General features: G+C 41.1%; 6 protein-coding genes and 1 long non-coding RNA gene across 8 annotated transcripts; 4 read left to right on the top strand and 3 right to left on the bottom strand.

Moving 5' to 3' along the window:
• Positions 1-3966: 3966 nt before the first annotated feature.
• On the top strand, positions 3967-9647 carry grk7a (G protein-coupled receptor kinase 7a; the record flags this gene model as incomplete). The annotated part of the gene is made up of 4 exons (XM_079173396.1): positions 3967-4563; positions 5959-6414; positions 8630-8910; positions 9308-9647. The coding sequence occupies 4 exons, from the start codon at positions 3967-3969 to the stop codon at positions 9645-9647; spliced, it is 1674 nt and encodes a 557-aa protein (XP_079029522.1).
• A 5661-nt stretch (positions 9648-15308) lies between these two features.
• atp1b3a (ATPase Na+/K+ transporting subunit beta 3a) lies at positions 15309-18679 on the bottom strand (the record flags this gene model as incomplete). The annotated part of the gene is made up of 7 exons (XM_079172757.1): positions 15309-15476; positions 15565-15651; positions 16204-16254; positions 16504-16697; positions 16856-16954; positions 17289-17417; positions 18568-18679. The coding sequence occupies 7 exons, from the start codon at positions 18677-18679 to the stop codon at positions 15309-15311; spliced, it is 840 nt and encodes a 279-aa protein (XP_079028883.1).
• Positions 18680-20859: 2180 nt separating this feature from the next.
• Positions 20860-30471, bottom strand: gk5 (glycerol kinase 5). Of its 2 annotated transcripts, none has more exons than XM_079173473.1 (17): positions 30379-30471; positions 28422-28734; positions 28181-28274; positions 27486-27561; positions 27255-27348; positions 26942-27073; positions 26658-26733; positions 26289-26350; positions 26122-26195; positions 25323-25383; positions 24809-24935; positions 24618-24722; positions 24357-24451; positions 23822-23925; positions 23672-23731; positions 23206-23339; positions 20860-22512 (listed from the first exon to the last, which is right to left on the bottom strand). In XM_079173473.1, the coding sequence occupies exons 2-17, from the start codon at positions 28545-28547 to the stop codon at positions 22343-22345; spliced, it is 1590 nt and encodes a 529-aa protein (XP_079029599.1). In that variant the 5' UTR covers positions 28548-28734; positions 30379-30471; the 3' UTR covers positions 20860-22342. The 2 variants fall into 2 exon arrangements, with proteins under 2 accessions (XP_079029599.1, XP_079029600.1); XM_079173474.1 differs by lacking the exon at positions 30379-30471 and adding an exon at positions 30133-30200.
• A 74-nt stretch (positions 30472-30545) lies between these two features.
• LOC306706255 (nucleolin-like) lies at positions 30546-35568 on the top strand. Its single transcript, XM_079173256.1, has 15 exons — positions 30546-30629; positions 31235-31310; positions 31475-31600; positions 31706-31750; positions 31828-31944; positions 32341-32418; positions 32516-32639; positions 32796-32953; positions 33246-33375; positions 33558-33712; positions 33867-33990; positions 34077-34210; positions 34325-34451; positions 34543-34733; positions 35235-35568. Exons 1-15 carry the CDS (start codon positions 30615-30617, stop codon positions 35294-35296), a joined length of 1662 nt encoding a protein of 553 aa, XP_079029382.1. The 5' UTR covers positions 30546-30614; the 3' UTR covers positions 35297-35568.
• LOC306706256 lies at positions 34290-38258 on the bottom strand. The gene is made up of 4 exons (XR_013767363.1): positions 38187-38258; positions 36880-36947; positions 34518-34703; positions 34290-34422 (listed from the first exon to the last, which is right to left on the bottom strand). It is a non-coding gene; the product is annotated as an uncharacterized lncRNA (long non-coding RNA).
• Positions 37672-51797, top strand: LOC306706254 (polyamine-transporting ATPase 13A3-like; the record flags this gene model as incomplete). Its single annotated transcript, XM_079173255.1, is given in 31 exon segments — positions 37672-37722; positions 38939-39112; positions 39471-39644; positions 39822-39892; positions 40045-40128; positions 40242-40311; positions 40422-40556; positions 40683-40755; positions 40976-41109; positions 41772-41934; positions 42100-42257; positions 42394-42582; positions 43601-43662; positions 44113-44263; positions 44540-44662; positions 45346-45496; positions 45630-45750; positions 46265-46389; positions 46545-46708; positions 46991-47122; positions 47272-47351; positions 47491-47533; positions 48060-48169; positions 48430-48526; positions 48811-48883; positions 48986-49163; positions 49727-49908; positions 50310-50398; positions 50624-50704; positions 50943-51038; positions 51615-51797. Coding segments are annotated over 31 exon segments (3717 nt in total).
• A 10001-nt stretch (positions 51798-61798) lies between these two features.
• Positions 61799-63057, top strand: LOC306706648 (transcription factor HES-1-A-like; the record flags this gene model as incomplete). Its single annotated transcript, XM_079173797.1, has 4 exons — positions 61799-61906; positions 62009-62104; positions 62200-62287; positions 62603-63057. The coding sequence occupies 4 exons, from the start codon at positions 61799-61801 to the stop codon at positions 63055-63057; spliced, it is 747 nt and encodes a 248-aa protein (XP_079029923.1).
• Positions 63058-66050: the final 2993 nt, after the last annotated feature.

The raw sequence follows: 66050 nt of genomic DNA, 5'->3' as shown, positions 1-66050 counted from the left end.
GTATTCTTAACAAGGTGGAGAGGCTCCAGTTACTGTGAGATTGTAAAGTGATATCAGCGGAGTCGGGAGATGTTGTCCCCTGTTCTTCCATCAGCCAGTGCCCACAACGCTGCAGAAGGGAGGTTCCTGTCATCCTTACCAGGTACCCAAGCTCCTTCATCTAACTGCTTTTAGAACAGAGGAGAAGCACTTTGAGATGACAATAAAAAGAAAAACTGTTAGGTTTTTAATTTTTTAAACTATAACAAACAAAATCAAAATCGACACAATTATCAGAACTGGTATAAAAAGGTGTCTTTAAGGTGTAAAAATAATAATACATAGAACTGTAATTTCTGTTTGCAGGTATGCCATCTTTTTGAAAAGGTCAACTTGGTCAGTAACGGTTACATCATGATCTGTATTCTGAGAGGACATGGATAATGTCTGTGAGTTTGATAGGATTAAGAGTGCAGTGCACACAAAATACACAAGCCCCTATGGGGCTCATGCTGCTGGTGCTGATGGTCCACCCTGTGCTCAGCTCATATTGACATCATCGGTGTCTTGAGACCGTTTGAGCAGGGATTAGCTTGGTGTGAGTAGCAGCCACCTGTGCTACTGCCTGCACTGTATCCTTAAAGGGACATTTCACCACTACTTCTGATTGTATGCAGTCTCTGCTGGTGAATTCTTTCAGTTCAGCATTGTGTCCAGAGGGCATATCTGTAAAGTTTAGGAGTTCCCCAAAGTACTTCCATTACCTCTAAAAAATATTCCCAGCTAGGGGGAGCAGTTCACCGCCCTTTTTTAAAAAAAATAAATAGCTGGGTCCTGCCAGGAGGATGAATGATTACAGATAGCCACCTAGAAGTCACCTTCCATTGCCTCTAGCCACACCTAAGCTTTCAGGGAGGCCAATCATTCAAATCACATCCCTCCAGCTTGAATAACTCAGTTGTGAGAGTTAACGTGGGCATAAGGCTATCAGCTCCACTCTCAGGCAATATTGATGCAGCATAATCATTTATATATTTATTGGCTTCAGCTTTATTTTCATATCTGTATGAAAATGTATTGTACTGCACTATAGGATGTTAGCGTGGTCCTCCTTGTAGTGCCCAACTATTTACTGTATCTTTTCATGCAGTTGTTTTATATTTACATTTATGTTTATTTCATTTCCTCCATAACCTCATTTAAAGTGACATGAACACATACCTCTCTATGCTAATTGGGAGTGAACAGACACTTTGCACTTGTGTAGGTTACACCAGACTGCTATTGTGTTTTAGTTGGTTCTATGCACTTGAGGCACTCTTAGAAAAATCCCTGTTTATTGGATTCCCACCTTCCTCTACTTAATTCTCACTGCTGTGCTGGGAATACTTTTCACCCCTTGCCTCATTTTGTGGAAAGCTTGGGAGGTGATAATAGGATGGAGCCAGACCACGTAAAGACCACGTCGTAAACCATGTGGGAGATGGGATGAGTATGCTCTGCCCATCTTAACCTTTACTTCATCCTCAGGCCAGGCTAATCCTCACAAGGTTATAGGAACAGGCTGCTCAAAGAGCAAATATCTAAAGCAGAATAGAGAAGAGGAGACATAGAAATTCATCTATGCATATTTACCTCTGCTCGAATTCTCAACAGCTCTCTTAATCGCCCTTGCCACCACTGTATCACTTAATACCATATTGCATTTAACAGACTGTTTAAAGCTGCTGACAAATTTCTTGAAGGTTTTCACTAATTTGTGATGGGCCTTCAACGACAGTTACACGGGCTCAGCGGGGATCCCAGTCACGTGGGAGCTCTTGTCTTACCACTCTCTGCGTTTCCTGACCTGGTAAAAGATGAAACCTTTGACCTATTTTCTTCTACTCAGGAGGCTTAAGTGCTTTACTGACACTATGATCTATTTAAAACATGATTTACATTTGATATTCATGGCAGTCTTTTTAACTGACAAGGCGCCTCTTCCTCTATAACATTTTGAATCTTGAATTATAGTTTGGTGAAATATTAGTGAATTAGATGTAAATTAAATGACAATCTATTCAGTCCTTCTTTAATGTAACAGGTCACCTTTTTTTATTTACATTTTTTACCTTTCTGACAAATCCAACCAAAATCAACATTTCACTAAGTGAATTGTGATCTAATTTCATTGATTTCTGTGATTTCTGTGATTTCTTTATTTATAAAAGCATTTACACACTTCCACTCTGACTGCTCTGTGCGGATGTCTTCCTGGCCTTAAAGTCAAAAGGTCTGGCGCTCTCTGACGCCAAGCAAAGCCCTTGATCTTCTGCAGGGCACTGACAGCTTGAGACCATTTGAGAAAAGATTAGCTAATATTATCTGAAGTTTATCGCCAGGTTCAAGCCATGTGCCAATTCATCATATGTATCGTCACAAAAATGTAATTTATTATTTATGCACTTTTCACACATTATTTCAACACAAACATTTACACCAAATATAAGCTACAATCTTAAACAACAAAAACGACTGAAACGGTACAGGTAGAAGAAAAGAAGTCTTATATTACCTGCCCCCTTCTCAAAACAAATAGTAGAAATGGTCTACCACATATGGTTTGCTGAAACAACCTTCTGTGTATGTGTGTGCATGTACACATCAAAACACACATATGCACAACCAATAACAAAAGACTCAACACAAATGTTCATTAAGCTCAGATCATTCAATCATTTGGTCTGTATCCATTTTCTGAACAACATTTAAAATTGCTCCTCAGAGAATTCCATTCGACAAACCGAAATGCGTATCTGATTTAATGTAGTACGCGCAAAATAAATCAAGATGCGTTATTGTCCAATATCAGAAACGTAAAGCAGAGATCAAATGTTAAGTTTAGATAGCTCTAATCCACATGTCTATTAAACGACTCATTGTGAAGTTACTCAGTTCATTGATGTGTAAAATGGTGTTTTGGATTTCATTATAAATATTTGCACTTTGTATTCGTACACTAATACAAAGTGCACTTTGCAAATATCTAAGAACACTTTGCAAATATCTAAGAACATGTACTCTTTACGTAAGCCCAACTTTAAGCATCTGTATGCTTTTAAATGAGTATTTACTCACAGTTCACTCTATAGTGATGGCCTTTGCGTTGCATGTATTTTTTGTTTATCAGTACTATTAATAATGTTCAGTAGAGAGTTTTGAAATGTTCAAAGTAGGTATCGTAAAGTGGTGACCACTGATGAAGTTAAATGATGAGAATGGAGCAGCAGACAGATTAGAAGTAAGCTCTCTGAAGTAACTGCCCTGTTGAGACTGGGAGGAGGAATGAGAAGGAGATGAGGATGCCAAATCGTAGGCCCATGGTTTACTATATTGACTTCAGCGAAAGTATTACATTAGTATCCTGCTCAATGTTTCAAATACAATCTTATTATCTATTTATATGGTACAATATCTTATGTAAATGCTCAGCAAAATAGTACTGTGTTACTCCAGTTTTACACAACGTTCTTTGGAGGACCATTTGACAGTTGTTAAAGTTGTCTTTCTCTTTCCAAAACATTTTCCGCTTGTTTTTGAGTCCTTTGCTGTGTCTCATCATTAAATATATAGTCAAAAAGCCAATTGGACCACTATTAGAGACTACTGAACACCATGAACAAATATAGAGGGCTACAAAGCCTCTTAGGACAGAGCCCGCTTACGATTCCCTTTCCGTGCACAGCCTCCTTGAATAGTCCACACAAAGATCCTTAAGCCAAAATCCCTCCCTGGTATTTAATTCTAAATGAGTAATTACTGGGTGTGTCAGTGTGTCTTAGCTTTGCAGGTAGGCTGGGTGAAGGAGGTCATTTGCAAGCTGGCTCTGGAGAGAATTGCACTCTCACGCAGACGCACACATTCTGAGAGACGCTGAGGGTATCTGTGGGGAGCCACTGAAGAGCCCAGTCACTTAGGGGGGACAGACCACATACAGCCGCCAAGATGTGTGACATGGGGGGACTGGATAACCTGGTGGCCAACACGGCCTACCTGAAAGCCCAGGGTGGTGATGACAAGGAGATGAAAAAGCGTCGCCGCAGCTTGGCTCTCCCCAAGCCTGATCAGTGTGCTGTAGTACGAGCTTCCCTTGAAAAGGATTTTACATCGGTTTGTGAAAAGCAGCCTATTGGCAAAAAGTTTTTCCGTGACTACCTGGCAAATAACCCTGAGTTTAAGCTTGCTGCTGATTTCCTTGATGATCTGTATGAATGGGATCTGGCTGAAGGTGCAGTAAAAGACAAGGCACGGAAAACCATGATGACCGACTATTGCAAGGCTGACTCCAAGAAATTCCTGTCCTTTCTTACTGGGGAGGCTCTTGATAAATGCAAGACTGTGACAGATGCCAACTTTGATGAGGTGATAAAAGGCAAAGTCCAGGAAGGCGTAAGGGAATTTCTGAAAGACAAACCCTTCACAGATTATCAGGCCAGTCCATTCTTTGATAAATTCCTCCAGTGGAAAGAGTATGAGAAACAGACCATCACTGACAAATACTTCTATGAGTTCAGAACTCTTGGCAAAGGAGGCTTTGGAGAGGTAAGCATGCAAACTCATCTACATACAATTTGATGAAGTCTGTTGAAATATGTGTGTAGTTAAACAATGTATGTTTTAACACTGCTTTTAGTTGCAGGACTCCCCCAGGTTTCTTAGATGTGGTGGTGTTATCAATTTTGATAATATCTATTGAACATCTTTTGGAATTGTAACGATGGTGCTACAGTAGAGTATTATGGTGCAGTGTCACTGTTGTTACATTCTAGATGTTGATAGAACTGGCATAATTCAAATACTAATCAATAGAAGCTATTATTGTGAGGATTAGGGTTAGGTCAATTGCAATTGAGATCAAGATCTTTTTTTCATTTGAGACATGAAGATGACAGTAGAACAAAATAACAACTAAGAACATGAAATAATTCAACTGAATTCAACTTGTTTCAAGTTTGTCTGTTTTAAGACAAAATGCTATGTAAAGATATGATCGAGCAATAATTCAATTGTAGGGATAGAGAATAGCAGTAAAAGTTATTTCGTAAAAATCATTAAAAAGATTAGAGGTTGATAAGAAATGTCTTTAGAAAATCAGAGGCATATTTTATTATCTCGTCATGGCACATGCAGAGGATCTACAATCGACCCCTGAGGAACCCCTTTTCTGAGTCAAGCTCTTAACAGCAAGCCTGACCATACATCCTGACATAAGAGAAATACTAATAAATAAATAATAAACACTATTATAAAAACGTAGAAAGCAGTTTAGACATCAAATAATGATTACAGTAATATTTTACACGGTATATTCAAATTGAATATTGAAACAGTGAAGTTGCTGCTATAACCAAGTTTGAAAGTTTGCTGTGACTTTAAAATACAGTTTTTTTTAAAGCAGCACGTACAGTAAGTAGAGAATCAGACACTTTACTTGACAAAAGAGCTTTGATACTGGACTTACTTAGCAGTACAATGCAGCGGATAAACCTGATCCTCTGTCTACAGGGAGTAAATGATACCAGAAGTAAATGTTAAAATGAATAAATGTATTAAAGAAGTGAATGACATAGGTAGAGAAAATAGGGCGCCAAGACACAGCTGGCAAGGGGCAGTATTATGGGTCAGTATTTCTGATTATATCAATAGTGAATGAAATATGTGATGGCATAGATTGATAATTAAAAAGTATAAGTCAAATCAATTATTTTGGATATACTGTACTAATACAAAGGGGGCGTTCATTCCCACCACACTTTCAACAAGAGGACAAGCAACAATCTGATGTTAGTCTTCTGTTAGTTAGTGCTGCCTGTCAGCTAGATACTAGTAGACCATGCTTGCGTTCTTTGGAAAATGGATTCTAATAAATCAAAGGACAACTGGTTGCATATCGGTTATAAAAAAAGTCCTCCTTTTTAACAAATAACCTTTCTCCAGGTGTGCGCTGTTCAGGTGAAGAACACAGGCCAGATGTACGCCTGCAAGAAGCTGTGTAAAAAGCGACTGAAGAAGAAGGGTGGTGAAAAGATGGCGCTGTTGGAGAAGAAGATCTTGGAGAAGGTTAACAGCCTGTTTCTGGTCAACTTGGGCTACGCTTATGACACAAAGACCCACCTGTGCCTTGTGATGACCCTGATGAATGGAGGAGACCTCAGATACCACATTTACAACATAGGCTACGATGGCAAGGGTGTGGACAAAGGCATTGAGATGAAGCGCATCATCCACTACACAGCGCAGATCACCACGGGCATTATGCACCTGCACGAAATGAATATCGTGTACCGTGACATGAAGCCGGAGAACGTGTTGCTGGACAGCCTAGGCCAGTGCCGTCTTTCAGATTTGGGTCTGGCCATAGAGCTTGTTCCAGAGAAGCATGTCACCCAGATGGTGAGTAGATTTACACACACCATTGATGTTAAGGTTGAAAAGGCCATTTCTAGTTTGGAAAACGTTATAAAGAAGTTCACTAAGTACGCCAAGTTGTACTCTCAAAGCCTTTAGGATGCTGTTAACATGAGAGGGCCTGGCTGGATGGTGTCAGCAAAAACAATGGGACTAGTACAACAATTTTACATCATGGTGAAAGATGTCTGCCCTAAAGGGCTATCTATTATCTATCAATAGATCTAATCTATTATTCAAAGTATTTGAAGCTGCATACACCAAGGACAAGAGAACAAGGGCTTGCCCCTGATTATGTACCTGATCTGTAAATTAACAAGTTTAGTTAAGTCATCTTCTACAAGGTTGAAGTTTAAGACCACACATAAACTACTCTCACACACACACACACACACACACACACACACACACACACACACACACACACACCGCAACACAAAAAGAACACAAAGAACCAGACCACTGGTTTCTGGGTGATCTACATCTGCACCCTGTTTGTGTTCACTTATCTGAAGTTGAGGTTGGAGTTAAAAACTGAACTGCGGCTTGGACAGGCTGTCCATCTTGGTGGGGTTTTTACTTTAAATCCGGACAGGGATTACAAGATTGCTTAAAGATCTGTGCAATGAGTCTTCGAAGCCATTATGTAACTCATCTGATCCTTTAGCAGTCAGATTATAGCCTGGCCATTTATAAACCACCATTTTGTGTCGGGGCTATGTTGGAAACCTTGGAGGTCCAGTTCTTGTTAAAGTAGCAGTAAATGTCGCAAATGTTGTTGGCAGATATTTAATTATTTCTGTGGATAGTTGCGTCAGATGTGCTACAATTTCTTCCCTGTCGCCTGTAAATCCTCTTCCTGCCTTAAGAAAGAGTAACATAGATATCATGTCATCTCACTTGCACTAACCCATAGATGACCTGAAAAAAGATGAACGTTTGGCAAGAGGGGTTCAACGGGACTTACTTGAGGTAGCAAAGAGTAAGCTCTCGGCTCCATGAAAGTCCAGTAAGCTCATTATCCAATACTCTGATGCTCTTCAGCCAGCCAAAGTGACTGGGCTAACCTCAGGCAAGGCAGGCTTTGGTCCCCTAATCTTCTTAGTGGGTATTACACAAGTCTGTCCCTGATAAGATTGACAGATCCAGGTAAAAACCTATGTTCAACATATTTAGAAATGTTGGTTTGCAAACAAGTTGACTTTAACTGGGCTGAAACATTAGATCTGTTCTTTGCAACTAAGATCAGATTAAACATGGTGGTAATTATGTAACCTGGATGATCATACAAATAATCTTGTGTGCAGATCGATAGATTTCGGATGAACAGAACTAGTTACAAAAGTCCACCAGGAAAAGTTGAAAATAATGCAGAAGTTTAGTAGATTTGCATGTTAGGTAACATGCAAGTCAGTGTTAGGACGTAAAAGATTTGCATGCAAACCTCTGCTCAATGAAGTTGTAGTATCATGCCTTCAATAATCAAGGTCAAGTCTTGTCACACTTGTTTAAGTAAGGGATAGATCTTGAAATACCAATTGTTTAGTGATCACAATCTGTCATTCAAAAAGACAAACAATTTGTAAGAGCTTGTAAAAAATGTATTCTGATCCCAACAGTCCTCATAACACCAGCCTATGTAACCTATGGATCTCCTGAAAATGATGTATGCAACAGGGTTTCCTCAAGACTTACTTGCAGTAGTAAAGGATGAGCTTTTGGCTCTATGCCAGATGTGTATGCATTCATTATACATTAGAGGCATGGCTACGTGGTGTCTGGATCTTGTGACTATAGCATCCAGAAATGGCCAGTCTTTATATAAGACTGGCCATTAACATCAACTGGTCGGTGTGTAGACACACACGACTCTTGACAGATAGTAGGCTTAGCATTAGGATTAGGGCTGCAGGAGAGGTCATACAGGGAGGGGGGAGGGAGCAGGAATAGAGTAGGTAAGAGAGTGAGAGGTGAAAGTGACACAAAGAGAGACAGAAAGAGAAGGCTAGAGTAAAGCTTTAGTAACCCAGACAATTGACCGTAACACTTGTCAATAGGGATGTATAAAGACTATGTCTCCCAGTGTAAAGTTCTTCTTTACCAACCAGTCTGTCCTCTCACAAGACCACTCTGTCTGTCCTCTGTGTCCTTTCAGGAACTGGGTTGAAATGTAAACATGTACTCTCTCTCCCTCCTCCAGGCTGGTACTGGAGCATACATGGCCCCCGAGCTCCTGACCAAAACTCCGTACAGGACATCAGTTGACTGGTGGGCTCTGGGCTGCAGTATCTACGAGATGGTGGCTGGCTACACACCTTTCAAAGGCCCTGAGAGCAAGAAGGAGAAGGTGGAGAAGGAGGAGGTGCAGCGCCGCATTATCAACGAGGAACCAAAGTGGGAGCACAAGTGCTTTGATGCTGTCACCAAGGACGTCATCCAGCAGTTCCTCAAGAAGAAAATTGAGGAGCGCCTGGGCATAAAGTAAGTGGTTCTTCTACTCTTTTAATCTATAAGTAAACTTGTGTGTGTGTGTGTGTGTGTGCTGCATAAAGTGGCTTAGTGAATCTGAATTTCTGCAACATAGTGTGTACGTTTGTGTATGTTTGTGTCAATTGCATATTAATATCATTTGGGATTCAATTGTATTGATTTATATATTTAAATATATAAATTAATATATTTACTGGCATTCTGGTGCAACGGATGTTTGGAAACTGAGAATGCAATAATGAGTTTGCTTAGAATGAACTGGTTGATTAAAGCCGATTAAAACCTTAACTGTAACCAAAATGTTGCATGAAACCGTGCAGCCACTTTGTTCTTGTTTCATTAAGTCTGACATTGTAGTTTTGAAAGTATATTTTTGCCCCCTCTTTAGGGACAACATGGACGATCCCAGGAAACACAATTGGTTCCAGAAAATCAACTTTCCCCGTCTGGAGGCCGGGCTGGTGGATCCTCCATGGGTCCCCAAGCCCAACGTCGTGTACGCCAAGGACACCGACGACATCGCCGAGTTCTCAGAGATCAAGGGCATTGAGTTTGATGCCAATGACAATAAATTCTTCAAGGAGTTTAGCACAGGTGCCGTACCCATTCAGTGGCAGCAAGAGATGATTGAGACTGGACTGTTTGGGGAGCTCAACGATCCCAACAGGAAAGAAGGTAGTGGAGGAGATGATGGCGATAAAAAGTCTGGCACGTGTATATTGCTGTGAGAAGTCACATGTTTGATATCATTTACCAGTAATAATATTCAATAAATTGTTTTCTCAGTCAGATGCACACCAATATTGATGTAAAAGATGGAGCATGGAGCATCTTTGTTGAGAAAGATTTACCATTCTTCTCTTTTAAGGATGCTCAAGGTGATGCACTGCTTTCGAGGCACGGTTCGGTAAAATATGGAGGATGTGATGATGTATTTTGAGCATCATCTCGCTGGTTCACAGCTTCTCTTGGAGATATCTAATGATGTAGACTTGCAATCACGTTGACTGCTAGGAGTAATTTTTACAACCTTTTCATGAAGGACATTGGTGTTAGATTAGCAAGTTAAAGGCCTTTGTGCCATAAATACTATAATTAGAGGAAACTGTCTAAATCCAAACTGTAAGAGAAATACATTTTTTAACAGTGTTTGCAGTAGAATTACCCGCCGAAGTAATGCTGTTGCATTGAATATAAAGCTTTAAACAAACTGGAACAAACATGGAGAAATATATTTGAGTATCTTTTAGTGGATAGTGTAAAAGTTACAGCATTTCATAGCACTCCCCCACCCTATGCGCTTTATTGATGCCATCATACAGTCACGCTGTTTCTTCAGTGAAACATGCTTTTTAAGCACATGTGTCAGAGATAGTTTTAGTGTTTAATATTATATTTTGTGATCCTAAACCTCTTTATTCAGGATAATCACTGCATTTACATCCAGGTGGTTACTTCCTGACCATCAATTCAGTTTTATAAAAAGCAATTGTATGTATTGTATATAAAGAAATACATCTATTTATCTATGCACAGAGAGAAAGGCAAATATCTAAGGGATCTAAAATTGTGGTTTTATTTAAAAAGAAGATTATACTGAACACCATCTTCACTGAGTCCCTCTACTGTTGGTGCTATGAGGCTCCACTTAGTGAGATTGTTTATCCCTGGGATGCAGAGAGAAAGATGAGTGCAGAAACAGTAGTCCACTGCTGCATATGAAAGAGGAACATTTAGAGGAGTTGGACAATAAATTCCTGTACCAGGAATGTGCATGGTCTGTCCACGGCCCTGAAACACTGTGATACTTCAGGGCGCTTTTCTTAGTTTGAGATGAGTGTGAATCACTCAAACTAGACAGATCCTGAAAAAGAGTCCACTGGTGTGGTCATTAAGCTGAGTATAGAGACTTGGGTTAGTTCAAAAGAAAATCCTTGTAATTCTTGTTTACTTGTCTCAGGGTAATTATTTGCTTTAAGTTTTTAAATTTCCAGATCTTGAAAGTTGAGTTTTTACAGTTAATGTTAATAAGATAAATATATATATATATATGTATATGATCCATGTAGTTGTAAATATGACATGAGAGGAATTGCTACTAGAAAGTCGTCAGATGTAAAGAAATCTCAAATTATTGAATAAATTAAAAACAAATGACTTTTACAATGTGTCTCTTCCCTGATTATAAATGTTTATGTGTTTGTTTCAATTTGTTGTAGACTTGAGGCTGAGCTTCCACCGGTGTCAGAGAATGCCCACAATAGTGCCATGTTACGCATGTTCTCTGTGCTATATATAACCACAGAGAAAGTGTTGCCAAGGGCTCTGGAGTAAAACCTAAAAATATCAACTGAATTAATCCCCTTCAGGATGCTGACTACGGCCAGGCTGTGCTGCAGGCTGCCGCAAATTGGCAAGTACAACTCTTAGCTCATAAGGCGATAACCAGTGTTATCCTTGTGCCTTCTTTGCTTAAATCAGCTTCAAATCCCTGAAGCATCTCAATGTTACTGCCAAATGACGGATATGAGCAGAAAACAGCTACAGTGAGGAGCTGAGAAACATTATTGCACTAGAGTTTGACATTTGATGGGCTTTTTTTGAAGGAAGAATGCTGTATGAAATAACATTAAAATACAATTCTAAAAGTCACCTTATTGTTTGTGAGTGCTGAAAAGTGAGCCAGCTTATTTCTTTTTTAGCAAATCTTTGCAAAAATAGAAACAGTGGAAAACAACTACAAATACATAAACAGATACACTATGAAATACCTTTCCAGTTCAGAGTTTAAGTTCTAAGAAGTTCCAACATTTCACAATTTATTTTCTATACATATACATTTTCTGGGCCATAAATCCAACAAAAACACAGATGAAAATATCTGCTCGGCATTTTCTTTTTAAATACTTGTTTACAATGTTCTAACTCAAGGACAGTATGTTTTTAGGAGACACTAAGGTGGATTCGTGCTGCAGTTTAACCCTGAGAGATTATCCCACGTGTAGCAGGACTCGGGTACATAGACTGCGGTTGACAGTGAAGGACAGAGCTGCTGCTGCTGCTGCTGTCTCAAGGTGCTGCGGGAGCTGGATGGATGGAGGTGCTGTGTAGTCACAGCAGACAGGTGAGATACTGACCTGATATGTTCTGACTTCTACAGCCAATGCAGTCACTGTGGGAATAGTTACCAGGTACAACCATACATGATACAGTGGAAACCAGGGGCACGTTTAATTATGTGGATTAGTCGCCACTGATTGGTGCAGTCAGAAGCAGCTGCAAGATGCAGAAATGTAAAATGCCTCACTAACCTCAGTTTCTCTGCTGCTGCCCGGCACCATGTTGGAGCCACACTTTCACTCACATCTTGCTCTGCCTGTGTTCTCTCTTGCTCCCTCCTGTGGCCACCGATTTGTGCTACAGTGATGGTGACAATGTGATTGAGCTGACCGCTGATCAAAGGCGAAAGATTACCAAGACACAGTCTAAGTCCATCTGCCTGTTCTCTCTCAACTGTGAAGTTATTGATCACATTAACACTTTGAATTCAAATTCCATTTTACATCCATATTTCAAAATAGTTTAGTTTACCGTCATTTTCAACAGAAACCAGTAGCGGACAGTAACAAAGTACAATTACTCTAATACTGGTCATAACAAGATTTTTTGACTATTTCTGAGAAAGATAGCTGTAGACTTTACTTTAAGCTTCTCTTAAAATAGCAGCAACAAACTATTTGCTATGTTTAAATATTGGAGTAGTGTCTACCTGAGCAGTAAATGAAGCTCTCCCTAATATGTGTGTGTTATAATCCGAGTTTCTCTATGATTTGTTTACATAGCCGGGCCACATTGTTGCTGGGGATGATACCGATGCTCAGTACATACGCCACTCTGAGTATATTATAAAAATGTTGTGAATCGAAAGGATCGGGTGCATCGGTTGAAATAAGGTATAAAAAAATGCTTAGAGTAAATACATTACCTATTTACATATGTATTTAACACAAGCATGTGAATGAAATATAGTGAACCAACATGATAATAAGTTGAAATAAGGCATTTCATTATAACTACATGAAATAGATACAAAGTAAAAACGTAACCTACATTCATGTTGTCCAGGAAGGGAGGAGGCAGAGTGAAAAGGGAAGAGACAAAGCAACATATTAGTTTATGCGTCAGCGTATTGGTCTATACATTCACGGTGCTATAATGTATTTATGATAATACTATATCTAATTACACAAGGACATTTTAGTTTTCCCTAATAACAGTTATTAGGGAAAACTGCTTAATGCTGGCATTCGTTTGGACTTAAAAAGCAATGTTTGGCAGAGGCATAGTTTGAGTTCTGGCAGTGGGCTGTTTTTTACTCAGGTTCTATTGGCTGTTGGGCTGGTTTTGTCACACAGACCTGGCAACCCCCTGTGCCCATTCTCTGGCTTTCCTTCAGGTAAACACTGACAGCTCTGTCAGCACTGTTGCTGTTGTTTGCACTGTTAGTGCTGTTAAGCATCGCCATGCTGAGAGCCATGTGGAGGCAATAGATATGTAACATACAAAAAACATACAGTGCATTTTTAAGGATTAAATCAGTATTTAGATAGGGCCCCATGTCATATTTCAGATTTCTATGAGTTGTTAGCAGTTGAAACAAAGAGAAGAGTTTTGTTTTTTTACTGTACCATTAATCATCTCATGACCACACAGAGTTATCTTGAGATGCATGACCACCAGGTTGGGAACAACCGACCTAAACTACTAAAATGTACCACACCGTGGTCAGCTACATCGGTAAAATGTTACTTTCACATTGATGCATCCATATTAATAATGTAATAATGTATTGTATTATAATATATCAGTCATTTCCTTTGAAGTAGGATTTTGACTGGAAGACTTTTAATTCTTACGTTTCTTTATTTCTTTACTCAAGTAAAGGAGCTGAATTATTACAGTAATTACAACTGACAAAAGCTACAAATAAAAATACATTATTTTTCTTCAAAATCACTTTTATTCCACAATTTATTTAATCAGGTCTTAAGGCACCCTGAAGAGATGTTACAAGTTGGTCTTTCAAATGCAGGTTCCTTTTAAGACTGTGTAAACATAGCTTTGAATAAGATAATTTCCTGTAAATCTTTACTTAAATTATTTCTTTACAGTGCACAGACATTGTGTTTTGTGACAAAAATACAGTGTGAATTAAGTAAATATGATAGATAGTGTATATATACATTGAAGATTAATAGATTGGCAGACAATCAGATCAACAGGCCGAAGAAGAGAGAAAACTAACAAACAATCTTTGAGACCCAGATAGATATACAGATCACATAAAGATATACAGTACATAGTTACAGTGAACTTTTTTATTTTTGCAACGCTTTCTCAGCACCCCTACACCTTAAAAGCATTTCATTTTCAAACTGTACCTTCTTGAGTGTGTTTGTGTGTGTCACCTCAGCCACCATCACTACGCAGCACCCGGTGAGGTGGAGCGGGACAACTTATCTAGTCCTTGAGGGCTCACCCACATGTTGGCTATTGCAGTAAAGAGGTGAGTAAACAGGAAGACGGGAGGACAGACAGACGGACATGCAGACAGACAGACAGCACAAGACTGGGTTGTGGCCACGCAGACCACAACACAAAGATCTATCTATAATTCTCTAAATATGATAAGGATCACAATGTATTTATACGTAGAAGGGGACTTTGTAATTGGCATTTCATATACAGGGATACAGTGGCTATACTTGATTATCAAGGTACGTTCCCATGAATTATTTGTGATGTGATATGTGAAATACTCTGGAAATGTGTTTGGAAATATTCTACTTTCTCAATTATACTATACAGCAAGATAAAAATCCTCTCAACACCAGCGATAATACAGTCGTTCACACAGTTTGGAGAGATGAAAACAACACTCTCTTCCTGACAGCAGAAAGATCTATAAAACATAAAAAAAGTTGTCTCACCAGTTTCACAACAGCTCCAAATGGCTTGGTTGCAATGGCTAAAAGTTATCTAATCACATCAATACTAAAAATAATAATAACGATAATAATAAACTGAGTGAAGAATGAACAGTGCAACGGGTGAATGAAAGACTGGATGGGGTCAGGAGCAGAACCTGTGTCTTTGATCTTTGAGGAGATCATGAAGGAAAGAAGGGTCACAAATGTCAGCAAAGCAACATTCAACATCTGTATCTAACTGGCTCTCCTATCTACATCTAACTGTTTGGCCACATCCCAAAATGCCGTCTTTGTGACATGTTTGACACTTCCTTCCTTTCTTAGCAAATTTTAAACACAAATCCTTAGCAAACTTGGCAGCCTCTGCATCTGGTTTCCTTTTACCGGCTGTCTTCTCTTTTACTCGACCACCTTGATCCTGAAGGTAACGCGACCCAGGAACTTATCCCTTTCGTCGTCGTTGCGGAGGTTAGTGCCCTCTACCTTGCACTCCACCGGCAGCTCCTTGTTGTAGTCGTCCTTGGTGAGCAGCAGCTTCACAGCCACCAGGGGCTGAACGTAGTTCTCCTGTAACAGGAAGGAGACAGCTGTCTGTCAATAACACATCGAGGCGAGGATGTTAGCGCACTTGATCTGACGGGGGATAAATACTTACATGGGCTTTCTTGCCATAGTAGGGGAAATACATCTTATCAATGCGCCCCTCACTGGGGAAATACTGCATTTGAATATGGCTCTCTTTCTGCACAGAAGAACGCGTGTTAGTCAATTCAAAGTATACATTAAATGAAATGCATCTTATTATGGTAAATGAAAAGCAAATGAGACATTTTTCAAGATCACGAGACAGGACTTGAAAAAAAGGAAAAGCAATGGCCCTCTGTTTGTTAGTGAGGAGATTTAAATGAAGTAGAAAACATGTAGTGTTAATCTTCAAAAGGACAATCTTGACTGAAAATTGCGCCTATTAGATTAAAATGACTTGGAAATGGCACTAGGATGGGTTTAGAGGCACCTGCATAATGACTTGTTACATAATAAAAATGTGTTAACACCCCTAATGGCCTTATCCTGATAATTTACATATTATCTTACCCTAAAGCCGTCAGTGACAGCATGCAGAAAGAAATCGGACACAAAAAAAAACAAAAAGAAGGAAAAAATGAAAGATCAACAGAAAGAAAATATTGACACTGTTATGGTCATCAGGGATTCTTTATATGAACGAAATGAAAAAAAAATACACATACAAGCAACAACAACATGTAGAGTAAAGTGTGGAAAAAGTGTTTACTTTTACTGTGCAGTTGATGTAAGGATTCCCAACGGGCTTCAGGCCAATTATCTAGGAGGTGAGGGAAACAGGAGAGGTTGAAGACTGTGTCGAAAGGCTGCAGCATGTGCGGAACCAAAATTAGAAATAAATCAAATTGATCATTTATTTTTGGAACTGTCAGCAGGCGAGTAAACAAATGGAGAGTAGAAGCTGTGGGAAGGAATGAAAGGTTAAAAGACAGAGATGAAAAGAAAATGTTTTGACTTTGAAAGCAAATTTCAGTGATTTTCAGGTCACTGAAAGTAAAGTGGGAGTTACCCTGTTCATTTTCAGCAGCACACAGGGTTTCCCGTCGGAGTATCCAAAGTTGTTGTCAGAGAGGCCGGAGCAGAGACTCAGGAAGCCCCTCTTGAAGAGGCAAGCTTTCTTTGCCATGTCCTCGGTGTCGTCCTGCAGAAAATACTCTCCTCGGGTGCAGTCCTCATTGCTGTCCTGCTGTGAATCATTATATCCTGAGAGAGAGAGAGATGAACAGAGATGTATTCAAGTTAATGGAATGACTTATTGGAAAAAATTCCAGGAGAAATGGAGTGGAATTTGTTTTATTATGTCCTGCTTTCAATCCGTTTTAATATTAATTTCTTAGTGTATCAGCGGAAAGTGCACTTACTTTGCAGGAAAGACTCCAGGTGGTTGACATAGTTTACATACTTGAGGGGGTCAGATTTGTTGAATGATAAATCCAGAGAATTCGGACGAATCACCAACCCTGCAACAAAGACATAAAGTAAACAAACATAGAGTAAAGTAGTAAATGATCCCCAGCAGGAGAAACAAATGCACAGCCTTCATCAGGGTTTGTCTCAAATTACAGCTGGACAGAAAGCATTCTCTGATCCAGACAAGCCAGACTGCTGACATCACACAGGAACAGACTTCAAAATAGATCAATACAAAAAGTAGCTGCAATGAAGCACATTATTGTGACATCAATCTCATTGGTGTGAGTATAAATAATGAATGCCCCAAAGAGCAATGCTGCCAGTTACAGTAGCTGAAAGGCCCGGTCCTCCTTTGTGTGCTGTTTGGTGAGAGACACAAACCTGGATAGGGAACGCGGTCTTGGTACTTCGGCACGTAGTCATCCAGAGTAATCAGCAGCACCCACATGGTCAGGGCGAACATGCCAGCCAAGAAACAGTAGAAAACCAGGTAGAACAACAGGATGAGGGCTGGAGCGAGGTAGAGGAACACACATAGAAAAGAAAAGAGACATAATGACAGGGGTCATGATTAACTACAAGCTTTAACCACACATGATTTCGGACACAATTCAGATTTGATTTGAGTGTACAACCCCTTTGAGGGAAACCATTTTGGATCAAGGGGGAAATGCTACTTGCTGCTAACAAATCTGAGGCCATTTTTCGCTGGAGATCCCTCGGTTTCAAATCACTCAAGATTTAGGGATGGTGCTGCAGTGCTGAACGCATCTGAAGCCTCATTTATGCACAATGCAGGGCGAAGAAAAGGAGCCACAGTTATGGAAACATCTGACTCAAAATGGTTCACCACCATCCAGCTTGCACAGCACGGATGCCCTCTAAGTTGAACAAAAAAAAAAAGAAAAAAAGGGATGGACCCCTCAGCTTCCTGTTGTACATCCCCCCTTTCTCTCATTCCTCTCCAACAGTATCCCACAATGCACCTGCCCAGTGCTTGAAAAGGACAGAAAGAGGAGAGAGGGAATCCCATTTGACCTTGACAGGCATGCTAATGTGGGCGGCCATGCAACTGCAATGAAGCATCCCACTGCACAGCAGCACAGGGGCCCAGGCAGCCTGACAGCCCGCGCTAGCCTATAAGAGCTGGCTGCTGGAGGGAGGGTGGCGTGTTACTCCCTCACTCTGGAAATGACTGGGGAATCATTATATAAAATGTATGGCCTGATCAGCTATGGATACAGCTCAGCAATGCTGTAGCACACTCCTCAGATATGATTAGGTAATGGGGGGTGGGGGGTGGGGGGGGGGGGGGTTAACAACTGGGGGCTGCACTGTGAATACAATTTCCTGATAATGCTATTAATTGAGATGATACATATTCCCCCCCCCCAAAAAAAAAATCTCTGCTGTTATGATTGATCATCACCTGGTTGATCATTTGTGAGAGTATGGTGAACCCCTTTAATAGCATCATTGGTGATCCTCTTGTCACAGGCTTCTCTTGTACACCTTCATGTAGGCCTATGATGGCTAACCCAATATGTGGCAGTTATTTTTTATTCATCCATGCACAGACATATATAGCAGGCTTTATGATCAGCAGGCACGCATCTGTTACGGCTGCATCTTTTGACTGCTGTATGACGGGGATCCTTACCCCAGCTGCTGCCCGTGCGACCCATCACCTCCCCGGTCCTCGGGTTGTAGAAGGAGTCCTTCCAGCTGGACGTGTTCTCCTTGTTGGCGGGTTTGTCCTCGGTGCTCGCCATGGTGATACTCTTTTTGGTCCAAAAACGCGCGGTAACCTTTCCTCTTAAAAAATGCAGAAAAGGGGAGCGGGCGATGTAGTGAGGCGAAGAAGCTGGCGAGGCGGCGGCGAGTGGAGTGAGCTGCGTAGAGAGAGGGAGAGCCGAAAGAGAGAGAGAGAGAGAGAGAGATGCTCTGGTGGAACAAAAAAAACCGAGAAGGGGAAGGAAAGGAAAGCGAAGAAAAAAATCTGTGACGTCGACACAAGCCCCGCCGTGGCAGCTGATGCAGTGCGACCAGATGGATGTACATTGGTTAGTGACGGAGAGACGCACGGAGACGCACCGTTACGCGCACACATTATAAATAGAGCGCACAATATATTTTCTATCACATATTATATTATAATGGCTGCATGTGTTTGGGAACAGGCTGGGAAATCCATTTTGATACAAAGTGTCTACAGGCTGATCCTTCAGAGAGAGAAAACAGCAACGGTCGCCTTCTATGGTATCACAATAATATTACACGGCATCCTGATTTATTACAGTTCCTCACAACAGCTCTTCTGCGTACCAGTGGTACACGTTGATTCACCAAACCAGTAACCAAACCCAAAGGCTGCAAGTGTGATTTGACAGCAATGGATGCACTGATTCAGTCTAGAAAGCTCTGGTTTGCACAACACACACACACACACACACACACACACACACACACACACACACACACACACACACACACACACACACACACACACAAAATGCTGTTATTTATATATATGCCAGTGATCAGCAGACTTGAAGCCCATGAAGATGCCATTTGTGACTGACTGGTTGAGCATAAATATTTGGAGCATTTGCCAATCCTTGTTGCTATGGCAATTGAGCATTACTGAAACGTGTGTGTGCGCGCGCAAGATTGTGTGTGTGTGAGTGAGCGAGAGAGAGAGAGAGCGATAGAGAGAGAGAGAGAGAGAGAGAGAGAGAGAGAGAGAGAGAGAGAGAGAGAGAGAGAGAGAGAGACTGCGTGTCTGTAAACAGATGTGTCACAGATGTGTCACAGTTAACAGAGCGTGTTATTGGGAGTAAGGCAAGGATGCTATCTTATTACATAATTTCTTTATATACATATTTAATAAATAAGCTTCAACTGCAGAACAAATATATTTAATTTGATGTATATCCTAGTCTCTGCTTTGCCAGTTTGTACACATGAGGCAGATTATGCCAATGACTGAAATGAACTGAGCTGAGAGAGAAGGAGTGAGCTGTAGGCAGCAGGGGGGCTGACTGAGACACTGACAGAAAAAAGTAAGACAAAAGCTTAACTTCCAACCTTGCCCCCCCCCCCCCCCCAGCGAAGAATCCCACTGTCTCTACGAGATTGAGGAAAGAGAAGAGGGAGTTATATAATGACCCTTGATGCATGGTTCAGCTTGTGTGGGGGAGGGGGGACTGGAGTAGTGGTCGCATTGCATCCAGTTCCTGCTGTCAGATTGAATTTGTTGCAAGGCAGAGTCCACTACAACTCATACAATGCGGTACCAAGCACAAAACCAGCGCGCGCGCACACACACACACGTTCTACTGATTAGTGTGAAAGCCGGCAGCACTGATTCATGGGCTAGTCCTGTCAGTCTCACTCACTCTAACACATATTTCTCTGCGAAGTCATGCCACTGCAAGCCAAACCCACTGGCAAGAAACTGCCCGTGTTTGAGTGAGAAAGCTGCGATTGACATGTAGGCTAGAGGACGTGTTTGGGATGCGGGAAGTGGGGTTTGATGCAGAAAGGCTGTACAGTATGGATCTGTGTGATGTACACAAAATGTCTGCTCTTCCTCCTAGAGGACAAGCACACAATCCTCCCATTGTTTAGTAAAACCCCCTTTCTGTGCACTCAATTAGCGCCCCCTTCACCATACCAGCACCATGAGCAGGAAAACACACCCCATTTGTTCTCAATCACTCCATCCGCGAGCTACCATAGCAACCCTCACAGTGAGGTTGGTCACATCAATGGGAAGCCATCCCTACACTCATCCAACAGCCCGTGTTCCTGATAATTCCCCAGGGACAAGACAACAGCATTTCCCCAGAGTCCATGTGGAGGTAAAACCCTTTTGGCAGCATCTGTTCACTCACCATGTCGGTGAAACCTTCTGTAGCCGAGAGTCACTCAAATCACCACAAGCAACTGCTGATCATTTACGGGGTTTTTTTAATACTAGCTCTTCAACATCATACAAAATACTTACAAACATTTTTGATCACACAAATGCATCATTTGTTATGTCCCAGCAGCTTGGGGACGACATCTGCCATTCAACAACTGAATGAAGTACAAGTGTTAGAAATGGAATGCCGATTCCATCTGAGGTGTTAATTTTTGCATTATGCATAGGGTCACGTTGCATAACAAACAAAAGTTATTACAGCATTGGGAAAGGCACAAACATTGAACAATACCCAGAAAGTAGAATACATCTTTTTACATTTTCTTAGTCATTTGTTACAATTCGGAACTTTGTCATCAGAGTTCATCAGGTCATGTAAAAATAGTATCATATGACATAAACAAGGCTGTACACTATTGAACAATTCAATTAACACAAACTCATAACTGAAATGATTACAAAACATGGATTGAAAGGAAATACATATTTTCATGTATACTCTTATTGTGTTTTATGCCAGTTCAGTACATATTTATATCCCTGATCAACTTGATCTAAACAGAAAATGCGTCATAGCAAAATTTGTAATTTATGTGTTAGCGGACACAAACCGTACGACAGCTACAACAGAAAAGCTTAATCTTCAAATCCCCACATACCTAAACAAATCCCTCTCACAGTCAACTTAAACAAACACACTTTTCTAGTTATTTCCAATGGAGATGTGAGGAAAGCGGCAATAAGCATTTCTGACAACAAGGTGCTAAAACACTAAAATCCAGTAGGATTCCCTGACACAGAGCGAAGCATATTTGCTATTAGTTTATGTTCCAGTCACATTGAAACAACATCCTCACATTTAATGATTGAGTTTGAGGTGGAGCCTGCAGCTAAAATATATGATTATAAAAATGAAGAAGCTGCTCCAGATTTCCAAAAGGCGACATGTGTGACTGTATGTTTTCTCTAGAGGACAAACATTTCCTTAAAATAACAAAGAGAAAATACTGTTAATTTAAGAAGAAACAACTATGTTAAAAAGACAAAATACTAACCTCTTTTATGTTGAAATTCTGCTTCTTATTTTTCTAACAGTGGATCAGTTAAGGAAATCAATGTCCTTCATATCATGTGCGGTTACTATGGCGGTTCATAAATGAAGCCAGTCATTAGCGCCCCCGTGTGGGAACATGTACAAGTATTATCCCAGCTGGATAAAATACTGTAATAAGAAGAGGCACTAGTGGCTTGAGATGTGGATTGAAGGAAGGACAAGGATGCTATGGCATGAAGAAATCAAGTAAAAGGTAGTCTGTATGTAGACAACAATTCAAGGCTGTGAAGTCACCATCACCAAACTATTTAGCTACCATTTCTTTGTACCATTTAAGATGTACCTTTAAATAGGTTTAGATAGACAGCTGATGGTTGGACCGCCTGCTTTTCACATGGACCACAAAGTGATGTCTCTGTCAAACCTAGGATCTCCCCGTGTGAGCGTCCGGTCTCAAGGCTTGTACCAATTCATGGAGCGCCGGAGAGCTCTCTCCCAGCTATGGAGGACAGGGATGTATTCCGGACTCGGGCTGCAAGCACCGCCCTTGGGTGCCCCTTGGGGCAAAAACGTCCTGTCGGTGCTCTGCAGCTTCTTCAGCTCTTCCCTGGTCCTCCAGAAGCCTGCAGTGACAGTGGAGGACAGAGGGAGACTTAGGTAAACATTAACACAAACCCTTTACAATGACCCATGTATAACACAAGAAGTCCTATACATTCAGAATGTGGCACAGTGAGGGATGAAAATGAGTCCATGCCCACAAACACAGTACTAATCAATGGCTGAAAGTGGAGCAGATTTTTGTTTACATATCACTCAACACTTTTGGCTACTGATCCACTAAGAACTAATGTTTCTCACATGATTCACATTATTATTCAGTCATCAGCACCACCTGCTTCTGGCCCGTTATAAAACAACAAGAACAAATCCATCCTGTGCGTTTGATTTGATTAAGCACTGACTAATGTATAACAATCTAATTACATAATGTGAATAATTAAAAGGAAAACAGGTTACATAACAAAGAGCATCATTTCAGTTGGCTTCCTCTGCCAGTGCCAGATATAAAAATAGGGCTTTTGATCATAACTTTTCAATGCAACTCAATGTCACGATCAAGCGTTGTGATATTTTTAGAGGAAGACAAAGAACCACATTGGAAGTAAAGAGCAACATTGAAGTGTGTAACTGCTTGACAGAGCTGCTTCTGCCTCTCTAAGACACACAGCTGCACACGGCTGGCAGTTGTGTTTCGAAGTTGAAACGCATACAAGCATAGTGTACATTTCATGTGCAAGTTATTGTCTGCGTACCCATTCCAAGTCCAGCGAGAAAAGCAGCCCCTAAACACGACATTTCGTAGTGTTGGGGTCTCGCTACCTTTCTGCCAAACAGGTCTGCAGTCAGCTGCATGACAAAGTCGTTGGAGGAAACACCGCCATCCACCCTGAGACGGAAAGAAAGAAAGATGAGTGCACTCAATTAAACTGCAACTCACTTAACTGTAACAGTATCAGAGAAATATCCACCCATAATGCATTGCCAATAAAAGCTGAACTGCATTAGTAGAGGTTGGGTACTAAAGAGTACACCCTGTTACGTCCAATTTGCTGGCGGAAATCCAAATCCTACAATCACATATTGCACTATAAGCTGGAATATCGAAGGGCTGTTAGGCGACTACGAGAGCTAAATGCCTATATTGAGTCCGTCTACAGCAAGCTTACATTACTACAATCACATACTCTTTAATTCACACAGGGGGTGAGGAAACTGCACCTGATCTTTGTGATGGGAATGCAGGTTTCTCTCAGCATGATCTCATATAGCTGCTTGTTCCTGCAAAGAATAAGAGGCGTACAAGGAGACAATATCAGTTGGCATGAATGAGAAAAGAAGGTCAAACAGAAACACTTCAAAATGACTCACCTAAAGGCAATAGACTCCAGAATGGCTCGGACCAGATGACTTTTAGTGGTGGAAGGTTTGAGGCCCATGAGGGAGGCACAAGCTTTGGGATCATTATGAGGAGCCTTTGGTTAAATGAAATATATACACGACCTGTCAGATGTCTTTAATTGAAAACCAGACCTTGTAAAACAATGTCTGAAAGCGTCCTCAAGTGAAACTCAACAGCTTCTAGTGAGCACAAGCGCAGCTATGCTATTTTACACGTATACTATATGTAGCTCTTAATCATGAGAAAACATTAGATATCATATTCACATGCATGTAAACCACAAACATTCAGGGCACACACTTACAAAGGCCAGTTCACAATGGAGGGCAGAGAAAAAAAAGAGACACATAACCATGTTACACAGAGACCAACTAAAAAAACAAAAAAGTAAATCCATGCCTGTATTGATTACATGTGCTAAAATGAATACGTATATATGATTGTCTACACATCTGCATATAAAAGTTTCTGTGACACAGATGGACTGACATCGTACACATCTACCTGCAGGCCACTGAAGGAAGGAACGAAACACACTCCGTCTGAGTCGCTGACACTGTAAGCCAGGTCGCTGGTCTCCTGGACGTCAGAGAAGAGCTCTGCAATAACACACACGGGTTTCACACACACGCCCTCTGAAACAGAGACAACTTTAAACTGGTCCCAGCGTTGTGTTTTTGATACAACTTTATGAAGCCCTTCAACTACCGGCCACGGTTTCTATAATAATATGAAAAATAAATAGTCATCAGAGCTATTCCGTACCGAGCGCCTGGGCCCATTTGATTGCAGTGCCGGTGTCTGCTGCATTGCCCTCCGCCAGATACACCACCTCTGAGCCAATCTTCCAACCCACCACAGGATACAGACCTGCAGAGAAGAAACATTGGCTTGTAATGTGCCTGTATGGACAAATCTGCATAGAATCATCTTAGCACCTGTGTATTTTGCTTTACCTGCTCCGGACGTATGCGGTTGGTTCCCGGTGTTGATGTCCATGAAAGTGCCCGTTCCCATAGTGATCTTGACATCACCGACGTCGAAGCAGCACTCTCCAAACATGGCCGCCTGCTGGTCCGCCATCTATGGCGAAGGGACAGAGGAAGCCAGTTGTATTTCGTGAAAACAAAACCCGAAACACGTTTGGTCTCGCCTGAGCAACACTGGAAATGTCTAAAACACAGATGGTGTGTAGTAAGGGGCAGTCCAGAGGAAGACCCCCTTTCAATACCTTTGTATTCAGAGCAGGGCATCTCTCCAACATGAACTCTACTTCCTGTTACGTTATCCTCCTGTCACACATTCCTTGCTGATGATTAACTCAATATCTCGGCTTGATTTACAACATAATGAGGGTGACATCAGCTTGGACACTCTGGCATAAATAGAATCAAAAGGTTGCAACTAATGTGATTAGTCATAATCACACAGATAACAGAGTGCGTGACGCCACAGACCTGGACAACTCACCACTGACATGATGGGAATGGACACTCCGAAGATGGACGGGTCTGTGGAACCAAAGTCATGGCTGGTGCATCATGAGGGAGAGACCAGAGACAATGCATCATGTCACGCATTCATCCAAAATCATTACAACATTATTACAAATAACATATCACACCCGGAAACGAAATGTGCTTTTATCAGAGTTTTTCAAGAGCATAAATAAATCTGACACGTCCGTAATCAGCCATTTTTGAAGCAGTTTAAAAAACCCTCTTAAGACTGGTATTTCATATGATTTCATATGACGTAAACATGAGTTCACATTCACTTAAGTAAGTTAAACCGCCTAATACAAAGCAATAAGTATTGTCGTGAGCAGTTCAACTGAAGAATGATTTAGTTTGAGGCTTGAAGAGGTACAAGTTTACAGTATTTCAGTATAAAGTAGATTAAAAGACTAGAAAACGGGCTCAAAAAAACATAATAATTAATTAAAAAAACTAAATTCTGCCACACAAAATTAACGTTCATAATGATGATTTTGGTGGAGTGGCTTTGGAGGGAGGCCTGCAGGGACAGGATGTCAGTGTTGCCTACTTTTCTTGCTAGATCTGGTAACTTTTGGAGCTTCTCAAGATTACAACCCGAGCTTTAAAGTGTAGTATTACTTCTGACATCTTGGTAGCAGGTCGAAAACATAAAAACAAAAAAAAAACTTGTGGTAACTGCAATAAAATGTAAGCAGTTATATTAAAAGACTTTTACTGGCTAAGGCTTGATTCAAGTGTTGGATGGAATTTATAGAAAATGGTTGACTCACTCTGTATTTTCTACTTTGGGGAAAATAGAGAGAGGCAGAGAAAGAAGAAAGCTGAGAAAGCCACTCCAGCACATCTGTGAAAAAAAGTCACATTACAGTGAAATGACAATAACAACCTTACACCAAACACAGAAATGAACCGTAAATAAACATGACATACACCAGACCTGGTAAGAGTCGAAAATTCCCGTTGAACTGGCATTCGAGTAGTCTGTGGCATGGACCCGCCCTGAAACAGATTCAGTGACAAATGAATATTTCACACAATCTCTTTCCAAAAGGTAAAAAGAAACCTATTATGAGCATTTTTCAACCCCTCCTCTCCCACAGGAGTTAGCTGAAACATTTCAGCCAATCAGTGATGCAACAGGATTGGAAACACAAAGAACATTCAGTCGAGGTCTTAAAATCCTGTTAGACATTGTGAAATGCAATCCACTGGCCAAATTATATATTACTGTACTGTTCTCGAATGACATTATGCTCATAGGGGGACGGCATTCCTATGGCCGTTACATATAAAATGCCCCTCCCACCTTTTGTGAGTTTGAACAGGAGCCAGGTGTCTATTGTTCCAAAGCAGCAGTTGCCTTCAGCTGCTGCTTGACGAACCTGGAAGAAGAAAGAAACATGACGAGGCTGAAATGAGAAGTAAATGAGTGAGGATAATGCTGATAATGTGATACAGCCTCTCCCTGTTTGCTGTAAATCAATGCTTTGTTTTTTCTTTTTAATAACTAACCCTTAAACACCCACAGCCTGGGAGGTCTGCTCTCGGTCAGAGTTTCTGTTAGTTAACCGGTTTGAATTTGATACACACCTGTTTGTAGTGTGTTAGGGCCCAGACGAGGCGGAAGGTGACATGTTGAGTGGAGAAGACAATAAGGCTCGCTGCAAGCGCCCGCTTCTGCCTGGTCAGCAAGTAGAGCACCTTCATCGTGCCCTGGATTGCCTGCAGTTGTCATGAAGACAATCAAAGCCATATTGAACGAAGGGTCTTGATATTCAGCAATGATCCTATAGTTGCATTCAAATAACTTAGAAGTTCTAGTATTTCATCTTGTCTCCTAACTTCTAAACGTATTCACTAAAAGTACTTGACAGGCAGAGATGCAAAGCAGTAAAAGACTCACTTTCATGGTGCAGGATCTGTTCCAGGATTTCACCAGGTCTGCAGACCTCTGATCCTGCCAGCTGATGAAGTTATGGAAAGGAACCCCAGTGTTCCTGTCAAAGTGAAAGAGAGGAAGTAAAATCAACCTTAAATAATGCATGATGGAAAAAAAACCCAATATGAAGGCAGGTTAAAAATGTGCTACTGCAGCTCTCCTACAAGTCCTGTGTTTTATTAAAGGAAATGTTACCTGTCCCATGTTGTGAAGGTGCCTCGTTGAGTGGAGATGCCCAAGGCGTTTATCTGACGCATTTGTATTGCTGCATCTATATCATGAGCACACACATTAAAATGGATATGGTGAGAAACAGGACGAGGTTTTTTTTAAATAGGCACTCACACATTAGGATTGTTGTTTGCTGTTTAAGGACAGAGACAGATGTCCAGTCTCAATGTAGTATCCTGGGTTTGATAACTTTCCTATGTGAGAACAGAGTTCAACATACTTTCAATGACAATATAAGATATAATCAATTCAGTCTGGTCAACTGTTCAAATATGCATGGAAATATATCAAAGTGTTTCTATCTATTGTGGACAAAACAGCCTTTTCCATGTCAAAAGAATGTAGTCCAATAACACAACAGCACAGGATACAGCCTTGAAAAGAAGAACTGCCTTAAATCAAACTTAAAACAAAATACTAGTATGTTGCACCTATTAATGGTGTTAATTATTGCAGTGCTGGTTATTGGATTATACCTAAAGAAATGTGTAAGTTATTCGGTCTTCAGCTGTATTTGTTCACTTTGAAAAATATACAGAAACAGACATTTTAACATGAATTGCGTCATTTTGTCAAAGGGTGTGCCTATTATGTCCAATGACTCACATCCCTATTACTTCTTGATATAGTTGTAGCAACAGGGAATGATGCAACAGTACCTTGCACAGCTCCTTTGACCACAGTGATAAAACCTTCCCAAATTGCATCTGGGTCCATCTCCACATATCCAACTTCTGGATACAAGGGAACAACCTGGATAGTATTACCAGAATAAGAAACAAAAAAGATTAGCCTCAAAATAATCTAGATTGTGTGTATGTTGCATAAAGACCAGGATGAAAGTGGCCGATGTACTTGAGAATTGTAAAGCCGAATGGACAGCGAGAGGGTGAAGGATACCTTGGTGGAGCATGATCCTCGGACATTTGCCTCCTTGTCATAGATGTGACATCTGATTGTTGTTGTCCCAACGTCCACTGACAAAATGAAGCATTCCTTCTTGAAACCGTTCCTCTGGCTTCCCATTGTAGAAACGTATGTGCTGCTAGTCCTCAAATCAGTCCCACAACCTCCATGGTCAGCTCATATTGGTCTTGTTTACAGCCTGAATGGATGACCTGAATCGATACCTTATCCGCATGAAGCGAGTTGACGTGCTGAGGCTGCAACGTAACCTTTGTACCGCGGAGTCTTTGTCCAGTTCCAGTTCTACCTGTTTGATTAGAAGTTCAAAATACTCCATGTTCCATTGAACAACAATAACAGAGAAGCAGTGTTGGCAATGGACATCTTAAATTTCAGGCTCCCTTCAACAATGCTATAAAAGAAGGGTAACATAATACAGCCTGCAACTTACAGTGTAATTACCTGGCACTTACTGTGTAAGTCAACCTTAACTTAGTGCGTACTACTGTTATTTGAATCAGTACATACACGTTCTTACCAGTTCCTACAGGTACTTAAATGTAGGTGGAACAAGGGAGTAACAATTAGGAATTTTAGAGGAAAACAATATACTGTAATTATTTTAGTAAGTACTGCGTACATACGGGGTGTTTTATAGTAAAGACGATATTCATTATGCTGTTAGTGTTTAATAAGTACTGACTACCTACAGGTATTTTAGAGGAAAGAAGAAATAACTTATACTGTAAATATGTTGTAAGTACTGTAATGGTAAAATATGTATTAAGTATAATAATGGTAAAATATATTTTAGTATCTTGGGATGTTTTGAAAGATGTTGTTCTACTGATGGGAAAGTACAGAGACACAGGAAAAGATCACTGCAGTCCTACAGAGGTATTTAATTAGTTCATGAAACCAATGTCCTATCTTCCAAGGTTGTTCATATGCAACACACGAGAAGAAACATTGTTTCTGACCTCTGTATGAGACTGACTCCCAGTTGAACGCACCTGGAAGACTCGAAAACAATGAGCAGAACAAATCAACCTTTGTCCGAACCTATACTCCCTTTTCCTTTCCTATGAGGTAACTAAAGGCGTGATTCTCGTATGCATAAAATATGATGTGCCTTGTACTTCGTTGACAGTGTTTGCACAGTTCACTGAGATACGTGTCTGTGTGTCCGCTCTCCTGCTTGCAAGCATTAAATTGACTCTTACTACTTTGAGCATTCATCAGACTCTGTTTATTTTATCAACTCTTATCCCGCATCTACATAGAAATATTCCACAACAGTACTGGGTACTTGCATGGGTACAGTACCCTACTGGTAAACGGAGCCAGCTGGCAACAATGGCGTCCTGCAGTACGTCCTAAGTAATTATGGTAACTTATAACGTATATCACCCAAAACGTAATGCACTCGTAGATGATGCCCTTTGCTCATGGCAGTTGTGACAATCATTTCTTACAGATAAGCTTTCGTTAGGCAAGTTACACCCACAATCCACAGATGTATTATGTTTTTATCTTCTCAAGTGCACAACTACGGAAGGCTTTCATAGTCATCCAAGGACGAAATACTATAATACAGTATCGTAAATACAAAGTCACAACATATTCAAGGTATATATTCTTCTTCTTCTTACTGACACTGTAAGATTGGGTGTATAACAAAAGAGAAGACGGGAACAGTACATACCTTGTTGCTGTAATTACAATATTGGATTTGGTCTTTCGTCTTTGGATAATAGTACAAGTCTTACATAGTTGTGCACTGCAACACGTTAACGGACGGGGGAGTTGATCAACGCATGAGTCGGTTTAAGCTAATTGGCTACTTAGCTAGCATTCAGAAAATACACATTTAGCGGTTAGCTGCTAAGAAAAACGTCCTTATTATGCCTTTTCTCTCTTAACATTATTCACCTGCTACCCAAATATTTACCATATATGTGCTCATAGCAGTGATCCCGTACACTGTAGTGTCAGATCTGTTCAGGGAAGATTCCGAAAGTTGTTGTAGGTGAATCGCCTAAAGCTGAAATCCCTGTGGGCACCCGTAGTACAGGACACCCATGCGCACTGCGTGGAGCAAACCAGTCTCATGCAGATGTTTTGAGCTCAACACACGTGTATTTTCTGCTACGAAGCTTACGATCTCGTGGTGTTGTAACAAAAACTATGGCGAAGGAAAACGTAAGTATTACATTACTTTACTTTTATATTAACCAGGCTCCAACTTGCACCGATTAGATGTTTCCACGCAAAACACGTTTTTAACGATGTCTACAAACTAACAAGCTAACAGTTGGTTAGCTTAGCTGGTGCTAAAATGGTTATGAACGGTTATGCCACATGTTACAAGCACTGTTTCAAGTGGGTAACTTACAACTGGAAAACGTGTCTGTATGTTTTTAAGTGGGTACATCGTCACAGTAACGTTATTACATGTAACACTGTAGAATTTGTTAGTCGATTGACAGAAGCTAATTTTAGATTACATACATTTTGATAAGCATTTACAAGTTTTTAAGTAGTTACCAAGAGACAATACAATACTTTCACTGGTTTAAGCCTGTAAAATGTGAGGATTTGCTGCTTACATTCACTACACGTATAATTTGACCATGTGAGGGCCTTTGGGCCCTGGGCCTTGGTTATTTTTCATATTCCATTACTTAAAGTTTAAGGCATAGTGGTAATGTAATCTTAACGAATTGACAAGTTCATCAGTATTGGACATTTTTGGTTGCAGAGAACACAGTCTCATTATTTGATTAATGTGTTTGTGTCTTTTTCAGACTGCAAGACGTAGTACACGACAAACCAAAGTGGACACCGGTGAAGATGTAGAAGAAGCGGACAATGTCAAAACTGGCAAGTCATTTCTTTAAAACAATTGAAAAATTACAGTAAATATGACGACTTAATAATGACAATAACATTATATCGTTCAACAAGGTACTGTACAAGAAAAATGCATTGCACAAGATGTCCGATTACGATTCTGAGCTGTGTCGGTAACAAAGCTGCATCTTTAGATCATCAGATGGACACTGTCATTGACGTAAAAGGAAGTACGTCCACTGTGACTATATCCTGCGACAAGAAGACCGTTGATGATACAGAAAAGGGAACTAATGCAAGTGATCAGATGATGGACTGTGGTAAGGATGTTTACAACAATCAAAAGTGACTATTGCATTATCTTTTTTTTTTTTTTGTTAAGATAATATTAGTCCTCCACTGAAAAATATTCATCATTAATTTAGCAGGTGCCGAGCTGGAGATCAAGGAAGAGGTGCAGGAATGTGGAGGTACTGCAAACATGACATCACACAAAAGTGTCTGAGTGAGAGTGTGAGTGGTGTCAGTAACGGAGCTTCGTCTTCAGATTCTCAGATGGACATTGTCGCTGGAAGTACAGCCGCAGTTACTGTAACATTGGAGAAGAGTGACGATGGTGTTAAAAAGGAAACCAATGGAGATGAAAAGATGGAAGAGACACCAGGTAAGGATGGTTCCAAGAGTTAACGAGTAGTCAATGATAAAACAGCTGTGTTACGTAAAAGTTCTTACTGTCTTTGTTCTGTTTTTTCACTTTACTCACAAAAATAATCACAATGTTTTTCACAGCAGTCTGGTCTCAAATGATGTGTAATGAGGATGAGTCTCCTCCTTCTGGCACTACAGCAACACATTTAACATTGAACCTCTAAACATTCATTAAAATACCAAACTGAAACAAATACCAACGCGGCACATTACGTATATCTTGAAGTTGTAAAAAATAAAAAAGGTGTTCTTGTGCAGCATAAAGTCTTAATGACGGGTGTCAAGTACGAAAAAGTTAGGAGAGACTAGAAATTGTTAGTTATGACGTAGTTATAACATTTTTTTAATTCAGTTGCAGTAACAGGGAAACGGAAGGCCCCCTCTTCTGCTGAGGCCTCCCCGTCAAAGAAAACCAAGCTCATCAATGATGGTATGAACTCAGAATCAGACAGACTGCTAAATGCTTCGTCCTGTAAGGTGCCGTATACTCTTGCCCTCACACATTTCACTCTCTTATTTTGTTGTAGGATATTGTCTTTATATTGGCAACCTGAACAGCTCCAAAACATTCGATGAAGTCAAAGATTCATTAGAAAATTACTTCAAGGCACAAAGTCTCCCGGTTCAAGAGATCAGACTACACCGGTCCAAGTGAGTATGCTGTTTAACATTTTTACTGTCGGCTCCCTTTAGGCAGGAAACCCTCTAGTAGGTGCATTAGATGTTGTTTGTCTCATCCATTTCAAAGTAATATTGCTGCTGCTTTAAATACGAAATAAACTCTGATGTAATGTTTTGCTGTTGTAGAAAATATGCACATGTCGATTTGGCCTCAGACATGGACTTGACCAAAGGTTTGACATTGCACGGAGAAATGATGCACGATAAGCCGATGAAGATCGCCAAAGCAAAGGTCAAAAGCGAGGAAACGGTTCAGAAGAAAGCTCCAGGAAAAAACAAAAAAAGTAACTCAACTGAATATAATTGTTTCATCACACATTTATTTAACTTCTGTGTAACTTGCATTATTAGATAACGGTCCAGCTTGTACTCTATGTTAAATCCACAAGAAGGAAATTCATCGTTTAGTCTATAAAACTAAGTTACATTTCAGTTTAGTTTTTTTCATTAACTGCTAGAATAATGGATTTATGATGTAATGATCTGGGAATGTAAAACAATTAATACAAAACATATTAATGTCCAAGGAGGGTGATAAAGATGAAATGTCTAACTTGAGTACTGTGCTGTGTTTAGCAACCCTAGATGAGAAATGTTTGTTTCTGAAGAACGTCCCGTACAACACAACAAAAGAAGACCTTCTGAAAATCTTCCAAAAGGCCGTCGATGTTAGGTTTCCTGGTGGGACTGAAGGCCCAAAGAAAGGGTGAGAGACTAAAAAAACCTTCGTTACGGTCCACTTCCTCACTATACATTGATGTGCAAAAAGATTAAATTAGTTTTAAAAGTATTATATTTAGGAATGCAATGGTTATGATGATAATCTAAACATGCATTTATTGGATATTTATAATTAATACTACTTGAAATGTCTTTATTTTTCAACAGCATTGCCTTTGTGGAGTTTGAAAGCAAAATGATTGCTCATAATGTATGGCAGCAAAAACAAGGAGTCGAGATTCAAGGCCGGATTGTGATTGTAGACACTGTCGAAAAACCAGGTGTGCCTAAAGTCATCGAAGCTAACCCCGACGAAGAAGAAGGTAAATCACTGAACATTTAGAAATGTACCGTCGATGGATGACCTCATAGTATAGCTATTAAATTGTTCTTTAAAAAAAATCTGTACATCAGTCAATTAAATCTGGATTTAGTGATTTACCTGTGTTTACAAAAGATCTCTCTTCTTTCTCACAGCTCCTCCAAGTAAAACCTTATTTGTGAGCAATTTGCCTTTCAATGTGAAAGAAAAAACCCTCAAGAAAGTCTTTCTGACAGCTGTTAGTGTCAACGTACCGAAAAGCGAAGGCAAAACACGGGGGTAAGAACACGTACACTGATCTTTATTTTGTTTCCAATGAAGAGAGTATTTAAATATTCTAAAGAAACATCTGTAATCCTCTGCAGGTTTGCGTTTGTCGAGTTTGCAGCTGTGGAAGATGCTGAAAAGGCCCTGCTGTCATCCAAAAACATGAAAATCGATAAAAGGGAAACCAGAGTAAAATTCTGCAAAACGCAGGCTAAATCGGAGCAGGAAAAATGTGTGTAGGATTGTTCGTATCATACTGTTCATGAAGGTCTAATATTCAATAGCAAAACATACATTTCAAGTGTTTCAAAAGTCAGTTTAATGAAAACAAGCGTTTTTTCTTTAGTCCAATCCAAAACACTGATTGTGATGGGCCTCGCCGAGAAGACGACCGCAGAGACTCTGAAGAGTGCCTTTGAAGGGGCTTTCACTGCAAGAGTCACTCTAGATAAAAAGACAGGAGTTTCAAAAATGTGGGTAGCCTAAAGTTATCTTTTTATTGTCATAATTGTAATAATTGCTTCATGCTTCACACTGACTTGTTTTATGTTACATGCTCCTCAGGTTTGGCTTTGTGGAGTTTGAGAGTGAAGAGAACTGCAAAGCTGTCAAAGACGCCATGGAGGACTGTGAGATAGATGGCAGCAAAGTGACTGTGGCTTATGCAAAAGCCAAGGGTGGAGGAGCTCCTCTGACACCTGGTGGACAGCCTGCAGGCCAGGAGGCTGGCAAAGGAGAAGGAGGCAAAAGAAAAGGTAACACTTGAGTTTAGTGCATTAAAGGCTCATTGTTGTTGTTTTTTTGTCTCTCAACCTCAAGAGCAGCAGGCAACTGCTCTGATAAAACCACATTTTGCCTTCTGCCCAGAACTGATTAACATACATTACAGACATAGTTAGCAAATAGCTAACATAGTGGAGAATTCAAAGTGTTTACAGCTTGTTGCGCTGCCCACTTGTGGCCTAAACAATCGGTTAATTCAGCTTTAATAAATGCATTCCCTCTATTCTCTCGCAGCTTGTTTTTAGCGTCCTTGCATTTGATGGTTCAGCTGATGTTTTGCTCAAATCCGTCAAATGTTTGATACAGAGAGAGCTGGTTTTATCTGGGTATTTCTTTATATTGCATTTGTGTATGGTTCCATAAACGACAAAGGTCAATTGATGTACATCTTGACTTTACTGTCTTACGTTGGTTCTTTTGTTTTGATGTTTTTTGAGCAAAAGTAAAACTCTTGATTTATTTATTTATTCCAGGTAGGAAACGTGGAGCTGGCAAACTACAGGATGCTGTCAAAGAAGTGGAAATTAAAGGCTGACTTGCATGGGGAAAGTTATCATGTAGATATTTTCCTCTCTTTAAACGTACAACAATCTGAAAATATGTATGTGACTCAAGGTTGAATGTGCACAGTAATGTTAGTCTACCTCATGGCAGGACACGTGACTTCTTGTTATTTTAGTTGACATATTTTGTACTTTAAACCTTTTTACTTCATAACTCTAACTTGTTATCACACTATGTCGGTTTTTTTCATGTGAAAATTTGATATAAAGATATGATCCTAATGTGAAGACAAATAAATTTGAAAACCACACCAGCTGTGTCTTTGAGTTTTGTTCTAACATCTGTGACGAAGACCCAGAAGGTTTTACTGAAATCTCAGCCAAGTCACAGACTAGTTCTTCTCTGCCACTGACCTGAAATAACATCACCGCGTTAACATGACATGTTCTCCAACCAATGGCCGGCTCATTACTAAATGATGCATTTATTGCGTGGAGAGAGGCGGTGAAAACGAGACCCGGAGGGGACAGGCTCAGCACTCATCTCCGTCTTCTCCGATTTGTTGCAAGTTGCAGAAATTCAGCCCAAACACGGTGTCCCTTAGTGACCTCACATCCTGTCCCCCCCCCCCCTCACACTTCCTTCTGAATGGACCGGTTTAGGACGGTCCGATCTCAGCGCAGCGTGGATCCGTGTTGTGTGGGCGCGTGTCTTCACACGTCAGATCCACAGTGTTGCACGACAGCAGACGGGCATGCGAGCAAACTTTCAGTGCAGCGGTTCACTCACCTGTCTGTGCAACGTCTCGTGCATTGATAGAGAGGAGTCGTCGGTAAGTTAACGCGGACGCATTAGTGCTTAATGACACGGTGTTTATATTCGCGGCTGTCTCGTGAGAAGATTGCGTTTGATCACAGCTCAACGGCGACTTGCGAAACAGTGACATGGATATGTAACAAGTGGTTCAGACTGCGCCTGAAAATGGCTCCTCATTCATTATCTAATGCTGATCCAGTGTGGAAACGTTTGTTTTCCGCTCTGATAGAAAACGTCCGATTTGAGGTTTCTCTGTTTTAGCAATTAAAACGTGTTGCTATACGAGATCAACAGTACACGAGGCTGTTCAGTGTCTGTGAAAAGTATCCACCTCGTTTGACTTCATGTGTTACAACTTTTATTATGCTGGGTTAATTGATTAGTTGACACCCAAACGTGTTTTTTTCGGTGTGAAATCTCTACACATCTAATTTACGATAAACACAAACCAGGGATGTACTTTCTCCCTGAGGTCAGTAGGCGTGCGATAGTTGAGTCTATGTAGATACGTTTGCACATCTGGAATTTATTATGTAAACCTAAAAAAGTTATGGCAAGTTGCAATAGGGGACCCTGCAACACTTTCTGGATTGGTCTGAAATGTGGACTCCTCTGGCTCCTCTAGCACTGCAACATAGTTGTTTTAAAGCCAGCCCGGTGTAGCTTTGGCTCTATGTTTGAGGTCTTTGTCCGGCTGAAAAATAAATCTTATCCAAAGCCCTGGCTGGCTTGCAGACCGCATTAGGGTTTCGAACAGGATTTCTGTTTGTTTTTGCTGCATTTATTTTACTGTCTTACCTCCTCCAGTCTTCCATCACTGCATGATGCTGCCACAACCAGCCTGAATGTTTGGGATGCTGCTCGGGCTTTAAGTTAGATGGAGAAAAAGTTCAGCGCCTTACACTTTCAGATTTTTCATAGCAGATGTAGTGTATGTCTCACGCTTGCACCTAACCTGGATCACTTCGTTTTCTTTTAAAAACATATTAAAATAATGTTTTCTTGGGATTTAGAGGCAAAACATATGAATCCAGAGTGATGTGAAGTAATCCAAGAAATGTTTGCTTCAAAACAACCTCATACAAGATGGTGCTTATTGAGAGGTCAGGTCTAATAGACTTTGAGTTGAACATTCCTGCAGGTGTGACTGTTATTGAACATAAACATGTGTGTATGGTGCAAAGGTTTCATTGAATTACAGCTTATCCTGCACTGCTTCATCGCTCAACACACAATCCTACAGATCATACTTCTTAATGGCTAATCAAGCCAAAATGAGGCTGTACTTGTGTCTGTTTATGTTCAGTCAGGTTGTTACTTGAAAGAGACATTTCCTTTATTTATCAAGTAGATATGGAACATTCAGTTTTAAGGCTATATGTAGTCAATGATTGACTGACTTTCTTTCACCATCTGTGTTTATTATTTTTATACCCGTGACCGAGATAGAAGTTGTAACATCTTAGCGGACCAGACAGAGTCGAAGGCTTCTGTGATAAGAAAGCTTCAGCGAAGTAAAGCACCTGTTGGAAATATAGTAAATAAAGTCATCGCTCGCTTTTTCTTTGCAGTAGTTGCACTTGTGACACAATGCAGACGAGAGAGGTGAAGATTATAAACCAGGGTCTGGAGGATGAGATGGTAAATATCACTTCTCATTTTAATAATGTTTTCCCTGTCAACATTGTTTTGTTAACAAATGATAACAATAGGAGATTTGTAGCATTTTGCCTTTTAAATGATAGAAGTCATTTGTACATGCATCAGTGTGGATTAATATTAATGTAGCATTACATTAGATTTCAATTGAAGCCACAGAAATCACACAAAGTAACTTGGAGAATTTAGTAATTTCACAAGTCAGAATAGAGGGTAAAACAGCTATCTTGACTTTGTCCCAAATTAATAAAATCCACCAATCAGGTGCTCTAAAATTATTTGTGTTAGGTGCAGTTTTACCTTCAGACAGAGCAACGCCAAGCTGGCTGTTTCCAGTATTTATGCTAAGCAAAGCTAACCAGCTGCTGGCTTCAGACATATCATTTACATACGGACACAAGAGTATCATGTGTATTTCCTAAAATGGAATAAATAATTCCTCTTACCGTCAGAGTTTCAGGAGATCGGATAAACACCAAAAGCACCATTAGATTTGTATTATCTCATTTATGGCAGCTGCAGTGTGTCACTACTAAGACAAGATGGCAATCAGCATGTTGTCAGCTTTAAAGAGAAAGGCAGGAGTAATTATTATTTTTCTTATTGTCAACTCCCATGAAAAGATCAACAATAGATGAATTCTACTGACAAGTAATGTCTGTCTAACTAAAGCCCCAAATAGCCGATAAAACAACACTTTTGCACTGGACAACATGTTCCCTCATTACAATGAACAAGAGCGCTTTATTTTATTAATTCAAACCCACATACGACATCCTGTTACTGTAAATATTCACTAAAATCTGAAAAGTGTATTAATCTGCTCCTGAAAATAAGTATGTATTTACTCCTGTATGAGTAACGTCTGCTGATGGCTACAGTGCTCAGCTGTTATATAAATATATATAAGCTTTTTTTAAATGTTCTTTATAAAAACGCCTAAAAAAATACCTCAGCAATGACTGTAGAAAGATATTGTCCCTTTTCACATTGACATTTTGACTTTGTCACAGTAGGAAAAGCACAGATTAGCTGCTCTCTGGTAACGTGCATGCTGACTCACTGTCACACTGTCACACTGTCATGGCTTACTGGGAAGCTTTATTTTAAGATTGTATTTAATTGTCCCACATCACAAGCCACTGAGCAGTATATTCGTCCCAGTCCTCAGTGTGATAATGAGTGTTTGGCTGTGCAGGAGGTGTGGGGTTACCAGCCCTGTCTGTGGAAGAGGATCCTGGTGGGTGTGGGTGCCGTGTTCTCCGGGGGTCTCCTGCTGCTCCTGCTCTACTGGCTGCCTGAGTGGGGCGTTAAGGGCACCTGCACACACACCTCGCTGAGGGACGCACACACACTTCTGCTCAGGACCACGGTAGGAAAACGGCAGAATTTCCGTTCTTTTTTCCATACAACAATTTTTCTCTGCAAGCTGTTTTCAAACAAGGAAAATAAGTAAAGTAAAGTCAGCATTTGTAATTGAGGCTATTGCTGTGCTCCTCTGCTTAAACAAAGAAACAAACAAGAAAATGTTTTCACGATAGCTTTATTTGTGGGTGAATCCACTTCTTCTTTCACAGAATTGTGAGTTTGCTCTTGTGCTGCCGCTCATAAATCATTCTGACACGTGTTACATTTTTTGACACACACACACACCGAATTACGCGCCAAATTATAAATTCAGCGTGGTCTAACAGCCAAGGAAATATGAAATTCTTTATATTACTAAACAGGATGAGTTCAAGCAGTGGTTTCGAGCCAAAGTGCACGTGATGTCGGCTCCGGGGAACAAACCCTTTGACAGCTTGGATCTTCAGTCCACTGCTCAACTGGCGAACGGAGACGGAGAGTACGGCATCAGCGCTGAGCGAGTGGAGCATCGTGGGAAATTTAGACAACCTGTTCAGGTGCCTCAGTTGCTCATCTGATGCTAATTCCAGATTTATATTCAGTAATCCGAGTAACTGATTGGTATAAATACATTAATTTAAGTTTTGTGTCCCGATCACTAATTGGCTGGTTTTGAAGTATGTCTGTAAAGTTGTTACACAGTCAATATCCGACCATCTCGTTCCCCCTCTTAGATCCACTACTTCACCCACCACAGCACCAAATACTACTGGAGTGATGCGATACAGAACTTTGAATTGTACAAGTAAGAGTCCAGATGAAAAACAATGTGCTTGTATTTGGAAATGGTTTATTATAGCTTTGCTAAATAAACTAAATGTCTGCTATTGAATAGTTGGTGCAGTATGCATACTCTGTGTGTTGCCCAGTAGAAATGAATGTGTGTGACTTTTCTAGAGGCTTGGAGGATGTGACGGTGAGCTGTGCAAGCATCCACTCTGACCACAGCTCTGGCCTTTCTAAAACGCTGCAGGACTACAGGTACACACATTCTTATTAACCATAGAGCAAGCATCCAAAAATAGACTGCCCCTCAGGCATGTGACCATGTTAAAGTTATAATTTGCTTAAAATTCCTTTTTTTTTTCTATTAGGAGGTTGTTTTTCGGGGAGAATGAGATTGCTGTAAGAGTGCCGTCTCTATTCAAGCTCCTCATAAAGGAAGTAAGTTCAGAGCTATTTAATATCACATCTACCACTTTTTTTTTTTTTTTTTAGCATACTAACCCCAACAATGCTAATCTTAATCTTGTTTCTTTCTCTTCCTCCATCAGGTGTTGAATCCCTTCTACATCTTCCAGCTCTTCAGTGTCATTCTTTGGAGTGCTGAGGACTACTACTATTATGCTACAGCCATAGTTTTTATGTCTGTGATTTCAATAGCTACCTCACTGTACACCATCAAAAACGTGAGTCGTACAGGAATAGCAGTTTTTGTAGGAAATGTCCTTAATAATCTTGTCGAGAGAAGTCTCTACTCAGCATCTTGTGTGTCTCCAGAAGTCTTCTATGATACCGTGTCTCTCCTATTCCAGCAATATGTGATGCTGCATGACATGGTGGCAGCACACAGCGTGGTCCGTGTTTCAGTGTGCAGAGGAAGTAAAGGTATGTTTTACTTTCTGGCTATTCGTGAAAACAAGACTAATGTTGATGTTTTAAAGGCGTTATAGTGTTTACATTTGATGTAGTATTGTATTTAAGTCCTATTCTTTTTTTTTTCTTCTGTTATTCCGTAATGCATGAATCACATTATTGATCTCTAGTAGCGTCCTCATGATTCCCTGCAGAGAGAGTGTGTCTCATTTCCGCTCAACGTTGCTCCTAGATATTGAACAGGCCATGTCAACAGATCTTGTGCCCGGTGATGTCATCATTATTCCGGCGAATGGGATGATCATGCCCTGCGACGCCGTGCTCATACATGGGACCTGCATTGTAAATGAGAGCATGTTGACAGGTTGTATATCCTTATACTTTTACTATCACACAAACAAAAATCTTAACCCAATGTGTACTTGTTAGCTTTTCCCGGAGCTTTTCACTGCACCTCAAGGTCTTCATCAGCAGACGGAGCTTACTCAGTTCTCATGGAGTTTTCCTGTTGTACGTCCTGGGAAAAGCTAGCAAGTGGACTTTGAGTTAAGAATTCTTTGTCAAACTACTATTTCCAAGGTTCATCTGAACTTTTTTCCTTTTATTTTATTATCTAGACACACACGAGAGAACTGGCTTTCATTTTTATTGTCTTGACAAAAGTGATTACCACTATTTTTGAAAGATTATGCTGCTCAGCTTGTACTATTGGTACTACTGACACAGCCAGCTGATGTGTTTTAGTACTTCCACTGCTGCTACTAACAGTGTTGTAGTCAAGACCACCTAAACCGAGAGGTGGTTATCGTGGTTTATCTCTCTGTGCCATCCAAATGTAAGCCATCCACACAACTATGAATTCATGAAAGTGAACAAAAAAATAATTTTATCACATTTCTTGGCAACTTTCTTGGTTTGGTGCAATATTTTTGGTTGATTCATTATTTTAGCTGTGCACAACTCTTAAGCTTTTGTTCTGTTTTAAGGTGTTTTATTTGATTTTAATCCTCCGTCCATCTTCAGGAGAGAGCGTGCCAGTTACCAAGACGAGTCTGCCCAGTTCAGGCGAGGAAGCGGCCAGGAGCTTCGATATGGAGGAGCATAAGAGATACACCCTGTTCTGTGGTACCCACGTCATTCAGACGCGCTTCTACGCTGGAGAGCTGGTGGAGGCTGTTGTAGTCAGAACAGGTGAGACGGAGGGAAAAAAACGGAGTGGGAGTAACGGTTTGCTTCCTTCATTATGAAAATAGCTTTGATAACTTAGCTTTAGCTGTAGACTGATCACCCTCAGGGTTGAACATATTCACAAGAAGATGAAAATAATCAAATGTCATCACTTATGTGTTGCCACAGGCTTCAGTACAGAGAAAGGCCAACTTGTGCGCTCCATCCTCCACCCTAAACCCACGGACTTCAAGCTGTACCGTGATGCTTACCTTTTCTTGTTGTGTCTGGTGGGAGTGGCGGGCATCGGCTTCATCTACACCATCGTCCTCAGTATCATGAACAAGGTAACCTGTTCTTCTGGGACACGAGAGGAGAAGCTCACATTTCGGATGCTGTATCTCAAAGAGACTTTAGGATTCGATCGTCCTATAGAAATCCGTCTTTGTCAGTCATTGATGGTTCCTCATCGATCTCATCCAGGTTCCAGCTAAAACCATCATCATTGAATCTCTGGACATCATCACCATCACCGTGCCGCCCGCTCTACCGGCAGCCATGACGGCTGGTATCGTGTACGCGCAGCGTCGTCTGAAGAGAGTCGGCATCTTTTGCATCAGTCCTCAGAGGATCAACATGTGCGGTCAACTGAACCTGGTTTGTTTTGACAAGGTAGTCTGAACCATCGTATGTTGTTATACTATCATCATTTTTCTAGGATTGCTTAACTTCGACTGAATAAATTCCTAACTTAGAATGCGTGAAAGTTAGTTACGAGGCATCCAAACCCAGTTCAAGTGCAAGTACAAGGAGAAGGACTTCATGGTTTTTTTACGACCGTCAAAATCCCAAATTACGATGAGTCATGATGTCTTGAGGCAGTGATGTAGTTGGACATTGATTCCATTTGGCCACAGCACCAAGCATAATGCTTCTTGAATGATGTTAATGGTATGGTATTGATTCACTTGGAAAGCATCTCAATCTATAATAAAAAAAAAAAAATAAACTTCCTATAGTGTGAAACATTCCTCATCATGTCACATAGAGTGAGTATGGAGATACGTTTGATACTGTTGGTGCAAAAGAAACAATCAAAGTAAAGTTGAAACGATTATTTGTTCTGGCAACCGATTAATCGTTTGTCACTTTTTAAGTGAAATGTGAATATATGTCTTTTGGTTTTGCACTGTTGCTCACATTAAACAAGCAAATTGTCAGCTTGGGCGTTTTTCAGCATCTTTAACAATTGAGAAATTAATTGAAACAAACAAATTCATTCATTTACTGAAAACAATAATTAGTCGAAGCCTGAAATCAAAGTTTGGTTTGTGATTGTGCAGATGGTCCAAAGCACTTCCATAGCCGTGGTGTCATACTGCCCGAAAGTGTCTTTTAATTGTTTTTATTTTATTTTTATATACCAGCAGCCACGTGTTACAGTCAGACAGTTTATTTTAAGAAGCTCACAGTTTTAATTCTTCAATGTATATTTCTATATATATATTGTACATCAAGAAAAGAGATGAAGAAAGTTCAATTATTTATTTTACTTTCATGATTCAAACATAAGACAAAATACATTGCTGTACCTCTGAGAATTGAGGCTTATTAGCATTGATTTCCTACTCTGAGGCGTGATTATTACAGTTTGTGTTGGTGCATTAAATGTCTCTATGTTTTCCCTCAGACTGGTACTCTGACAGAAGATGGTTTGGACCTGTGGGGTGTTCAGTCAGCTGAAGGTGGCAGGTAAAAGAGAGCCTCTTGTATTTGTTGTCTTTTTGCATAAACTGTATGAGTTTTTCTGAGAGTAACCACAAGACAGATGAGATGAGATAACATTTCTAACAGGTTTTTCATTTTCTATCTATTTTGTCTCTAAACAGTTTCTCAGTCGATTGTTCAGTTTACATACCTGAGAGATCTGAAAGAAAGAACTGTGCCTGCTTTGGCCTTCAGTACATTCCTAGTACATTAGAGAAAGACACATTCACAGAGGCCTGAAACAAAACTTTTGTTTACTTAAATCAGTAAAAGAGCACTATGTTTCTATGTGGAGTTGTTATTAACATTTCTCACAGGACGTTTTGATTCTTAACTCTCTCCGGAAAAAAGGATAGTTTTTAAATGACCTTCAATTTGATTCAGCATCGGCCATTTAATACAGTATTATCCTTCTCTCCTCCCTTCCTATCACAGATTTTCTCCCCCAGAGGCTGACGCAGCGAAAGAAAGTCTGGTTAACACTGTGTTTGTGGCCTGCATGGCTACCTGCCACTCACTGACCAAGATCGAGGGCGAGCTCTCCGGAGACCCTTTAGACCTCAAGATGTTCAGCGCTACGGGCTGGGTAAGCAAAGATTTCCAATGTTTACACCCAACGAGCTTAGTCACTGGCACCACAACTAGCTGGGATACCGGTCTGTGCATGAATTATGCAGCACCACGCTCATCGCGTTGGCAGAGAAAGCTCTTCTTGGCTAAAGTGGTTACAGTCTGGTACCATGGATACTTCAGCATGAACAGCAGAAAATGCCTCTTCCTTTCAAGAGGAGTGTGAAGGAGTCTACAAGCTCAACATGTTATTAAGACATCATATGATCTAATTTTTGTTTATTTTTGTTAGATCCTAGAGGAGCCCACAGAGGAAGAGACTACACTCCACAATCCCATAATGCCCACAGTGGTGCGACCTCCAAAGCACTCCGTCCCTGAAGCCAACCAGAACAATCCACTAACTCACAACATGGTACAGTTACTCTCCGTGTCATTATTTTGTGATCAGTGTATTTTTCTATAGCTGTAAAGATAATATAGTTGTAGTTGCCTGACCTCAAAATTGAACATTATTAAATCCTTGTTTTTCCCCCAGGAGCTGTCTGCATTATCAGTAAGTCGTCCTTTTTTCATGAAAACTTCATATTTCTTACAGCAAATAGGTCGACATTCTGGAAAATACCCGTATTCACTTTCATGCCGAGAGTTACATGAAAAGATTGATATACTACTCTCATGTTTTAATGTTAAATATGAAGCTACTGCCAGCGACTGGTTAACTTAACGTAACATAAAGACTGGAAACAGGGACTCACTAATTAACACGCTATGTCATGTTCGGTCAATCTGTACGTGTAAAAACTGTAAATTGTGGTTTTACGGAGGCAAGTGACTTGCTGCTCAAAGTGATGACGTGACTCCAGGTGCTGGTTGACAGATGGTTCTACAGAGCCAGGCTAGCTGTTTCCCCTTGTTTCAAGCCTTTATGCTAAGCTAAGCTAACAATCTCTTTGCTGTTAACGTACTGACATGAGAGGACGATCTTATCGAACACTCGGCCATTCGTTTTACACTGAAGGTAAAATACAAACTGATTTGAAGTTGTTGTTTTTTTTTTCCATTGAACATGTATACAACATGTCTTCTTCTCTCCAGTCCTGTGAGATTGGTATTGTGCGTCAGTTCCCCTTCTCCTCGACCCTGCAGAGGATGAGTGTGGTGGTCAGGAGGCTGGGTGAAAAACACATGGATGCTTACATGAAAGGAGCACCGGAGGTTGTGGCCAGCCTCTGCAAACAGCACACAGGTTTGACACTTCCTCTCTATGTTAAAGGTTTGGGTGGATATTTCCTCCCTTCATTTGGCATCACTATGAAGATACACAAAGTAATGAACAGTAAATAAAACAAGGACTGACATGGCTCTGTCACTCTCGTCAGTCCCGCAGAGCTTCACAGAGACTCTGGAGACCTACACCAGGCAGGGCTTCAGGGTTATTGCCCTGGCACATCGACAGCTGGAGTCAAAACTCTCCTGGCACAAAGTCCAGAGCCTCAGCAGGTACTCTTCCTTCCACCGATAACACTGCACGTAGCTACTGGCAGAGACCCCAAATCGCTGTAACTGTTAATAATCAGTCCAAATATTTACAGAGCTACTTGCACTAAAACATGAAGAAATGTCAGGTTGTGGTGTTCTCTCTGAATCAAGCTGCAAGCTGCTTGCTGGACTCACAATTTTGTACTCGCAACAACCTGCAGGGAAAATCAGTCTTATGTTAAAGGGCGTAAAATGTTATTTAGCTGTTTGGTTATATTGCTAGATAACAAACTCATGTGCCCATTTCATTGAAAACAACACATTCATTTCTGATTGTGGATGTTTTAAATCATTCTGCTAAATGTAGGACATTTTAACTTCCGTAGAAGGACAAGAAAGGTGAGCAGAAAGGCAAGATATAAAAATAATTGTTCTCAGATTCTATAAAGTGACTTGAAGCATGAATTTTGTACGGTAGTTGTCAATATATATGTGTCTATGATTCATTGTTATTGTTTGTATTTGTTGCTTTTAGGGACCTGATAGAAACCAACATGGAGTTCCTTGGTTTGGTCATCATGCAGAACAAAATAAAAGAGGAGACAGCTGGTGTTTTACTTGAATTACGGCAAGCTAACATCCGCACTTTGATGGTCACAGGTGAATCAGTTTTGTGACTTTATCCACTAATTGCTTTTGTTTTAATGTCACGTCATCATTGCTTCGACGGCTGATATGTAAAGGACATAATTCTGAATTTCAACATCAGTACGTTCTCTTATTTCCCCCCTTTTCTCTCTTTTATCCTCCGTTAGGTGACAACATGTTGACAGCGATATCTGTGGCTCGAGATTGTGGGATGGTGCGCCCACATGAGCGGGTCATTATTGCAGATGCTGCACCTCCTAAGGATTTCCACCCTGCTAGTATCACATGGCATTACACTGACAACCCAGCTCAGACCGACAAGGACAATCAGGTGAGACAAAAAGCCTCCGGGCCACTGAGTAATAAATAAAATCAATATATATTAAAACACGAAAAACAAAAGCCTGTTCATGGTAGAGAATATTTGTATTATCTATCTTTATTAGCCTGGGAAAGTTAAAACTGCTCCAAAAATAGTTTGAGCCAATCACGAAAGGCTTTTGTTTTCATGCCAAAAAGATGTCCCATTGAATCTTCCACAAGTCATGCAAGATAATACAGTTTGATAGTTTTCTGGTGTTCGAGGGGTATTCACTCATCGTTTCTCCTTCAGACTGTGGAGATAAACCTGGAGGACGGGGTATATGACAAGAGAGTTACTCAGCAGGAACAAAGCTATCACTTCGCTGTGACTGGCAGAGCCTTCGCTGTTATCACTGAGCACTTCCCTCAACTCGTCCAAAAGGTACAGGTTCATCCTCAGACACAAACACCTGTTCAGATTTGGTATTGGGTTTACATCAGGGGCAGTTTTCGTTTCTGTTTTACCACACCGGTGTCGTGTCGTTTGGATTATGCTGTAATTCTTTGTCTCTCCACACGGGGGCGCTGCAGCTCGTGATCAGAGCCACCGTGTTTGCCCGCATGGCTCCAGACCAGAAGACTCAGCTGGTGGAAGTCTTGCAGAGCATTGAGTGAGTCTCTCGTGTGTTTGTGGCTTCAGCTGTAATCTGTTGATGAGCTTGATTTTCATCTGTTGACGTTCATGTGATTTAAAAAAAGATTCATCCCCACTGGCAAATGTACAACTTTCACCCGCTGTTCTCCTTCCAGCTACACTGTTGGGATGTGTGGTGATGGTGCAAATGACTGTGGAGTAAGTATGGATTATTTTTTATTTTTTTCAAATCATGACATCAATATACTTTATCCCATTACAAGACTGATGACACCTTTGTGAAGCAGCTTACATGCCGGTGTCTGATTGGCTCTCAGGATCTGCAGAAAACTTGACGGAACACTTGAAACTTTGTAAAAGCAAATGAGTGTGAAGGCAGTGGTTTATTCCTTTACTAAAATAAATCCATTATGACATTTGAAAAATAGTCAACTATCCAACAATTAAGAAATATTTTTCCAATTTAAAAGTTATAAGTGGTATATCCAGACCTACATATATAATATAATGTAATGCTTCTAATGTAAAACCTTATATTTCAAAGTTACTAGTATGATACTAGTAAGTAGTATCTAAAATGTAAAATATTTCCACCGGAAATGTAGTAAAGGTCTGAAAAATCTAATTACACAAATACAGGTGTGTCACATTGAAACTCCCACCTCTTCTTATTGGTAATACTTTAATAAAAAGTGATACCAACTAAGTTTTCTCTCCGTCTCAGGCTCTGAAGAGAGCTCACAGTGGGATCTCTCTGTCTGAGCTAGAGGCTTCTGTTGCTTCACCGTTCACCTCCACCACCTCAAACATCTCCTGTGTCCCCAATCTTATCAGGTAGCAACTCACAAAAACCATACAGATTACAGAATTTGACATTTCGGAAATACACTACAAAGTATGTTAAAAAAAGTTTGACAAACATCGTTGCATCAGTTCTGTCAGTGACCACCAGGGGTGTAATGATACAGACACAGGGTACACAGTTAATAACATTCTCAGTTTCACTTTTACATTTTGGTGCCAACTTGTGAGGATTGTCCTTTTAACCTTTTTCTATTAATTCTGATGATCTCTGAATTTCTTTTCTTCATAAGAGAGGGCCGAGCTGCCCTCATAACATCATTCTGCGTGTTCAAGTTCATGGCTCTCTACAGCATCATCCAGTACCTCAGTGTCACTTTGCTCTATTCGGTAAACACGTTTGCAAAATGCAAAAAAAACAACACATTTTGTTGTAACAATTTATCTTTCCTCTTTGAGAATGTAATATGTTTGATGTTTCCAGCTGCATAATACTTGGTGTTTATTCATGTCCTTGGTGTTTTAAAGGTGAAAGCAACATGTGTTTTTTGACATGTTATTGAAGGTCCTGCTTCTGTTAACTTGCGTGCTTTGTGCCATTGAGTTACAAACACTGGTACGGTTCCCACATGACATACAGAAGGTTCATCATGGTTTACTTCCTGATGTTGTAGATTCTCAGCAACTTGGGAGACTTCCAGTTCCTCTTCATTGACATCGCCATCATTCTCATCATTGCCTTCACAAGTGAGCAGCATGGAAAAAAAAAAGCTTTTGAGTTTGGTGGGGTTTGACAAAAAGCAATGGATTATTTTAACAGTATTAACACACAGTAACTTCTGTCTTCAGTGAGTCTGAACCCGGCATGGAAGGAGCTGGTGTGGCACCGCCCGCCGTCCAGTCTGATATCCGGCCGGCTGCTCTGCTCAGTTCTGACCCAGATCCTCACCTGCCTGGTCTTCCAGGTCCTGGCTTTCCTCCTAGTACGACAGCAGAGCTGGTATGAGACGTGGACGCCTCAGTCAGAGTGAGTAACATTCCTAAAATTAGCTCCAGCAAGAATGATGAATCAGTAAATCACTGGTTGTATATAGTAGCATCTACATAGATTTACCAGTCTTTTGTCTCGGCCTTCTCTCCAGCTTTAAAATAAATGATTACATATTATCCTAGCTGCACACTTCACGCTGGTTCCAAACTGTTATTGCTGCACACATCCCCAATAACGAAAACAATCAAAACAAAATAATGAGTCTGATTTTCAGGCTTTGTTCACATAGTGGTTATTCTTCTGTCTGGGTGGTTTACTTGGCTAATGAAAAGAATGGGGTAAAGGCAAGCAAAAAACAAATACATTGTCCATCTCATTTGTTTTATTACTAGTCTGACTTGTCTACTGCCTTGTTTTTATTCCTATAAATTGTGGTTAGATAGAGTAACGGGTTTTAAATAAGGTAAGCTGGTCAGTAGACAAACAGTAGTACAGAAAGCCCAAAAAAGTCTGACATCTTTTGTCTTATTGTTTTCTAATTTATGAATGCACAACTTTCCAGAGGTTTGCATTCACTATCTGCTTCTCTCCTCCTTTAGTGCCTGTAATATTTCCAGCTCCAGTCTCTCTCACAGCCAAAATGTAACGAGCCCCCACGACCACAAAAACATCAAGAACTACGAGAACACCACCCTCTTCTACGTCTCCTCCTTCCAGTATCTGGCTGTAGCCATCATTTTCTCCAAAGGAAAGCCCTTCAGACAGCCGAGCTACAAGAACTGTAAGACTTATTTATTCGTAGCGATGGTTGATTGTCAGTGTGACGCGTATGGAAAGAGATTATAATCGGCACAGAACGAGGCACATTCTGAGATGTATTTTTTTACGATGCTGAAAAAAGCATTACAATTAGAAGAGGTATGATTTGAATTAATAAAGATATTATGTCAAATAGAAAGTTGATTGAAAAGTAAAGTATTTTAAACTGTCATTTTAAATTCAGTTTTTCAAATTAGAGTTAGTTTGATAAATGCATCCATTCCTGTTTTAAAGCCATTTATTTATCACTTCAATATGAGTAAAACAAATGTATTACAACCTCTACTGGCTATCACTTATGTTTGGTATTCTTGCAAATTGCAAATAACCGTTTAAGCTGGCGTCACTTAATCTTTTTATCAGGGCCGTTCATGCTGTCCTGTATCAGTCTGTATACTTTTGTCCTCCTCATCATGCTCTATCCTGTTCCTGCCATCGACAGCTTCCTGGAGGTAAGCTTGGTTTTTCCTAATGCATTGTTTTTGTTGCGCTGCCTGCTGTAAAAAATACAAAAAAAAAAAATCGTAGATTTGAACAGCAGAAACGTGAAAGTAGAAAGGTTTTAGAGTGAAGAGTGAAGGCGCAACAATTGCTGCTGGGAAGGTGCATGACGTTGATGGTGTGTGTGTGTGGTTTTGCATTCAGTGCTCTCTTCCTGCTGCTCTGCCTCCACTCAGATCGTGTGTGTTCCCCATGACTGGCGCGTTACGCTGGTCATCATTGTCACAGTGAACGCGGCTGTGTCTTTCATGCTGGAGGTACAAGACATCACACCCTGCAAGCTCTCTGTGACTGATCTCCTCTTTTGATTAGAATACTGTGACTTGCATTGCATGCATTGATTTTTTTTCCTTCTCCTGCCTAATGGATGAAATGATTGAATCATATTTAATTTTTTAAAGTTTGCTTTTGAGTCATTTCTCTGTGCGTTTCTGTGGCTGTAACCTAATCTTCATGACCAGCATATTCTGAAGTTCCCACTGAAATCTCCCGTAGATTTTGATCCTTGACATCATCTTGCGGAGGCTAGTTTTCAGATGCAATCAGGGGGTAAATCGCCCCGCAGAGCCCCCCTCTGCTGACACTCCTCAGGTTGGGAAGCTTTTGACTTCACTTTTGTTTTGTCTGGTTTCACTTTAATGAAAGATTTCGGTACATTGACTCTTAACTCTCTAATTCTCTTGCTTCATTTTTTTCTCTCCGATGTCCTGTTACATGCTGTATAAATAATCAAGAACTAAATCTAAAAAATGAATATTAAATGTTATAATCCAATAGCTCATCTTTCAGTCTACTACTATTTCATTTGGTCTTTGGGTTAAAAATGTATTTCAGCTGATCTCGAGAATCAATCGGTGGTCTTTTCAGGAATCACTAGTGCAGAAATCTGTTACTGCAACTTGACAAAAAAGGATTAATATAGGAAAGCTCTTGATGATAATGCAATGAGCAGTGTAATAACTTAAAATTGTCAACCAATCCCAATATTTCCTGCAAGTAAAAAAAAAAAAAAAAAGCACTGTGAATTATCTTGCAATGTGAATAAAATCTAATACATTAGGTGCTTTGGTCACACAACTGCCTCACTCATGCATTCAGCAGAGATAATGTAAAGACGTGCATATTGCTGACTTGCTGCCTGGTTTCTCATGCTTTACGTGTTCCCAGGAGGCCATCGATCGCTGGGGCTCGTCCTTCCTCTCCTGGTTGTTCTGTCGGAGAAACAAGCCCCCGAGGGTGCGCTACATGCACCTGGCCCTGGAGCTGAAGGACGCCGCCGACTGGCCTCCCAGACCCTCCACTGTCACCTACGCCAGCGATCTACAATCCCACATCTCTGCCCCCCTCTGACACCAACGTCACCAACAAGCAAACTACTGCACAGACTAAACCTAAAACCTTAGCTTGAGTTGAGCTCAGATGATGTGTGTGGGACGTGGAACCCTGCTGGATGCCAGCGACCAATCCAGGAGCCTCATAAAGGTGAGGCTTCCTATTGCAACGACCATTGAGAATGGTATATGAGTGCCAAATAAGTCTTTTAATTGTTACCAGCCGTGACAGCACCACAAGTTATTGTTTTCTCCTTGTGTGTCTCATGGCAAAATGTGGCCCTGGAGACACCAGTCCTTTTTGCTTGAAGGTTCTTAACTGAGTGAAACGACCCGGAAGTATCTAAGTGGCCGCCATGATGAGAGCTGTTCGATGTCTCTATATGCGAAGGAAAGGTGCTTCAATGCTTCCTTACTTAGCTCCTTCAGCATAGGAAACCCTGGAACTTCCTTTACTAAAGGAAAGAAGATAAAGCCTCCCCCCCCCAATTCCTTGCGGTGGCAACATTTAAAGTGACGCACCATTCGGCCGTCCATGAAAACAAACGTCTTTGCACAACTTGCCTATCTTGCACAGGTTTAACAATTAGTTTCATATAGTCATAAAGTAATGGGATTCATGTTGATGAATAGACAGTGACAATCCTTACGTTTCATTTCATATGTATTTATTTACTTCGAACATTTAACCAATAAGTAAGAAAACAAAACAAGAATACGAAATAAAATGAACAGTTAATATAGCAAACTGTCAATAAACAAATTCTCATTCTCAATAACAAGAAGCATCAGTAAAAACAAGCTAGGCCTATGATAAACTATTGAAAAGACAAAACTAACCAAACAGTTGAATCTACATCATTGCCCAAAGGAAATATTGATATTGATCAGTTTCATTCATAATGCACATTGAATGACGTTGATTCAGTGTGACAGCAGCAGGAAGGAAGGAGCTCCGGGTTCTCTCCTTCACACACCTCGAGTGAAGCAGCCTGTCACAGAAGGAGCTCTTTCTGAAGCCTGCATGCTAATTAAAGTAGATTTCATCCGGTCATGTATTAGTTGCACTTTTTGTAGTCCTCCTTCGTTGTAGTTTCGCCATGGTACACCTACGTCAGTGACATCCACCGTTGCATAATAATCATGTAGTTTAGTGAAAGTGTAGCAGAAACTGCCGCTGAGGCGGTTTTCAGAACTTTGTCTTAGGACAGATCTTATCAACACGATGGCGTCACAACCGACCGCAAGAAGCAGTCATGAAACTTTACAGGTGTGTAGTTGAGATCAAAATAAAGGTCAGGTTCAAAGATGGGTAGGTGTGAAGTGGGTTAAGGCCCCCCCCCCCCCCCACACACACACACACACACACACACTTTACGCCCCTGGCCCAATTTGGCGTCGTGACTGCTGTGATCCCATCGCAACATGATCTCTTGTTTTAAACATTTGTAATTACGTCACCCATTACTATATTTAAAATATTTGAACCACGTCCATTTAAGGCCTAAAAGCACTGGATAATTATTTCTGCTTCACTGAAAATACAAACATACATTCCTCCACTATCTTCAGCTGCTGCAAACATCTAAAAGTTGTAAAACAGTTTTAGGTCATATGGATTCAAAGAAACATGAAACACTTACGCATTTTAGCAATTTCATGAACATAACTGGTACTGTTGTATTTCTAAGACGGAGAACATTCCACTGCTGCATTTCTGTCTTAGAGTTGCTTTGGTTGATATTCTTCCTGTGGAAGAGAGAAGCAGAAATTCTGTGTCCCTTTTTAAAAATTTGATTGCCGCTGACAGTGTGTGTGTGTGTGTGTGTGTGTGTGTGTGTGTGTGTGTGTGTGTGTGTGTGTGTGTGTGTGTGTGTGTGTGTGTGTGTGTGTGTGTGTGTGTGTGTGTGTGTGTGTGTGTGTGTGTGTGTGTGTGTGTGTGTGTGTGTGTGTGTGTGTGTGTGATAGACAGACAGAGCAAGAGAGTGCGTTAGTTCATAAGAAAATCTAAATAATTTGTCCGTTGATGACTATTATAAAATCGTTATGCTCTTTTCCTCAAAATACGACTTTCTTTGTGAAACATAATAACAGCGTCTAACATCACTAAGGTACTGCACATGACTGATAATGTTTTGATTAATTAAAGCAATACAATGAATCAATGAGACACTTGCTGCTGTGTTTTATAACAGTTGATTTTAACGTTTGATTTGTATATATTATGTAACTATTTACAGCTGTTGTATCCATATTTTTCTAGTTCCGGTTAAAAATGAAATAAATGTGAAATATGGCAATTAGTCCCCTACATGTCCTCTTTATTACCACAAGAAGTAACATTTACTAAGGGAATATGTTTTTGAAAATTGCAATACAGTATTTGTACTTATTTTCAACAAAATGTTTCAGTGTTTTGGCAACAAATATCCCTGTGTTTGCTCTGCAGAACTCCCATTACATTTCCCAATAAATCTGTATATTAAGCTACTCTTGCGTGCTTCGTGGGGGGCTGACCCTGGTCACACTTTTTCAGCCAAGACTTACTGATCAATTATGGGCTTTCCCAGCCTCCTCGCTGCCTGGCATATGGGCGCTTAAAGGCGCGAGAGTGGAGGAGAAAGAGGGGTATCATTTCATGTGGAGATCAGGGCCTACGGGCAGTGAATGGGTGGATTTAAGGGGGACGGTGAAAAAGGGAAGGGGGTCCTCGCTTGTTCCAAAAAGAAAAGAATCTCCCACAGATCAGGGAAGAGCCTTTTTGGGAATATTCATGATGAGGATGAGGAGGCATCATGAATTCATGTGTGTCTCCCTGACTTGCACGGATCATCTTTTCAGTAAACACTGATGTGCACAGAGCCGGGATGTCTTGCTTTCGATCCGTGTTTGCGATGTGGTTTGGTGGATAGTGTTGCCTCTCCACAAAGCAATATGGGTTTTTGTGTACTCTGCTGTATTCCTTTTGTATCGGTAGAGCAACAGATGGAGAGTGGTGGAGAGACATAAAGAGGCTAAAACACACAGCCTTTCTTCCTCACAGCCAGCTACTCGCTCAAAAAGATTTTCTCAAGCTTGCGCTCAGACGTGTGCTATTTCGAACATTTTGGACTTCATCTCCTTTCTCTTCTACCCATACGTTTTTTTGTCTTGAGTTGTGTACTTTGGGCCTATGCCTAGTCTTTGTTTCTTTACTCACAACAGTCCCCGCCAAGTGATCAGGACTGCTTAGAATAAATTGTCGAGTAACGGCCACTGTTACACACTTTTGTGCAGCAAAAGTTATCATTTCGGGCGCTTTCTCAATGTGTCTGGTTAACAAACGCATGCCGTCACTTATTCTTCACAAAGTCTGCGAGCAGATGTCAATCTGCTGCAGCTTCTCTGAAAGTATTTCAACACTCATAAGGCCCTCGTCTTGATTTATAGTCGGGACACAAGGCCAACCTGATGCTCACTTACGGTTGGCCTCATTTTACAGATGATACAAAGGCAACCACGTCTGGTAAAAGGTCTGTGACCTACCAGGCGGCCACAAAGGCCTTTTCCTCCCTCCTGTCCCGTAAGCATGGGCTCCTTCTCCGGCCCTTCGTGGCGTCCCTGTCCCCCTTCCTTTATCAGTCCTACCAGGCCTGAATGGGCTCTGTGGTTGGTCAATAAATTCAGCGATTCAGGGGGTGGACAGATGCAGCCGTGTTAACGTTTGTTCACAGGCTTGTTGGAGGGACGGGCCCCACCCCGCAGCTCTTTGTCCCCCGTGGTCCCTCAACAGGTTAGAAGTCAATGGAGGGCCTTGTGTTGAGGTGGCAGGGGCATGGATGGAGCCGCCTCTCACATGGCGTTCACACAGGGGGAGGACCGGCCCGGATCACTGTGACACTTGTTAGTGTGGGGCCACACAACATTGCTGGGTTGCCTCTCTCGCTCTCCCTCGAGGGCCCGTGCGATATTCAGCACTTTAAACAAACTAATGGTTGAGGCTGCCGGGTTGCGTCGACGTAAGATGATCTGCACTCAGAGGCCTGGAGTGACCACACTGAAAAGAAGTGCACAAGTGTATCTTACAATCTCAGTTTACAGATCAGACTCCCAATAGAAATGAGGTCAGGCCTTCATTTGGTCCACAATCTGTAGTTTAAATTTAAACTACAATAGCATTAATGCACTTTTGTGGCTCCTGAAAGTGTCATACTGTTGCTGAGTTATAGTCTGTTTCTCAGACTCGACTGGGCCAAAGCATGGGAACAGCCACACTGGGAGAAAAGAGACACAGAGAGCCACAGATGGAGCAGCACACGAACAGAGGACGGCTTTAGGAGACAGAGAGCAGCGGACAGAAAAAGGCGCACAGAGACTGAAGAGGGACTTAGAGCCATGACTGAAGCCTAACTGTCATGAGAAGATGAGAGTTGCCATGGCCACCCAGGAGCCACCCAGCAAGCATGTGAGCAGGGGAGGCTCGGGGGGCCTGGGCCCGGGCCTGTGGATCACATGCACTAACCAGGGATTATGTGCATAAGTGATGAGCACTAAGCCGGCAGGTGAAGAAGGGAGGCCCTGGGACAAGGAGCGCGCCATCCCTCAGGACAGCTCCCCCTGTAAAGAGCAGGGACTTTTTCCCAAGTGAGGCTGATCTCCCGTGTGAAGGGGACTCAGCCAGAGGTCCTCGAGTGCTGAAAGGGCATCCCCCGGGCTGCTTTCACAGCGTAAGTGGCCAAAACGCTGGTCTTGTGAGTCATCTTGAGTGGCAAGAATGGGCCATCTTCACATTCATAAATCCTAATGCAAACACACTCCTGGTTATGGACTAAGCTTGGATCAGGATAAGCGCCACATGGCAGCGCATCAGCAGGGCTCTTGTTGAAGCTTTTCGGCTTGGTGCTGGTATAAAACGACCGATTCTACGGACTTTTATCCATCAGAAAGGAAAAAAGAATCCAATTTAAGCAGTAGCTAAGTTAAATTTACAGTATATTTATGGACAGGAGCTTCACTTTATAGCCAGGATCAACAGGTTGTTTTGATGCAAGGAATCACTGCTCGTGATATCCGTGGCCTGACAGGAATGTGTTTGAACCCGGATGGCACAAAGAAATCACATTCCCATGGTCCACAGAGGAAAAATACACAGTTAACCAACCTTCCCCCAACACCTTTTCAAGACGATAGTATCCCTGAACATATTAACATGTAAATACACTTAGATACTTTGACAATACACTGAAATGCATATAATCTACATGCTAACTAGTCCTTTAAAGACTTCGCCACTGCTGAATGTGGTTTGGGAAGACTTTCATGTCTGGGTTTTAAAAATTAAATGTGAGGCCTCTCTTAGAATCTCAGAAAGCGTTTTTCAATTTGATGAGGGATAAGGCGATGACTGGGCTCCCTTTTCAAAGGGGGAGACCCAGAGTTCAATAAGACTTCAGTCTCATTGCCTTTGCCTCCAAGTTGAAGATCTAAATGCTGGCATCTTTTAAAGAAAGACCCCACCACGTTAGGTGACAGATGGCAGGTTGTTTATGCTGAAATACCAGTTGCTATGGTCCCCTTTTCCTCCGCAGCTTCACTTGCCATATAGCTCAGCATCCTCTCTGCTGGTGTACTGACTTGGAATAAGCTGACTTGAAACTACTCAGGTTGTTGTTGACAAACATGAGCCTAGATGAGTCTCCTAATCTCCCGCTCCTTTGTCCGCTCTTTATTGCCGTATAAACAGGGCTGAATGCGCTAAAAAAAACTAAACCTCTGTTTTCAGCCTTCTCTTATCTCACGCGGGGTTTAATCTAATGCCCTCTACCCCTTTTACATCTCTGTCTCCGCTAAATACGACCATATTTTTGATTCAGCGGGTCTCCATGACGACCAGTTATTTCCCATCCTTGAGCCCCCCCTCAGCTTCTCTTCTCCATTGATACTGCTACCTCCCCCTTTCCCTTCTTTTTTTTTTTTTTTTCCAAATAAAACAAAGCTCAGAGTGAATGCGCTCTGAGGTAGGTAAATGTATTCAGTGACATCAGCCAGGACGAGTCTATTCTGCCGGATTCCTGTACCACTTGTTTCCAGCCTTGTCTGGGGGCCGGACACTCTGTTGGGCCCATTGTCCCACGTGTATTCCACACAGGCCCGCAATTAATGGAGGCCTTGTCTAAGGCTTCTGGAGCAGAAACTGCTGTTGGGGAGGGGGACAAAAGGCAGGCAGAGCCGGGGGCTGGGAGTTGCTATGGGAGGGCCCCCCCCCTCCCCCTTTAAGGGGGAATTCAAAGGGAGAAGAAGGGACGGAGAGCGAGCGGAGCGCTGGATGAGATGTTTAAGTGATCCCCTCTGTCTGTGCCCTCCCCTCCTGGCCTGAGATGTTTTCATACCAGCAGTTGAAAGGAAAACCTTCGCAGTATTTGATGATGAGGATGGTCATTTCACAGCCCACGTCGCGGTGGTGGCTTGGTGGAGGAGAAAGCATGCCGGGGGCCACAGCCTTCAGACCAGGTGAACGTTGACAGGAGGGTGGCAACCGTGTAGAGACTGCAAAGAGGTTTATCCAATGCACTCCTTTTTTAAAAATATTTTACCTTGCAATCTGTGAAATTTGTCTCCACTACAAAGTCATTTTATCCACAGTAAAATGGCTTTATACTAATGACATGAGAAAACTGCTCAAGCTCTGTTTGTTCAGGTATCCTGTTGTCTCATTGGGATAATTGAAAAATACATAATTTACAAGTATTAAAAATGACAACATAATATTAGTTGATTAGTTAAATTGAATAAGGACTTGGCTGCCTGAGAATAGGCTTCTTTGTTCTGAGTCTGTCTTGTTTGGATCAAAGTCTAAGGAAGGACTCTGACCTGCTTATTAAGATTAAAATCAAAAAGGATTTATATCTTCTGGCTCCTGTTTTCCTGAACTTGTGGCTATCACTCACATGCTCGGCCTTGATATCTTCCTCACCCTTCCGTGGCTCCCTGGAGCCTCCCACCCCAGGGTTCCCACACTGATACGCATCAGGTCTGCGCTATAAACTTCATGTCAACATCACCATCGGCACAATAAAAGGGTTGTTTGTGGCGGAGCAGCAGGCTCACTGAAAACAGGACTGATAGGATGTGATTTATTGTCGTGTGGCCTCTTCTCCAGAAACCCTCTCATCTGCTGTGAGCAGGACCTCGGGCTATTTCAAAGGAGCATCTTGTTAAAACATCCAGTTAGGAGATTAACTTTACGACAGCTATAGATGGAACAGCATCACATTTCTCATTACGTGTTGGCTCCTCTTTTCCTGCTAAAATCTTTACTTTGTTCGTTCAATAAGCTATTTAGTTTTGTGTCTTGCTGAGTTTAACCTAAAGTCTGTCTTCATGTTCTATTGCAAATGAGAAAAAAACATCAACACTGATGGTTATTTATCTTTTGATTCATAACACATAAAACCCATTTCGACTGGGAGTTTGACTTGATTTCATTGAACTTCATTTGATATTGACTCAGGTAAAGAAGACAGTGGCGCTTGAAGTTGTCACTCTCGCACACGGAGAAGAAACTGTGGATGCAAACACTGACCTGGCTTTTGGGGTCATTTCACTTCTGAGGATTTAGGCGCTTTAAGGAGAGCGTTTGAAGTCTATCAGGGGGGATAGAGGCATCTGATGGTAAACCTGGTGAGACAGAGATGTCTGTCAATAAAAGTATCCGCGAACATGCAGCACATGTTCTGTTTTTACATTCAATTCTCCCACTACTACAGCTAATAATTATGATAGTGGATTTTATTCTTTACAAAGAAAAACAATGAGCTTCAAATCAGAATAAAACATTTTAAATTAGCAAGATAAAAGATTTAAACAAGGAAAAGACTTGTTCCATAACCTTTAATAAAATCAGGGTAAAAAAACTGCGTTAGCATCATTTGTTTTGTACAATTCCCCTATCTTGCAAATGAACAGAAAGCAGCCTCATTTTAAGTTGCTCTTTTTCTTCTATCTCAACAAATTCAGTGTTCTTAAAAAATTCTTTTGAAAATAAACCCATAAAAAGCATTTTCTATACATACATTTATTAGCTATTTACTTCGTCAAAAGAGAAGGAATCTACATGAAAAATAAAGGTTTTATGTGCAATAAAACTGGGCTCTTGAAAATATCTGCTAGGATTTTATATGTTATATAATAACCTTCCATACAGTACAATAAAAAATAGCTCATAAATGTATGTTTGACAAATCTGGAGGCTGTTTTTGTAAAGTAACCAGTGATGAAAAAAAAGAGTAATTAAAGTATAAAATCAGAGTTGAAATGGCGCCATCTAAAAATAAATAGATAATAATACTAGTTTTATATTAGATACACAGACAATATATTTTAGGCCCTAATTCTGAACTCTATCCCAGAGAATATGCACTGTAGATTTGTCTTTGTATCATAATCAATATGTCCTTTAAGTTTGAATTAAAGCAGTGACATTATTGATATAAAAACATAACAGTTTTAACTGCTTTTCAGTCATTTATGGACAAAAGAATAAACTTTACAAGCTAACGACAATTCAGGTTTAGATTTTTTTACAAAACAAATGCGAAGTAAACACAGATATAATATATCACTAGCTTAATTATTGTTAGAAGTCTTCAGATGGTTTGAAGTATATCTCTTTATCTTTCCTGCCCTTAACCTGTGATAAGAGACCGGAGGTGTCAGAGTTCACGGCAGCCAGAGGACAGATGAGTGTGTCGGAGATTTTCTACTTCACTGGACATCAGGCCTGGAGTGTGTCAGAGGATGAGGTCTTCACCTCAAAGTCTGAAGCACTCAATGACCCCCGAAAAAGTGTGTGTGTGTTAGACATACACACGGATAAAGAACCTGCACAATTGGAAGTGAATAAGTACTCTGGACAGTTTTAAAAAAATAAAAAAGATGTCCTGTTGCAGAAGCTGCATAACTGAACGTTCAGGCTGTTAAACCACATCATTTAATTGTTAATTTACCTCCATATCAATCAAAGTTAGTTTTACCTTTAGGACGTGTGGTTTGCACCTTATTACAAAATTCAGTTAACTTTCATGAACTGTGACAGAAAACACCAATGGAACAGCTTCTTTTTTGTTTATTTAAAAAAATGCCAACTGATGAAGAATTTGTGATGAATAGTTTTGAGTAAACAAAACTTGTTTAACTTATGGTATTAGGTAACCAATCATTTACTCAATAAACAATGATCTTGTGCATCACAAGGTAATAGCCCAAAGTGACCTGTCAAAGCAATGCAATCGGAAATAATATAAAGCTAAAACCAAAAATGTATAAATCAATTCAAACAAGTAATGCATTAGCATGTATTATTAGAACAGGTTAAACCACCAAATCGACTAATATATTTAACATTAATTACGGTTTAATCTGTTGTTGTAGCTGCTGAGCGACGTTTTATTTTTATTTTTGTATTCAAGCAAAACAGTTGTTCAAACACGCATATTTGTTTCAGCTAAGGCGTCATGATCAGATTAAATAAATCCACTTTGTTAACATTTCTACAACACTAACATGAGGCAGTAAACCCATTTTAGAAGAAACACACCTGACTCGCTGCAGGAGAAGCAGTTTTCCTCATAAACCTGCTTAAACAGAGTAACTTCTTTGTAAAACAGTCTCTCAACATCCTGACAGGTAGCCAATGGGAGCGCCTTGTCGCACGAGCCCGCCGCCTCCCCGGCACCGTGTCCCGCGCGCCCATTGGACGGAATGATGAAACCCGGGGAACTCTCACACGAGCCGCTCGCGTGCAGGCTCGCGGGCTCTATAAATAAACCCCATGCGCTGGAAAGAGGAGCGGACTGGATGTCAGTTTGGCGAGGAGACAGAAGTCACTTGTGACATTTGTCATCAGTAAACTGCTCTGTGGTGCGCCACGAGAAAGCGGGACGCACTCCACGAGACTGACTTTTTATTGCTGCGCATCATTCTGTTAATGATAAAATATAAAGTTTGATAAAGTTTGGACGACTTTTATTTGTAAACCTGAAGATGCCAGCCGGTACTTTAGAGAGAACCTCTCCCAGCGCCGTGGCTGCAACACCGGCAAGTGGGGACTCCACACCCGAAAAACCCCGGAGTCCGTCAGAGAACAGAAAGGTAGGCTATCCGAACAGTTTGTTTTGTAAACATGCTTCTGTTTCGCATCTATCGTTTTATTTTGAAACTGTCATATGAACTGTTTTTCTTTTCTATTTCAAGTCCTCCAAACCAATCATGGAAAAGCGGAGACGTGCGCGCATCAATGAGAGTCTGGGCCAGCTGAAGACTCTCATCCTGGACGCACTCAAGAAAGATGTAAGGATCTCCACACTAAATCTTTATTCCAAGATTGAGATGGATTGAAATTAGGAACCACATTCAGCATTTAATTGTCACTTTCGTCCGTTTAGAGCTCCAGACACTCCAAACTTGAGAAGGCGGATATCCTTGAGATGACTGTGAAGCACCTCAGGAACTTGCAGCGACTTCAGATGACTGGTATGTAGCTGCCGTTTCCGGATTGATGTTGATGTGCACGCAGTAATTCTTGGATGTCTAACTTTAGATGGTAAACATGTTGGGTCTCCAAGATTCATTGCTCACACACAGCTGGTGTGCTTGCCCTTAAGGCTTGATTTCACAAAACCCCAACTGAGTGAATAACATATTTTTGTTCATTATTCAAGTAAGCCAATTATTTAACGATATTATTTTTATTCGTAAGATCTTAATTTCTTAATATTCCCTTTACCGTATAGAACACAATCTATCTATTTGTGTATTAATTTGTACATATTTGTATTTCGTCTCCAGCTGCTGTGAGCACAGACCCATCCGTCCTGGGTAAATACAGAGCCGGGTTCAGCGAGTGTGTAGGAGAGGTCACCCGTTTCCTCTCTACAAGTGAAGGGGTGAACACGGATGTGAGGACTCGTCTCCTCAGCCACCTGGCTTCCTGCGTGACCCAAATCAACACCGTGAACTTCTACACACCTCACCCGGTTGCCCTGAGCCTCGGACAGACAGGTACACAGATTCCAGCGGCCTCCGCTCCACAGATGCCGTCCAAAAGTGGCTCATCAATGCACACTTCCCCAGAAGCGATAAAGCTGTACGGTGGCTTCCAGGTGGTGCCAACACCGGATGGACAGTTCGCTTTTCTTGTTCCCAGCGCAGCTCTCATGCCTCTCGGAGCACAAAACAGTCATCACATGTCACCCGTTGCACCTCGGGTCACCTTAGACTCAGATGTGTGGAGACCATGGTAGGATTTCAGCTCAACTGTTTTTTTTGAGGAAAAGGACTATCACACACTAAAACGTATTTTTGTACATTTTGTAAATGTTTTAAAAACCTACTTGAGAGGGATGTTTACACACACATTTGTGTTTTTTATATGGACATTAGGAGATATTCCTGGCCTCTTGCTCGCTGTGATTTTCCCTGTTTTTGATACGACACATTTGCCCCAGCAGGTCAGCAACATTTTTGAAAAGCACTGTATTTTTTTGAGATGAATAAAAATATTTCTATGATACAATACTTGCTGCTTTGGCGTCTTTGTCATCTCTCCTCCCTCAAAAACCCCATCAGGTTGTCATGCTGATGTCTACTCATTTAGAGGCAGATGAGCCTGTGCTACTTTTGAAAAATGCTATATAGGTTACACTTCGACTTTAGCAATTACCATCCCGTGTACAGCAGCCATTTGATTATAGCCCCCCTCCTGGATGCCTTGTCCACACCTGACCGCCCCCTTTGCAGTGACAGTGACACCTGCTTTCTGGCTGAAAGTAAATACCTCTCTAATGAGGTAAGGAAACTGAGAGGAAACGAGAGGCGTGCTTTCAGCGCTGGGAGGAGGGTGGGGCAGGGTCTGTTGCATGCAGGTCTGTCTGAGCTCCTGCCAGATTGGAAATCCTGCTGAAATAGATTAGGGCATGATCGTAAAGCTAATGACAGGGCTAAATGAAGACCAAACTAAATAAATTCCCGGGATTACTCGGGGATTAAGTGTATGTTGTTACTTTTTGAGGTGTCTTCCCTGCATTATCTGCCACCAGAAGAGCAATAACTGATATTTATAGAACAATTCAACCTTTTGATAAAGCCGACGAGGAATCTGATTTGATTTGATGTTTAAAGTGTGTGCGTGCACACTAGTTTACCAGCAGCAGACCTGCATAGCCCGTCCAATCGTTGCCCATTTAGTGGACAGTTGAAGAGCTGACAGTCCCAGCGTGTGTCCTGAGCGTGGTGCTCACACAGCGGGCCACAAGCAGAGCGTGACCAGAGGTCACAGGTGCCCCTCATTCACACTCCAAAGACGATGCAGCTCCATCAGCATGTTGTCCTAAATCTCACAACCCATCAACAGACCTGGCAGCCCATCACCAGAAGACGGGGCCTCCCTTTGACAGCATCAAAAGGTGGCACCTCCAGAGGCAAACATACACAACCCATGACCTTTGGGTTGTTCCTGATTTAATATTCTGGGAATTTAAGGGTCATAACATAAATAAATGAAGGGGTAAGCACTTTGTTTCTCAGTCGTTCTTGTTTCTCAAAGAGCTGAGAAACGGGTGCACAATATTCTGCACTCACGAGTACATTTTAATATGTGGCTAGGAGCAAATATTACAAATCATTTTGAATTCTGCATTTCAACACAAGGAGCCATGTAAATGTGGAACAAATCATCAATCGGGCACTCAAACAGTTGTTAAAACTCCTCACTTTGTGCAAATGATACAGTCAATTAAGTTTACATCTTTGTTTTGGCACAGCTGAGAGAAGACTGTCAGTAAGGAGCTCTAAAAGACAAAAATAAGAGCTCCCCCTCCTATCAGAGTATCCTTTGAGAAGACCCTGAACACAAAAACAAAGACGGGCCCCTCAGTGGCTCAATGGCTCCTCTCTTTGTGAGCCTCTCCATCTTCATAAAGGGCCTTCCCCTTGTTTATCCAGGAAGAGGTTTAATGGCTGTGAGGGGGGAGAGGACCATGCTGTCACTTTCCCCGTGCTAAAGAAGGCTTATTGTTGCCCGCTCTCAAAGGTCCTGGTCTTTAAGGCTTTTTGAGAACTCGTCAGGCCAGGCTGTTCAGATAAGAGGAGCAGTGAAGTGCTGACAGGTCACTCCTATCCATACCTATATATGATGCAGAACCTGGAGTGGTTTTGATGGAGGAGCTTCAATAGATGACAGCCACTCTTGAAGAAATGTGCGCTGTTTACTGATGTTGGTCCCCTCCTTCCATCCTTTGTCTAATTGTTTCTTATCCCCCCCCCCCCCCCCCCCCAATCAAAACTCCTGTTTGATGCAGTATTTTCCCAAACGTTGTAACGCAGGGACTAGTTAATGTGAAGCAGGGTTCGCTGTGCTCCATGATTGATGGCCTCCCCTCACAAACAAACGGTGACAGGTTCCCTGCTTGTAGAGACGGTCTCCCCCTGACACTCACCGGAAACCCTCACTGCCTCCGCCTCTGTGGGTGAATTGGGGTAGTATTGTTCTTAGGGTTGTTATGGTGTTTGATGGGGGTCGAAGTATTCAGCGGTGGTTCACATCAATGCTAATGAATAGATTATGCAGTCGATATAAATAGTGAATGAACAATGCTCTTTGTCCCTTCACTCCAATTCATCCATTTTTGATTTAGCTGGTTGTTTTTGAAAATCTCAACAACATACTGGTGGAAGTGGAGCTTCCGGGGGGGAATTTAGTATCAGCGTGACACAATAAGAGGAACATTTATCACTTTGGACCCACACAGAGTGATAATGGTGTGACTATTAAAACCAAGTAACTCTGCATCACAACAAGTCATTACATCTTCAAAGGAGATGTTGTGTTGAATGTCGGGGTGAGGGAGTGGAGGTCTTGTTTTCTTCGCCAACGAAGACCGATGAAGAAGACCGTGAAGATATATTTTCACTGCAGGTGTCCTTTTGAAGTGAGAACTTCCCATAATACAAATGCCCCAATTTCAGCCTTAACTTTTGGGCCTGGCTACACTGACAAACAATGTGTGAGGCATGAGCCAACCTGACAGAGTTTATAAGAAATAAAGGGAAGCCGACAACATGGACTGTGGTATCAGAAATATCAGTCATCATCAAATTACTAGACAGGAAAAACTAAATTCTTGAAAGTTACATTACAGTCACACTACAGAGCAGACACTTTTATCCAAAGCGTCTTACAATTCAGATTCTATCACACTGTAGGCACAGATACAGGAGCAATTTTTGGGGTTAAGTG

Source organism: Pholis gunnellus, assembly GCF_910591455.1.
Source record: "Pholis gunnellus genome assembly, chromosome: 14".
NCBI classification, from domain to species: domain Eukaryota; kingdom Metazoa; phylum Chordata; class Actinopteri; order Perciformes; family Pholidae; genus Pholis; species Pholis gunnellus.
This window is presented reverse-complemented; position numbering and strand designations above follow the sequence as displayed.

Excerpts from the sequence above, each read along its gene's own strand:
- gk5 (XM_079173473.1), bottom strand. The coding sequence starts at position 28,547 with ATGGGAAGCCAGAGGAACGGTTTCAAGAAGGAATGCTTCATTTTGTCA. Across the intron at positions 26,351-26,657 it reads CCTGTTCAAACTCACAAAAG|GGCGGGTCCATGCCACAGAC; the intron begins GTGGGAGGGGCA and ends AATCTGTTTCAG. Across the intron at positions 26,196-26,288 it reads GAATTTTCGACTCTTACCAG|ATGTGCTGGAGTGGCTTTCT; the intron begins GTCTGGTGTATG and ends TTTTTTTCACAG.
- LOC306706255 (XM_079173256.1), top strand. Across the intron at positions 34,452-34,542 it reads AAGACAGGAGTTTCAAAAAT|GTTTGGCTTTGTGGAGTTTG; the intron begins GTGGGTAGCCTA and ends CATGCTCCTCAG. Across the intron at positions 34,734-35,234 it reads AGAAGGAGGCAAAAGAAAAG|GTAGGAAACGTGGAGCTGGC; the intron begins GTAACACTTGAG and ends TATTTATTCCAG.